This window comes from Aristolochia californica, unplaced genomic scaffold (assembly GCF_029961685.1).
Source record: "Aristolochia californica isolate CCGP_79_NKW_82.1479 unplaced genomic scaffold, dmAriCali1.0.hap1 SCAF_1, whole genome shotgun sequence".
Classification (NCBI taxonomy): Eukaryota; Viridiplantae; Streptophyta; class Magnoliopsida; order Piperales; family Aristolochiaceae; genus Aristolochia; species Aristolochia californica.
In genome coordinates, this window is record NW_027181770.1 from 4,987,401 (window position 1) to 5,051,208 (window position 63,808).

At 35.9% G+C, this 63,808-nt stretch overlaps 1 long non-coding RNA gene and 2 pseudogenes across 3 annotated transcripts; all 3 read right to left on the bottom strand.

The window, feature by feature from the left end:
• Positions 1–23,264: 23,264 nt before the first annotated feature.
• Positions 23,265–23,677, bottom strand: LOC137952396 (preprotein translocase subunit SCY1, chloroplastic-like; annotated as a pseudogene).
• A 24,702-nt stretch (positions 23,678–48,379) lies between these two features.
• On the bottom strand, positions 48,380–50,133 carry LOC137959198 (uncharacterized). Of its 3 annotated transcripts, XR_011114049.1 has the most exons (5): positions 50,079–50,133; positions 49,648–49,984; positions 48,815–49,221; positions 48,688–48,726; positions 48,380–48,596 (listed from the first exon to the last, which is right to left on the bottom strand). It is a non-coding gene; the product is annotated as an uncharacterized lncRNA (long non-coding RNA). The 3 variants fall into 3 exon arrangements; XR_011114048.1 differs by having other exon boundaries at positions 48,958–49,984; XR_011114047.1 differs by having other exon boundaries at positions 48,815–49,984.
• An 8,010-nt stretch (positions 50,134–58,143) lies between these two features.
• On the bottom strand, positions 58,144–58,766 carry LOC137945044 (preprotein translocase subunit SCY1, chloroplastic-like; annotated as a pseudogene).
• Between the last annotated feature and the right edge of the window lie 5,042 nt (positions 58,767–63,808).

Consider the following 63,808-nt stretch of genomic DNA (forward strand, 5'->3'; position numbering starts at 1 on the left):
ATTAAGACTTTTTATTGGTACCCTTGGGTTTTTTATCGTCGTCTTGTGAATGAGGGGCATTACCCACTTTAGTGATTATTATCACTATATTTGTTTGGAATCATTTGAGGTTGGTGTCAACTTATGTTTTATCACCCATTTCTACCCTTTGAGAGTCTGTGCCCGATTTCGTACGTATCCTTGGGACACCATGATGGAGGAAATTTTTACTATATTATGTTATTTGTTTTAAGCTGGGATCACTACCATTGCCTCCCAACTTGAAGGGGAGTGTTGGAAGATATCAATATGTTAGAGTGTCATTGATGTAATTAGTTTACGTTTTTGCCTCTTTTTTACTCTTACTAAGGTGAAGGGTATAATTATAATATTAATATTTTGTCATTTATAAATAGAGCTTAAAGGGGAGGGTTTGGAATAAGTCCATTACCTAATTCTTCTTCCTTTTTTCTCCAAATTTGTCACTTCTTCTTCTTCTCACCCTTAATCCTCGTCTACTTTGATTATACATCATGAAATCCTAAGTTTCAATATCTATCTGGTTGATTTATGTTTTTTTACAACTTGGTGAGAATTTGGACCAATGGCCAAATAAATCTCACCCTCATTCCTTGACAAGCTCATGGGTGCCTTACTAGTGCATGCAAAAAAAGGATTTCTCCATTCCAGAAGTTAAAGAAGATGTTTCATCACATCTCGCAGGATGGTAATCCTCCTGGATAGAACCAGTAGGTTCAACATTCATGACCAAATGACAATGGTCCAAACGAGGCTGCACATGAGTGTTTGGCTCCCGCCTAACGCTTTGCATAAGAAAAAAAAAAGGAAAAAAAATTCTAGAGTAGTAAAAAATAATACACAACACACAGGTGAACTTACTAAACTTTCATGTTGTAAATTCAAACATAGTTCTAATATCATTTGATTTACGGTCACCATCATCTTTATTGGTTATCTATTAATCATGGATATGCCTGTTATTTATTTAAAATTTGAGGACATTTTCTCATGCAATAATATATTTTGTAAGAAACTCTGAACATACAAATAAACACCAAGAGGCCTTTTCCACATAAGAGCAAAGAAACTAAATGATTTTGTTGGGAATCGAACCTAGATTCTCAAGTTAAAGTGGTGCCTTGTCCGTTAGGCCACAAAGTCTTCAACGACTCTTAACTCTTCAATTACAAAATTCATGGACCGTCCAATAGATAAATAAAACGCAGGAGGAAGGATTGGGTTCAAATGGTATTGCATTTTAAGACATATAGATATTATACCTTGGAGGAGATTTGTCATTGCAACAATTTCTAAACATTCAACCACGCAATATGATTTTGGGTCCATCAAGAATACCACCTACAAATTTTATTTCAAATCAAGGTTGGAAATCTCAACCATGTCTACGATTATGCTTTAGAAATCATGTTTTTTTTATATTTGATGTTTAACTAACCCTACCTTAAGCTAGAATTTCAGATAAAGCATGTGCCTTCTCACAATCTCACTGGCACATGCAGTTTTAAAATAATTACTTATCAAATTTTATATTTTTTCTTATATTAAAGTGAAGGTAATGAAATGAAATGTGTAAGATTTTTTAAAACCAGAAATTAATATTTTAAAAAAATTAATTACAAAATAACCTAAATTAATATTTTTAAAAGGCAAACTAACGTGGATAGATTACGTAGCATTTACTGACATTGCAAATGACATGGCTTACCAATGACGTGTTGGGTGACATGGAGTAAGACTCTTTGGGTGATGATGTGGTGTGATAATATGGTAACTCTGTCTGAAACTGACGAATTCCACATTTTCCAACTGTTTTTTCTCGGTTCCGAAGAAACCAGGAATCAGTCCGAACTAACAACAAACTAAATCAAAATAGATTCAACATTTATGATTACTAACTGGCATCAGTAGAATCCGAGTGACAGTTGCCAATTTAGGCAACTGTCTTTCCTGATTGGATTTGAATCAGAATCAGGATGCAACTACAAGTAATTTGCCGCGTTGTAAACCGTTTAAAATCCGCCCCATTCTCTTCGGTTTTACCTTCTTCCAGAGACTGCAGTGAGACTGAGATGGCAGAGAGTGGGAAAAGAAAGCGTTGCCGCAAGGTCGTTACAGACGAAGAAGCTGACTTACTGGCGTTTCTTGAGAAGAAGAGGCTGAAGCTAGAAGAGGAAGAGCGGCAGCCGAAGAGGAAAGCGGAACCGGAGTTGCTGGAATCACTTGCTAAGCTGTACAGCGATTTCACTGAGCCCGTATGGCTGGGCCAGAAGAGGATCACCAAGACGGACATACATCGCCATCATCAGAGGTTCTTCATCCCTCGCTCCGTTGTCCAAAAGCTGAAGCCTCACCTGAAGTGTTGGGAGAGAGGTGAGATCGAACCCCACGGTGGTTCGGGCATTTACGTCTCCGTGATGGATCCCTTAGGGTGGCGAAGGGAGCTGAAGTTGAAGCGGTGGCCGAGTCTGCAGCAATGGACTCTCCTTCATGGCTGGCAGGTGCTCGTTGACGTCAACGAGCTACGGGAAGGAGACCATATTGTCATCTGGGCGTACCGTCATGGCCCCAACAACCAGCTCGGTCTCATCCTTCAACGAATCCCTCTGTAACTTTTCAACGAGAAGGACGACGAGATTCAAGAAGCCAGTGCGTGCGTAATTTTCTTTCTGAGTCACTGTAATTTTCTTTCAGGTCTGTTGTTCTATGTAAGTTCCAAATTATACGAGTTCTGAATCATAGAAAATTCATTATTTCTATTACTGGTTTTAATTCTTTCTAAAGGGGAAAAAAGACAGCGGATGTATCAATCCCAATAGGAATTTTCAGGAAATTCCAAATTTCCTTTCTTTAGGATACAGAAAAACATGTTTTCATCAGCCCCCAAATTTCAATGTTCTTGTACTTGTGGGATATGATCTCTGCTTGAACTTTTCTTGCAGTATCAGTGGCACATCCAACAAGAATAAGCACGGATGTGCCAGCAAACCCACGAAATGCAGTGGTTTGCCAGAATGGCCGAACCCAGAACCGATATCCGACTGAGAACCTGCATTCCAAACTTTGTTGCAACGTCAACGGTTTCGATGAAGACAGCTGTGCTCTTGCCAGGTCGAACAAGTGGAATTGAAGCACCCTGCCGTTTCAACTGCTCACTCGCATCATTTTTTCAGAACTGAAATCCAGACGCTGATTATACAAAGTGTGGTTTGAGAATCCTTTTTTTTGTTGGTGTAAATAAACAGGCTTTCAACATTAGATTGCTTCATTCATGATCGTAAGGGCCACATTTGGAAATATGTCAAGAACTTATTTTGATAATACTAGGAATGTAAGGGCCACATTTGGAAATATGTTCTTGAAGCCTGCATTAGATCATGGTTCTGTTGCCTTTTGATTCATTTTTATAAACCTCCATTACTGGACCCTCCTTAATTTACAGTCTACTCATTTGGCTCCTAAAAATTGGAAGGAAGCAACTAGGATGAAAGGAAGAGATACATACCCAGGGTTCCCATGCTAAGCCATAGAATACCCACGTGACATTCTGGGTGTAAGACTGCATACAACCATTTCAGAAAGTAATATTCCTCGTATTTTTATGATTTACATGTTAGGCATGTATCATAGTCTTCTTATTTAACTGGAATTGACTGCAACATAACCAAATAATTCAAGTTAACACTCCTCATCAAATACCTGCTTATGAAGGTAAAAAGAGTTGTTCACCTATTGAAGATAGGTGTTTGCTTGAAATTGCAATTCGGTGCAAACAGGGGATTTGTCTCCAAAGGCCACAGATGTGTTCCTGAAGTATCCTATAAGATCAATCCAATGTCAACAACTTAAATATAATTTACTCATATGTACTGCAAAGCTTTGATTATCCCTTGCCCTCAGCGTCTCGTCCTGCTTTTGAAGCCTTTGCTATTTGTTGTCTTGCCAACTCCAGTGAGAGCCTCTCCTCAGCGAGTTCCTGTACTCAACAATAAGCAACTTGGCTCAGAAATGCCGAACATGAGAGCTGAGTTTTAAAGGCAAAAAATATAGATGCATATGCCAAAGCTCAAAGGGGTCTCAAATGTCATAGAATAACAGTATTCCTCTCAGTTTATTTAATTTCACATGCTTCATTTATAAGGGAGAGTATTTGTGTCAGTTGCTCTCCAACACTTAAGTTGCATATAAGATAGAGCAATCATCTAACCATATTCTTGTATCCTATCCTCTTGTACGAGAACCTCCCTTGCTTCTCTTCTTATTCAAACTCTTATTTTCTGGTTTCTATTTCTTCTTTGGTTCTCTCCTTTTTATTTCACACAAGTGAAGTGATATTGGACAGTCAGCTCCAAGTTAAATAAGAGTAGAATAAAAATCGAAGGGCTCTTCATAGAACACAACTTTGTGAGGAACTTTCCCTTCCAACCAACTTATGACCACAAAAATGGAAGTGGCCCTGTTTAATAAAGTAACATAAACAACAAAAAATTGTGGCCTTGAGGAGATTTCCCTAAAGAAATTGATTCCTTGAAGGATGACTAAACGCTCAACTTCATTTTTTGAGAATTCCAAGAAAACCAAACATATATCTCCACAACTCCCCCCCTCATGTTGCCTTGGAGCCATCAAATTGTAGTTTAAAGCAGACAAATGAAGGAGGTAAATCAAGGACTGAGGCTTGGATTTCTAGAGCTAAAAGATACCCTCAATGCCTGAAACAACTTAGTATAGGTATTTTTAAATTCAAAGGCTGCCAAGTTCATTTGTTGGCTTGACCAGGCTCCAAGTTCATTGTTTTGGCTTGACCAGAAAAGGACTAATGGATTTGTCTTTTCCATAATGATCCACTTGAGATTTTATTGACTTAAATATATTTTGTATTTTCTCCATAGACTCTATAATACTGTAACAAAAATAATCTTCCAAAATCCTTCTCCCAGAACTTGAGAAGGGCATGCTCAAACACTGCTTCTTTAATGCCACATGAATACCAGATATGGATGATTCAATTCCTAATGTGTTCATAGTTTCTCCCAAAGAGTTCAAGCTAAAGAGCAATTATGAGACTTAATGGCGCACTTCTTGGAAGTCAGAAACAAAGTCAGCCTTAACAGCGTAGCAGAGATCCTGAAGTTGTTTCTTCCATCTCTCGTACTTTTCTTGAAGTTTCTTCCTCTGTTCCCTGTCGCTCTGCCATGGCCATTTTAACTGAGGCAGAATTTTACACCCTGATCACGGAACCACGATTCTACTTTATTATGTAGGAACTTCATCTTTATGGAAACGCTTCACCCGAAAAATGCAAGACAAAACCAGCCTCAGAAAGGAATTGAACGACATTGAGAAGAAGAGAATTCCATGAGTTGGAAATCGGTATATGCCGCCAGACAAATTCGGTTCCTTCAGGGAGGAGGTCTTTCTTATTTGTGAAAACCAATAACTGAAAATTGAAAAATAGGTAGGGGTGGCATCGAACAGTAGCTGTTCGTGCTCATTTAAGTAACTGAACCAAACTCGTGTGAGCCAAGGTTCTGTTCGTGAGCTCACGAGCCCACTCGATTACTAAATAAAACCATTTCGACTTTATCCTTCTGAGACTCAACAAGGACAAGAGGGGGAGCTTCGTTTTGACTTTCATTTTGATTTCGAAGTTTTTGAAATCAAAACGAAAAAGTTTCATAAACTTTCTTCTAAAACTTTCGACAGCAAAATCGGTGACACAAGCTACCGACTTTGACAAGAATGATGTCGATTTTCTTCCTCACAAACCTCATTCTACCCTATCCCTCAGCATCTTCATCTCTCAACTAACTATAACCGATTTCTGGTGTTGCTGACAGAAGAAATTTGACCTAAAAGATCAGTTTGTCCAGTTTTTTATTATGATTTTGAGCTCCTCAAGGTTCGACTTTGTGTTTTTTTTTTCTTGTATCTTCTGTTTTTGTTTCCAATGCTTGTTAAAAATCGGCCTGTGTTATCTCTTCTGTGGTTATTTCTTGTCATGTTTGCTTTTTAGTATGTTACTAATGAGTTCTTGTTTAACTTTTAATGATAATTTTGTCAGAGACGGATGAAATCAAATGCTCTTTTTATCAGTTTCAGATGTTATTAAATGCTTAAACATGTTGAACGGGCAAGATCCTGCTTGGTATGTGTTGTGTATAATGGAAGGCCAGAGGACCCAGTTGGGTTACGATCCTGAGTGATATTTTGATTAAATTTTCTCTCTTGATGTGTGCTTTCAACTTTCAAATGCCACTAATTGTTTCATAATGAGAATAAGTATTAAAAATTAAAGCAGAAAATAAATACTTCTAGAGAGGTGAGCATACCTGAGAGCAGAACAACTGGTGGAGGAAAAGAATATAAGTGGAGACGATCCTCTTCTTAGTGTTCGAACTGTTAGGGGGGGTTAGTCAACTTGCAGTCCAAGATGATCTTCAACCGCATGACGCCCTTCAACACTTGAAGACGTTAGTGGAGTGCAGATGACATTTCATCTGGATGTAGGGGATGAAGCGGTCCTTCATCTCCACGGTTTAAAACCATTTCACTTCCTAAATTCTGATCACAGTATGTCTTCTATGATTTCCCTAGTGCGGCCGAGTTCATTGTATTTAAGCTCAAGATATGGGAAAGATTAGTCAAGAAGATATTTCACCTGTATTGGAGTTTGATGGGCTAGATGTTGACCAATCTGGAACTTTTACAGCTTCTGATTTACTTCTGGCACAATCCGCTCCACCAGGAAGCTACATTCTAGTTGATTTACCTGTGTTTTCATTGACCTACTTCTTACAGATGAAAATCACTCTCCAATCACTATTGATATCCTTGTACATTTGCAATTTAGCTAGAGTTTAATTGTTCGAGTCACACCAATTCAAACTGAGTCTCTCTCAAGTCATGCTCAAGACCGGTTCCCCACCTCCACAACAGCGGCGACCTCTTCAAAAACCAAGTTAACTTACCCAGTGAGTGAGTTATAGAACCATAGTTGAGACAATCTCGAAAATTTTGTTTGGTGTGATGTCCCACAATGTATTTTTCCTTATCCATAAAGCTTTTATATGTACGTTTATGAAGGCAATAACAATTTCTATTTTTCTTGAATTGCTACTAAATCCAAGACTGGAGCTGCCTAAAAAGCCAGAGGCAGAATTCTTTACTTTTGAACCTTTAACATGTATCAATAAGGGAAAAGAAGGTACGGAGAGAGAGAGAGAGAGAGAGAGATGTAACTCATATGTAAGCTTCATCTTGAATTTTGGACGGATTGTACACATATGACAGAAAAGAAATGGACGATATAGATAAGGCTTCAATCTCAAATTTCAATCCTCTTTGGAGCATGTATTCTAGTTCCACTCTGGCACCAAACCAAAAATTAAAAGCACGAAAAGCTATTTTCAAAAAAGAAGAGGACATGCTGGTAAAGAAATAGAAAATCAAAATTTTATTTGTCGCATTTCAATTTTATTACTATATTAAACTTCATATTTAAGTCTCTGGTAAATAAAATATAATTAAAGTATGAATTTGATTAATTAATTACTTTTAATTTTGTGAAAATAAATTATTAATTAATACCATGTAAAAAATTTATCTTATGTTATTAATATAATAATTTTTTATTCATTAATCATATTTAGTTTTTATTTACTCTATTGTATTTGTGATTTAATAGTAGTAATTAAAATCAATAGTTTTAAATTTCGAAGATGAAGATGAAGATGAACTTGTCCACACTAACACCCTATTTCGAAGATTTAGAAGATGAACTTGTCCACACTAACACACATTTCGAAGATGAAGATCATGTAGATGCATTAGATGAAGATGAAGATCATGTAGATGCATGAGATAAAGATGAAGATCAAATTTTCGTTTTGTTGACTAGCCCCCCCTTAGGCAAGTGCGAAGATGAAGACCATGTAGATGACTGACATGATCTTCATGTTGGAGATGAACATGAACTTCAAAAATCCGTTTTGTTGACTAACCCCCCCTTAAAGAGTCTCATTTGAAAATTGATGTTAGCATGCGAAGAAATCATGGATTATTATAAAAGGGCCTAAAAAATTTGAGTCATGGAGTACCGTAGAAGCAGTGAGCAGATTTTCATAGGCACCTATTGCTTGTTGGATGCTTGGCAAATACCTGATTGTTATTCCGATTGGCAAATAGAATGTGTTGGCCTACTATATTTGTTCAATATCTGGTTGAGGCTGCATTTTGTCAAGCTATAAAATCAACTTTTGACATTCCAAATGGGGTTTAGAACTTACTCTCCATATGCATTTATTTTATATAGTGTTATGGATTCCAATGATACTGTTGTAAAGATTCGGCCTCCAATTTTATATTTTATTTAATGAATTTTTTGCTTCTTGTTTTTAGGTCATGGGTTCAAATTTAATTTGACACACAATAGTTCTAGTTCTGGGTACAATTTTTGTTTGTTTGGCCTTGGAAGGGTCGTGTGCTCCTCCTCACTCAAGGTTATTTGCATACCTTTTTTTTTTTCCTCTCTAGTTGAATTTTGGATAGTTTATATTCATTTTGAACTACCTTTATTCTGGACCGAGAATATAACATTTGAGTTTGGTGTTTGTGTTACATTTTTGCATGTTATTTGACAGGTTATTTTGTGTTATGCTATAGAAACGTCATGCACAGGCGAGGTTCTCCATGTCTGGGTCATACCTTCGGTTTTGTAGGCCTATCTAGTGCTTAGCGTGTTTGAAAAATATCTAACTTAAGACTTTGTTCAGGCAAAATTTTATGCCTTTTGTCCTAGTTCATTATAAAGTATATAAAAGTTAAAGTAATTGTCAAACTATCAATTCAATCATAGCCAAAAGTCCATTGAGGAAAGGGAGTATTTGTGTAAGTTGCTCTCCAACACTTAAGTTGCATATAAGATAGAACAATCAACTAACCATATTCTTTTATCCTATCCTTTTGTACCAGAACCTCCCTTGCTTTTCTTCTTATTCAAACTCTTATTTTCTGGTCTCTATTTCTTCTTTGGTTCTCTCCTTTTTATTTCACACAAGTGACGTGATATTGGACAGCCAGCTCCAAGTTAAATAAGAGTAGAATAAAAATCAAAGGGCTCTTCACATAACACAACTTTTTGAGGAACTTTCCCTTCCAACCAACTTATGACCACAAAAATGGAAGTGGCCCTGTTTAATAAAATAACATAAACAACAAAAAATAGTGGCCTTGAGGAGATTTCCCTAAAGAAATTGATTCCTTGAAGGATGACTAAAAGATCAACTTCATTTTTGAGAATTCCAAGAGAGCCAAACATGTATCTCCACAACTTCCGCCCTCATGTTGCCTTGGAGCCATCAAATTGTAGTTTAAAGCAAACAAATGAAGGAGGGAAATCAGGGACTGAGGCTTGGATTTCTAGAGCTAAAAGATACCATCAATGCCTGAAACGGCTTAGTATAGGTATTTGTAAATGCAAAGGCTCCCAGGTTCATTTGTTGGCTTCACCAGGCTCCAAGTTCATTTTTTTGGCTTGACCAAAAAAGGACTAATGGATCTGTCTTTTCCATAATGATCCACTTGAGATTTTATCGACTTAAATATATTCTATATTTTCTCCATGGACTCTATAATACTATAACAGAAATAATCTTCCAAAATCCTTCTCCCAGAACTTGCGAAGGGCATGCTCAAACACTACTTCTTTAATGCCATATGAATATCAGATATGGACGGTTCAATTCCTGATGTGTTCATAGTTGCTCCCAAAGAAGTAAAGCTAAAGAGCAATTATGAGACTTATTGGTGCACCATTCAATTCTGGAGGATAAGGGTCAATGTTCAGACTACATCATCTGCAAACACTTGCACAAAGGAACTGCTTCTTGAATGCGAGGAGTTAGTTCATCCTGAAAAGTGCTCAAATACATAGATTTGTTTTTCTATTATTTTTTCAATAGCATGCTCATGTACATGGTCTCGAAGCTAATCCTTGACAAATCCCTCCTTAATGAAAGTTGAGACTGACAGTTGATACTAGCTCGACTCGTGACACAAACACTAACTGATGGTGATTCTAGACTTCCGTGATTGACTAACATGGTAAAACACTTACCTTGTAAACACACTTGGAAAGGACCATGGAGCAAAGTATATCCTGCTAGTAAGAAACAGAGTCAGCCTTAACAGCGTAGCAGAGATCCTGAAGTTGTTTCTTCCATCTCTCGTACTTTTCTTGGAGTTTCTTCCTCTGTTCCCTGTCGCTTTGCCATGGCCATTTTAACTGAGGCAGAATTTTACACCCTGATCATGGAACCACGATTCTACTATATTATGTAGGAACTTCATCCTTATGGAAACGCTTTGCCCGAAAAAAGCAAGACAAAAGCAGCCTCAGAAAGGAATTGAACGACATCGAGAAGAAGAGAATTCCATCAGTTGGAAATTGGTATATGACGCCAGACAAATTCGGTTCCTTCAGGGAGGAGGTCTTTCTTATTTGTGAAAACCAATAACTGAAAACTGAAAGACAGGTAGGGGTGGCATCGAACAGTAGCTGTTCGTGCTCATTTAAGTAACTGAACCGAACCCGTGTGAGCCGTGGTTCTGTTCGTGAGCTCACGAGCCAACTCGATTACTAAATAAAACCTTTCCGGGACTTGACAAGGACAAGAGGGGGAGCTTCGTTTTGATTTTTTTCGAAATCAAAACGAAAAAGTTTCATAAACTCTCTTCTAAAACTTTCGACAACAAAATCGATGATGCAAGCTACGGAGAATGATGTCGATTTTCTTCCTCACAAACCTCATTCTACCCTATCCCTCAACATCTTCATCTCTCAACTAACTATAACCGATTTCTGGTGTTGCTGACAGAAGAAATTTGACCTAAAAGACTAGTTTGTCCAGTTTTTTATTATGATTTTGAGCTCCTCAAGATTCGATTTTTGTGTTTTTTTTTTTTTTGTATCTTCAGTTTCAGTTTCCAATGCTTGTTAACAATCGGTAAGTGATGGCCTGTGTTAGCTCTTCTGTGGTTATTTCTTGTCATGTTTGCTTTTCAATATGTTACTAATGAATTTTTGTTTAACTTTTTATGATTATTTTGTCAGAGACGGTTGAAATGTTGGTTTAAAAATTTGTCAATAATATTCTTTTTTTATCAGTTTCAGATGTTATCAAATGCTTAAACATGTTGAACTAGCAAAATCCTGATTGGTATGTGTTGTGTATAGTGGAAGGCCAGAGGACCCAGTTGGGTTACGATCCTGAATGATATTTTGATTAAATTTTCTCTCTTGATGTGTGTTTTCAATGCCACTAATTGTTTCATAATGAGAAGAAGTATTAAAAATTACAGCAGAAAATAAATACTTTTAGAGAGGTGAGCAAACCTGAGAGCAGAACAACGGTGGAGGAAAAGAGTATAAGTGGAGATGATCCTCTTGACTCAAGACATGAACTTCAATCGCATTACTCAGTTCTTGTCCTGAGGGTGTTAGTGTTAACGACTTCATGTGCACTGGAAAACAGTTTCCAGTGTTAGTGCCCCGACATGAGAAAAAATAAGAAATAAGAGAATGCCAAAACCTTTACAGTACACTTAATTACAACATAATCCTTAGACCCCAAATTAGATAAAACAATCATTATTACTACACGAATAAGTTATTTAATGTATAATTAAATATATTAATATATTTATTAATTGAAATAGATATTTTATTGTGCATTAATATGGTAATTACGTGAGTCAATGAAATACGCACATGATTAATTACAAGTAATAAATAAATAACGTTATAAATCATTTTTTAATAACATAAGATATGTTTTAATATTTTAAAAACCACTAATTAAATACAATAATAAAAAATTTTATATAATAAATAAATTTATATATTTATCAATAACATAATATATTTTATGTATTACTAATTAATAATATATTGTCACAAAATTTAAAACTATTGGTTTAATTAATTATAGCAAAGGGATAATTAAACCAAAATAATTTATCAAATATTTATTTTAATAATATTTTAATTATGACTATTAAATCACTATTTTAATATAGTAATTATAAAATAAATATAATAAATAAATAAAAATAATTATTTTATAAATAAAAATTATAAATTAGTGATTTTTATGACGATAGTATAATTTTTCCTAACTTAGGAAAAATTAAACCATCATCTTGCACGTCGTCTTCCTCGGTGACGAGCCAACGGGCAACGCCGACAAAGGCGGCGCTCTGACGGTAAGCCGAGAGGGAGAAGTCGGGAGGCCGAGAGGCTCTGCAACAGATGCTCGGCCTCCCAAGCTCTGCGTCGGATGTCGAGAGGGGGAGGAGAGGGGGGAAGAGAAGTCGTCGTCGAGGGAGGAAGGCCTCCCTCTCCTCTCCCTCTCAACCTCCGTCGCATAGCCTCTCGACCTCCCGTACACTGCGACAGAGGTCGAGAGGGAGAGGTCGTAGAGAGGGAGACCGGAGAGAGATACCAAAGCCAAGAGAGGGAGGAGAGAGATGGATGCCGAAACTGAGAGAGGAAGCAGAGAGATGGATGCCGAAGCCGAGAGAGGGGGTGTGGGAACGAAATGAGAGGGGCGCGCTCGTTTACGCTTTGGACATGATCTCCTGAGTCATGTTAGTCATGTACATGACTTGAAGTCCGGCTCTCTACTAACAACCTCAGGACATGAACTAAGTAATGCGGTTGAAGTTCTTGTCATGATTCAAGTTGACTAAGCCACCCCCAAGTGCGAAGATGAAGATCATGTAGATGACTGACATGATCTTCATGTTGGAGATGAATATGAACTTCAAAAATCTGTTTTGTTGACTAACCACCCCTTAAAGAATCTCATTTGAAAATTGATGTTGGCATGCTGAGAAATCATGGATTATTATGACAGGGCCTGAAAAATCTGAGTCATGGAGTACCATAGAGGCAGTGAGCAAATTTTCATAGGCGCCTACTGGATGCTTGGCAAGTACCTGATTGTTATTCTGATTGGCAAACAGAATGTGTTGGCCTACTATATTTGTTCAATATCTGGTTGAGGCTGCATTTTGTCAAGCTATAAAATCAACTTTTGACATTCCAAATGGGGTTAAGAACTTACTCTCCATATGCATTTATTTTATATAGTGTTTGGGATTCCAATGATACTGTTGTAAAGATTTGGCCTCGAATTTTATATTTTATTTAATGAATTTTTTGCTTTCTTGTTTTTAGGTGATGGGTTCAAATTTAATTTGACACACAATAGTTCCAGTTCTGGGTACAATTTTTGTTTGTTTGGTCTTGGAAGGGCCGTGTCCTCCTCCTCACTCAAGGTTATTTGCATACTTTTTTTTTCCTCTCTAGTTGAATTTTGGATAGTTTATATACATTTTCAACTACCTTTTTTCTGGACCGAGAATATAACCTTTGATTTTGGTGCTTGTGTTACATTTTTGCATGTTATTTGACATACTAGTTTGTGTTATGCTATAGAAACGTCATGCCCAGGTGAGGTTCTCCATGTCTGGGTCATACCTTCGGTTTTGTAGGCCTATCTAGTGCTTAACGTGTTTGAAAAATATCAAAATTAAGACTTGGTTCGGGCAAAATTTTATACCTTATGTCCTTGTTCATGATAAAGAATATAAAGTTAAACTAATAGTCAAACTATCAATTCAATCATAGCTATAAGTCCATTGAGGAAAGGGCGAGGACTCTCTGAGCTTTTATCCCTACCCAGGCTCTACCTAGACCATATAGTAGTGAAAAACCTGCACAATTAACAACATATTTTAATAAGGGGAAGAAGTGTATAAAAGTTACATTTTGTTTATAAGTCATGTTTTTAAATATGTCACATTGGCATAATAAGTTTAGACGAGTATTTTTTTTTATCAGACAATAATAAAATTTATTCTTTTGTTTTTGTCGTAGGTGGATATTTTGCTCATGCAAACGGGGACTTAGCATAATGTTTTCTAGCATGAAGCTAAAAAGTTGGAGTTTATAAATGTATATTAGATTTATAGTTTTTGTTTGGGTGATGGTAAATTTGATATTGATATTTTATTTAAATCTTTGTGTTCAATTGAATAAAGTTTATGCATACTATTATGCAATGTTTATGAATAATTTTATGAAGTTTATAGATAATTTAAAGTAGGTTTATGTATAGAGGTCATGCCCAATTTTATGTAGAGGTCATGCCTTATTTTAAGTAAAATTTATGCATGATTTTATGTACAATGCATTTGACATATATTTTATGCAAAGTTTTAAATGGAGGTTGGAGTTCGAACTCGGCTCGAGCTCAAGCTTGAACTCGATTAAATTTATTGGGCTCAAGATCGATTCCAATTTTAGACTCAAGGATGGGCTCGACTCGAGTTTGAATTCGAAGTATTTAAATCAAGCCCAACTCGAACATATGCAGGTTCAAACTCGGCTCGACTTGATGCCACCCCTACCACTGCTTTTTTTTTAGTTCAATCCCATCAGACAAATGAAAATGGTAGTTTATTGGAAAAAAATGAAACTATCATAGAAATTCAAATAAATAACAAAAAAAGTACTCAAGTGGATACGGTAGTCTCCCTTGCGTACACGATATTTCTTTTGTAAGAGCAAAATAAAAAATGAGTTCACATAGTTTAGGAATAAAGATTTCCAAACAAAGGTACAACATTATGGAAATTTTTTTAATTATTTTTATGTATATTTTCATGTAATTTCTCTTATATCAAGTAGATGAATCAATGAAACATAAACTATTGATGCACAACTTCCACATTTGGTGTTTAAGTGGGTGAATTGGAAGTTATTCACTATAGGGTCCATATTGTCAACATACTCAAAGTTCCATTTGGATTGCTCCACCTTATTTTCCATAAATTGCTTCAAATGAGTTCTCCAATTAATCGGTTATTTCAGCCTATTGGCATCAACAAACCCTCTAGGAATCGATATTTGTTTTATATTTGTTTTATGCTAACTTTTTTCCAAGTAGGGATATCTAAGTAATTTTGGTCAACCCTAGAGTATCTATATTTTAACTTGAAATCACATAGCATTTTATCAATAAAGCTATAGTTGAAAGGTACATACAAAAATTATTGATCAAAATTAGAGCCTCAATCAATGGTTCAAATTGTCGACATTGATCAATATCAAGATTGAAGGAAACCTAATTGCCAGTTGATCAACGGTCTAAGTTATAACTCTCGACAATAAAAGCATAAAGCTTTTGTCAAAAAGTTAGTCAATTATCAAAATTAAAGTTTTGTTAAAATTTAGATCAGTTATTAAGATCATAAGTTATAATCAGTGATTAAGATGAAGTAGAGTGTAACATATCAAAAGCGACCCACATGTCTCGGATGGCATTATGGTAAATAGAAAAATTATTTAATTAAACGTAGTATAACTTTGTAATTATATAAGCTGATGTCTTTCTGTTCTTTCTCTCCCACAAGTTAGGATTTAAACCACTACAAAGAAGGTCACAATTAGGACAACTATTTAATTAAAGATTTTGTAATCAAAAGCTCCATCCAGCATGTACGTAACAGTTTCAAAACCTGAAAAACAGAGCAGACGTACACAACCCGGAAAGAGTTAAAAGAAAACAGAGAAGCCGAGAAGAATTACGATAAACAAATCCACGAAATGGTTGCCTGACCTCTGTGTGGATTATCTATTTTGAAAGTTTTTTTTAACTCATTTTAAAATTTTAGTTTATCTAAGACTTTATATTGAGATTGAGTCTAAAATCTTTCTTTGCACTTGACTTCAGATCATAGGACTACCCCAATGCAGTGTAAACGACTAAGGATAATTGTTGAGATTTCCCCTCCTAATGGTCTATCTCAATTCTCCTTTCTCTCTCTCTCTCTCTCTCTCTCTCTTTGTCTACTGCCTTCATTTAGTAGAGTTCAATTTTATGTGCAGGTTTGAGGCCAGTGGAAGCCCCTGAGATATGGGAGCGTATTGCATAAGCTTGAGAAAGCAAGCTTTTTCATCATATATTTATGAATACTTCTAAAATTGCTTTATGTTTTTTTCCCTTTGTTGATATTCTTGCTAGGTGTATGTTTTTGTTAGGGTAATAAACATGATTGATGGATTTTCATAACAATGCTATATTTTGCAGTACTTATTTTTTTCACAAATGTGATGAGTATTTTCTTTGCAAGTGCCTTGAGGTGTTAGGTGTATATATGACTAGCTACATTGAGTTGTATTGTTTCCATTTTCCGAGGGGTTGTTGCAGTTTTGTAGAATTTTCTGCTCCTTACCATCTTTTTTTTTTTTTTTTTTTTGGGTAATAGAGGAGAGGACACACCACCCTCCCCCTCACTTTCATCACTAGTTGTACCCTTTGGTTCATCGAGAAAGAGAGGGTAGGTCCCTTCCCCTGTCACAAATATAACTCTTATTTCTCAAAAGGCTAGGCAGGCCTCACTAGCTACCCACGAAGTAGGGAGGAGCAAGGACTTCTAACTTGCCTCCAAAAGAAGTTGTCACCACTCCCTCCCAGTGGCGCCTGGTCCTTTCTTTCTTCTTTCATTCCATTTTTCCTCTTTCACTAAAGCTTCTCCCCATCTCCATCGTCGTCTCCGGTGATGCTATAGCTATCTGGTTACCATTATATTGCAAGGTATGAACAAGAAGAACAACCAAAAAAATAAGCATGAGCATTAAAAATATAAAGTAACGGATATCCATGGCAAGATATACTTACGAAGCCTCAAAATAGGCTTTTATGCTACTGCTCTCATGTGAGTCTTGTATCTGTGAAACTGGGGACATTTCTGTTTGAGGCGCGATAGGTTGGATTAGAGGCATTGGGTGAGATTTTCTCTATTTTTTAACTCATTTTAAGATTTTATATTGAGATTGAGTCTGAAATCTTTCTTTGCACTTGACTTTAGATCATAGGACTACCCCAATGCAGTGTAAACAACTAAGGATAATTGTTGAGATTTCCCCTCCAAATGGTCTATCTCTGTCCCCCTTTATCTCTCTCTCTTTTTGTCTAGTGCCTTCATTTAGTAGAGTTCAATTTTATGTGCAGGTTTGAGGCCAGTGGAAGCCCCTAAGATATGGGAGCGTATTGCATAAGTTTGAGAAAGCAAGCTTTTTCATCATATATTTATGAATACTTCTAAAATTGCTTTATGCTTTTTTGCCTTTGTTGATATTCTTGCTAGGTATATGTTTTTGTTAGGGTAATAAACATGATTGATGGATTTTCATATCAATGTAATATTTTGCGATACTTCTTTTTCTCACAAATTTCTGATGCTATTACAGAGCCTATAGACGACTATTTTATTTACAAGTGCCTCCAGGTGTTAAGTGTATATATAACTAGCTACATTGAGTTTTATTGTTTCTATTTTATTGAGAAGACTTTGTGGCCTAACGGTATGGCACAAGGCAGCTAGACATCTGAGTTCAAATCCCAGAAAAGTCATATTACTCTTATTGTGTACTAAATATTTTTTATTTTCTTAGCCAACTATTTAGTGATATTGGTTTGAGCTTTCAACCATAGATTTTTTACTTAACATATTTTTTCTTGTATTTCTCTTGTTCAACCTCCTAAGAGCAATTATTTGCAAGGATTTTGACTAAAATGACTTGTAAGACAAATTTAGCTAGAAAAAAAAAGTTAGCTATTATTGGAAGATATGAATATGTTGGAGTGTCATTTATGTAATTAGTTTATGTTTTTGTCGCTTCTTTACTCTTACTAGGATGAAGGGTATAATTGTAATATTGGTATACAAATAGGTCTTAAAGGGGAGGGTCTGGAATAAGTCCATTACCCTATTCTTCCTCCTCTTTTATCCAAATTTGTCACTCTTCTACTCCTTCTACTCTTCTTCTTCTTCTCACCCCTTAATCCTCTTCTACTTTTATTATACATCATGGAATTCTTAGTTTCAACATGGTATCAAAGCTTGCAATGACTTGACATGGAAAAGGAGAAGGAGAAGGAAAAGAAAGGGAGGAAGAAAAAGAAGAAAAAAAAAGGAGTTTCTCATTTTTCCTTTAGTTTTCTTTCCCAATTCATGTATTTCATTGGATTTGTAACTCTCTTAATTTACATTATATATATATAATTATATATCTTTGAAATTTTATTTGAGTCTAGTTTGCAACTTGAAAAGAATCATTGAAATCAGATTTTTATAGAAAGAGAAATCACCATTTGAAGCAGCAAAGGTCAAGCAAAAGAAAAGATTCATGCGGCAGTAGAATGCTTCAATGTTTTTGTCATTTTTTGCCATCAAGAACGAAAATTTATATGAAAAATTGTATATATAAACAAATATCTATAAGGCTATTTTCTTACCTATTCAGCCAATTCTCAATCTGAGTTTTTTATATGGATATATCGATCTCGGAAGAGTCAATAGTCATGCTGGCTAAAAGTACTTAGTTCGGCCAGATTACAGAGACTGAAATCTATCAGATTATTTATCTCAAAAGAAATATATTTTTTGAAGAGGAGTTATTCTTAAATGAAAGGTATTTAAGTCTAGTTTTATAAAGAGAGTTTTTTATGTCAATCTGATCTATATTTAAGGAGATATTCGCATTGGAATAATCAAAGGTCATGTTGGTATCCAATTGCAGGCAAAGATCCGAATTTAAGCCGAATTTGTTGCTTCATTTTTGTAGTTTTTGTTAATGATCAACCATATCAGGAAAGTATCTCATGATCTACCCTTAGAAAGTTTTTATTTGTTAACTAACAATATTAGGAAAGAATCTTTAGAAGATCATCTTATTTTCTTTAACTTTCCTAGATGTATTTTCTATAACTTTCCTTGATGTATTTGTCAAAGAGAAAGAATCTTTAGAAAATTATCTTATTTTCTGTAACTTTCCTTGATGTAGTAGTCAAAGAGAAGAAGTGTTCATAATATGAATTATGGCATTTTAAAAAAAAAGTAGTTATTTAATGTTGAAAATTACAGAAGTGTCTATGTAAGGATATTTTGATCTTGGTTCAGATTCAAAACGTTTATTTCTTCTCTAGATATGAGAAATCCTTGCAACATATTAACATCACATTGGAGAAATACTCGGTGTACTTATCCCCTTATGAAGTGAGCAACCTCGCTTAACCTATCAAATCCTTTCAAGCTATAAATGGTCTAGCCTCAAGCTTTGCCTTCAATTTTTTATATTGCCTTTTGGAATCGGTTTCATTCTATAATTATATCTCTAAGCATGAACTAGATTCAGAAATGGGACACTTATGTCATTGACTGCTAATTAATTGGTTTAATATGGCTACCTCTCGGTTAGGTGTCTGAATTAATCAACGATGCAGTAAGCGTGGAAGCAACATCCACTACTGTTTTATTCACTCTTCTCTATTTTTTAGATGACCTTGCGGCTGCTTTCGGAACCAGCAACACTCAGAGCAGTTATTTTTTTTGAGAAGATTAACAACACTTGGTTCAACTTATTGGCAGCTTATTACTCAGTTCTAACTTATTATTCGGTGCACATCTTCCTTATTCAAGGATGGACTCACTGTGGATTATTTCATGTGTATTTATTATGTGTCTTTATTATTCTTAAAAACTTTCATTATTTGGTATGTGTTATTTGGACATTGGCTCATTACCGCAGCTGCTATTGTGTCTCATTGATTGAGACATTATTATTGAAGGACTACTCGGTTGCTTGCCTTAGTTCATTATTTGCTAACTATTGTCAGCATTGGTTCATCTGATGAAGAATTTAAATTCCTTAGGAAAATAAAGCACATGATGACCCGACTTCTGCAACTTATCTTCCTCATTACCCATTTCCCTTTGGCAGTGTTTCTCCTACCATCTTTTATTTGACTCTTGTTTACCACCTTTGGCCAACCCTTTTTGGTGCATGTTATGGTTGGTCATTTATATATATATGGGTGTTTTTAACTCTATTAAGACTTTTTATTGGTACCCTTGGGTTTTCTATCGTCGTCTTGTGAATGAGGGGCATTACCCACTTTAGTGATTATTATCATTATATTTGTTTGAAATCATTTGAGGTTGGTGTCAACTTATGTTTTATCACCCATTTCTACCCTTTGAAAGTCTGTGCCCGATTTCGTACGTATCCTTGGGACACCATGATGGAGGAAATTTTTACTATATTATGTTATTTGTTTTAAGCTGGGATCACTACCATTGCCTCCCAACTTGAAGGGGAGTGTTGGAAGATATCAATATGTTAGAGTGTCATTGATGTAATTAGTTTACGTTTTTGCCTCTTCTTTACTCTTAATAAGGTGAAGGGTATAATTATAATATTAATATTTTATCATTTATAAATAGAGCTTAAAGGGGAGGGTTTGGAATAAGTCCATTACCTTATTCTTCCTCCTCTTTTCTCCAAATTTGTCACTTCTTCTTCTTCTCACCCCTTACTCCTCGTCTACTTTGATTATACATCATGAAATCCTAAGTTTCAATATCTATCTGGTTGATTTATGTTTTTTACTACTTGGTGAGAATTTGGAGCAATGGCCAAATAAATCTCATCCTCATTCCTTGACAACCTCCTGGGTGCCTTACTAGTGCATGCAAAAAAAGGATTTCTCCATTCCATAAGTAAAAGAAGATGTTTCATCACATCTCGCAGGATGGTAATCCTCCTGGATAGAACCAGTAGGTTCAACATTCATAGCCAAATGACAATGGTCCAAATGAGACTGCACATGAGTGTTTGGCTCCCGCCTAACGCTTTGCATAAGAAAAAAAAAAAGGAAAAAAATTCAAGAGCAGTAAAAAATAATACACAACACACATGTGAACTTACTAAACTTTCACTCATGTTGTAAATTCAGACATAGTTCTAATATCACTTGATTTACAGTCACCATCATCTTTATTGGTTATCTATTAATCATGGATATGCCTGTTATTTATTTAAAATTTGAAGACATTTTCTCATGCAATAATATATTTTGTAAGAAACTCTGAACATACAAATAAACACCAAGAGGCCTTTTCCACATAAGAGCAAAGAAACTAAATGATTTTGTTGGGAATCGAACATAGATTCTCAAGTTAAAGTGGTGCCTTGTCCATTAGGCCACAAAGTCTTCAACGACTCTTAACTCTTCCATTACAAAATTCATGGACCGTCCAATAGATAAATAAAACGCAAGAGGAAGGATTGGGTTCAAATGGTATTGCATTTTAAGACATATAGATATTGTACCTTGGAGGTTATTTGTCATTGCAACAATTTCTAAACATTCAACCACGCAATATGAATTTGGGTCCATAAAGAATGCCACCTACAAAGTTTATTTCATATAAAGCTTGGACATCTCAACCACGTCTACGATTATGGTTTAGAAATCATGTTTTTTTTTATATTTGATGTTTTACTAACCCTACCTTAAGCTAGAATTTCAGATAAAGCATGTGCCTTCTCACAATCTATCTGGCACATGCAGTTTTAAAATAATTACTTATAAAATTTTATTATTTTTTCTTATATTAAAGTGAAGGTAATGAAATGAAATGTGTAAGATTTTTTAAAACCAGAAATTAATATTTTAAAAAAATTATTTACAAAATAACCTAAATTTATAATTTTAAAAAGCAAACTAATGTGGATGGATTACATGGCATTTACTGACATTGCAGATGACTTGGCTTACCAATGACATGTTGGGTGACATGGAGTAAGGCACTATGGGTGATGATGTGGAGTAAGGCACCAATGACGTGTTTCACCACGCAAGCGATCGTACATGTCACCTTGTACTCATGTGTAGTTGATCGGTCAAATTTAGGTATTTGTGAAATTAAGTTGGTTATTTGTGTTATTATTTTAAAAAAATTAGATAGCGATTTTGAGAATGTGATCGAAAGATTTTGAGATTTTGTAATTGAATAACAGACCTTTAACATCTTTTTAATTACTGACTGTTTACGTTAATAGGATTATATTGATTAAAATAATTAATAACATTTATTAATTAATGTTCATTAATTATTTAAGTTACAATTTTACAATTAGATTTATACTTTAAAAAGTTACAAAATATTTTTCTCGATTCCGAAGAAACCAGGAGAAAAGTCTGTGTCTGAAACTGACGAATTCCACACTTTCCAACTGTCTTTTCTCGGTTCCGAAGAAACCAGGAGAGGTCCTAACTAACTGAATCAGTCCTAACTAACTGAATCCAAATAGATTGAGCATCTATGATTACTAACAACAAACTAAATCAAAATAGATTCAGCATTTATGATTACTAACTGGCATCAGTAGAATCCGAGTGACAGTTGCCAATTTAGGCAACTCTTTCCTGATTGGATTTGAATCAGAATCAGGATGCAACTACAAGTAATTTGCCGCGTTGTAAACCTATAAAATCCGCCTCATTCTCGTCGGTTTTACCTTCTTCCAGAGACTGCAGTGAGACTGAGATGGCAGAGAGTGGGAAAAGAAAGCGTTGCCGCAAGGTCGTTACAGACGAAGAAGCTGACTTACTGGCGTTTCTTGAGAAGAAGAGGCTGAAGCTAGAAGAGGAAGAGCGGCAGCCGAAGAGGAAAGCCGAACCGGAGTTGCTGGAATCACTTGCTAAGCTGTACAGCGATTTCACTGAGCCCGTATGGCTGGGCCAGAAGAGGATCACCAAGACGGACATACATCACCATCATCAGAGGTTCTTCATCCCTCGCTCCGTTGTCCAAAAGCTGAAGCCTCACCTGAAGTGTTGGGAGAGAGGTGAGATCGAACCCCACGATGGTTCGGGCATTTACGTCTCCGTGATGGATCCCTTAGGGTGGCGAAGGGAGCTGAAGTTGAAGCGGTGGCCGAGTCTGCAGCAATGGACTCTCCTTCATGGCTGGCAGGTGCTCGTTGACGTCAACGAGCTACGGGAAGGAGACCATATTGTCATCTGGGCGTACCGTCATGGCCCCAATAACCAGCTCGGCCTCATCCTTCAACGAATGCCTCTGTAACTTTTCAACGAGAAGGACGACGAGATTCAAGAAGCCAGTGCGTGCATAATTTTCTTTCTGAGTCACTGTAATTTCTGTTGTTCGATGTAAGTACAAAATTATACGAGTTCTGAATCATAGAAAATTCATTATTTGGTTGTAATTCTTTCTAAAGGGGAAAAAAGACAGCGGATGTATCAATCCCAATAGGAATTTTCTGGAAATTCCAAATTTCCTTTCTTTAGGATACAGAAAAACAGTATTCATCGAAAATAAATAAACCTTTGCAAAAATAGATACTGCTCCGCAATCAGACATGTTTTCATCAGCCCCCAAATTTCAATGTTCTTGTACTTGTGGGATATTATCTCTGCTTGAACTTTCTTGCAGTATCAGTAGCACATCCAACAAGAATAAGCAACGGATGTGCCAGCAAACCCACGAAATGCAGTCAGATGCGTGGTTTGCCAGAAAGGCCGAACCCAGAACCGATATCCGACTGAGAACCTGCATTCCAAACTTTGTTGCAACGTCAACAAAGTACAGAGCAAAAACTAGTTCTTAAAGAAAGTGGTTCTTAATGTACTTCGGTTTCGATGAAGACAGCTGTGCTCTTGCCAGGTCGAACAAGTGGAATTGAAGCACCCTGCCGCTTCAACTGCTCACTCACATCATTTTTTCAGAACTGAAATCCAGACGCTGATTATACAAAGTGTGGTTTGAGAATCCTTTTTTTTTTGTTGGTGTAAATAAACAGGCTTTCAACATTAGATTGCTTCATTCATGATCGTACACTATGTCAAGAACTTATTTTGATAATACTAGAAATGTAAGGGCCACATCTACATCATACAGACATTTGGAAATATGTTATTGAAGCCTGCATTAGATCATGGTTCTGTTGCCTTTTCCTTCATTTTTATGAACCTCCATTACTGGACCCTCCATAATTTACAGTCTACTCATTTGGTTCCTAAAAATTGGAAGGAAACAACTAGGATGAATGGACAGATAAATAAAAGGATTTCAACATTTTATGGCTTCATTCAAAATGGTACACCATACCCAGAACTTATTTGATAACATATAGAATGCAAGAATGTCATATAGACATTTGGAAATATGTTCTTAGAGCCTGATTGGAGCATGGTTCTGCTCCTCTTTCGTTCATTGTTATAAACCTCCATTACAGGACCCTAATTTTACAGTACTCATTTGGTTCCTAAAAATTGGAAGGAAGCAACTAGGATGAAAGGAAGAGATACATACCCAGGGTGCCCATGCTAAGCCATAGAATACCCCCTGCAGGCAAAACATATGTAAGAAAACTCCTTCTCCAAAAGGTAAAGCCGTAGAATATAACGTATTGACTCAGCCTAATGTAATCAAGTTTTTGGTCAGGTATCATTAGGACTACAAATTAACTTACCATATTTCTTTTAAAATTTTAGTTCACGTACAAATTCAAAGTATGTTTTTCCTCCATGTTGAAATCAAAAGAATGATAAGATAGTAGGCAAAAAATCACCACATGTCGTCATGCTCATAAGTGATATAGAGATATTTGAGTTCACATAAATGTGAAGATGGAAAATACTAGGAGCAGTAGAGTAAAATCTGGGTATTGAAGAAACTCAAACTGGGTGTAAGACTGCATACAAACATTCCAGTGCGTGGCCACGTGACATTCAGGGTGTAAGACTGCATACAACCATTTCAGAAAGTAATATTCCTCGTATTTTTATGATTTACATGTTAGGCATGTATCATGGTCTTCTTATTTAACTGGAATTGACTGCAACATAACCAAATAATTCAAGTTAACACTTCTCATCAAATACCTGCTTATGAAGGTAAAAAGAGTTGTTCACCTATTGAAGATAGGTGTTTGCTTGAAATTGCAATTCGGTGCAAACAGGGGATTCGTCTCCAAAGGCCACAGTTGTGTTCCTGAAGTATCCTATAAGATCAATCCAATGTCAACAACTTAAATAAAATTCTGAAAGTAGATTAATGCTGAAAGTATGTGTTTTAAGCTCCTCTTATGTAATTTACTCATATGTACTGCAAAGCTTTGATTATCCCTTGCCCTCAGAGTCTCGCCCTCCTTTTGAAGCCTTTGCTACTTGTTGTCTTGCCAACTCCAGTGAGAGCCTCTCCTCAGCAAGTTCTTGTACTCGACAATAAGCAACTTGGCTCAGAAATGCTGAACATGACAGCTGAGTTTTAAAGGCAAAAAATATAGATGCATATGCCAAAGCTCAAAGGGGTCTCAAATGTCATAAAATAACAGTATTCCTCTCAGTTTACTTAATTTCACATGCTTCGTTTATAAGGGAGAGTATTTGTGTAAGTTGCTCTCCAACACTTAAGTTGCATATAAGATAGAACAATCAACTAACCATATTCTTTTATCCTATCCTCTTGTACCAGAACCTCCCTTGCTTCTCTTCTTATTCAAACTATTATTTTCTGGTTTCTATTTCTTCTTTGGTTCTCTCCTTTTTATTTCACACAAGTGAGAAGTGATATTGGACAGTCAGCTCCAAGTTAAATAAGAGTAGAATAAAAATCGAAGGGCTCTTCACAGAACACAACTTTGTGAGGAACTTTCCCTTCCAACCAACTTATGACCACAAAAATGGAAGTGGCCCTGTTTAATAAAATAACATAAACAACAAAAAATAGTGACCTTGAGGAGATTTCCCTAAAGAAATTGATTCCTTGAAGGATGACTAAACGCCCAACTTCATTTTTTGAGAATTCCAAGAGAGCCAAACATGTATCTCCACAACTCCCCCCCTCATGTTGCCTTGGAACCATCAAATTGTAGTTTAAAGCAGACAAATGAAGGAGGTAAATCAGGGACTGAGGCTTGGATTTCTAGAGCTAAAAGATACCCTCAATGCCTGAAACAGCTTAGTATAGGTATTTTTAAATGCAAAGGCTCCCAAGTTCATTTGTTTGCTTCACCAGGCTCCAAGTTCATTGTTTTGCCTTGACCAGAAAAGGACTAATGGATTTGTCTTTTCCATAATGATCCACTTGAGATTTTATTGACTTAAATATATTCTATATTTTCTCCATAGACTCTATAATACTGTAACAAAAATAATCTTCCAAAATCCTTCTCCCAGAACTTGAGAAGGGCATGCTCAAACACTGCTTCTTTAATGCCACATGAATACCAGATATGGATGATTCAATTCCTAATGTGTTCATAGTTTCTCCCAAAGAGTTAAAGCTAAAGAGCAATTATGAGACTTATTGGTGCACCATTCAATTCTGGAGGATAAGGGTCAATGTTCAGACTACATCATCTGCAAACACTTGCACAAAGGAACTGCTTCTTGAATGCAAGGAGTTAGTTCATCCTGAAAAGTGCTCAAATACATAGATTTGTTTTTCTATTATTTTTTCAATAGCATGCTCATGTACATGGTCTCGAAGCTAATCCCTGACAAATCCCTCCTTAATGAAACTTGAGACTGACAGTTGATACTAGCTCGACTCGTGACACAAACACTAACTGATAGTGATTCTAGAATTCCTTGATTGAATAACATGGTAAAACACTTACCTTGTAAACACACTCGGAAAGGACCATGGAGCAAAGTATATCCTACAAGTCAGAAACAGAGTCAGCCTTAACAGCGTAGCAGAGATCCTGAAGTTGTTTCTTCCATCTCTCGTACTTTTCTTGGAGTTTCTTCCTCTGTTCCATGTCGCTCTGCCATGGCCATTTTAACTGAGGCATAATTTTACACCCTGATCATGGAACCACGATTCTACTTTATTATGTAGGAACTTCATCTTTTTGGAAACGCTTTGCCAGAAAAAAGCAAGACAAAACCAGCCTCAGAAAGGAATTGAACGACATCGAGAAGAAGAGAATTCCATCAGTTGGAAATCAGTATATGCCGCCAGACAAATTCGGTTCCTTTAGGGAGGAGGTCTTTCTTATTTGTGAAAACCAATTACTGAAAACTGAAAAAATGGTAGGGGTGGCATCGAATAGTAGCTGTTCGTGCTCAATTAAGTAACTGAATCGAACCCGTGTGAGCCATGGTTCTGTTCGTGAGCTCACGAGCCAACTCGATTACTAAATAAAACCCTTCCGGGACTCGACAAGGACAAGAGGGGGAGCTTCGTTTTGATTTTTTTTGAAATCAAAACGAAAAAGTTTCATAAACTCTCTTCTAAAACTTTCGACAGCAAAATCCGTGATGCAAGCTACGGAGAACGATGTCGATTTTCTTCCTCACAAACCTCATTCTACCCTATCCCTCAGCATCTTCATCTCTCAACTAACTATAACCGATTTCTGGTGTTGCTGACAGAAGAAATTTGACCTAAAAGACTAGTTTGTCTAGTTTTTTATTATGATTTTGAGCTCCTCAAGATTCGATTTTTGTGTTTTTTTTTTTTTTTTTGTATCTTCAGTTTCAGTTTCCAATGCTTGTTAACAATCGGTAAGTGATGGCCTGTGTTAGCTCTTCTGTGGTTATTTCTTGTCATGTTTGCTTTTCAATATGTTACTAATGAATTTTTGTTTAACTTTTTATGATTATTTTGTCAAAGACGGTTGAAATGTTGGTTTAAAAATTTGTCAATAATATTCCCTTTTTATCAGTTTCAGATGTTATCAAATGCTTAAACCTGTTGAACTAGCAAAATCCTGCTTGGTATGTGTTGTGTATAGTGGAAGGCCAGAGGACCCAGTTGGGTTACGATCCTGAATGATATTTTGATTAAATTTTCTCTCTTGATGTGTGTTTTCAATGCCACTAATTGTTTCATAATGAGAAGAAGTATTAAAAATTACAGCAGAAAATAAATACTTTTAGAGAGGTGAGCACACCTGAGAGTAGAACAACGGTGGAGGAAAAGAGTATAAGTGGAGATGATCCTCTTGACTCAAGACATGAACTTCAACCGCATTACTCAGTTCTTGTCCTGAGGGTGTTAGTGTTAATGACTTCATGTGCACTGGAAAACAGTTTCCAGTGTTAGTGCCCCGACATGAGAAAAACATAAGAAATAAGAGAATGCCAAAACCTTTACAGTACACTTAATTACAACATAATCCTTAGACCCCAAATTAGATAAAACAACCATTATTACTACATGAATAAGTTATTTAATGTATAATTAAATATATTAATATATTTATTAATTGAATTAGATATTTTATTGTGCATTAATATGGTAATTACGTGAGTCAATGAAATACACACATGATTAATTACAAGTAATCAATAAATAACGTTATAAATAATTTTTTAATAACATAAGATATGTTTTAATATTAAAAACCACTAATTAAATACAATAATAAAAAATTTTATATAATAAATAAATTGATATATTTATCAATAACTAAATATATTTTATGTATTACTAATTAATAATATATTGTCACAAAATTTAAAACTATTGGTTTAATTAATTATAGCAATGGGATAATTAAACCAAAATAATTTATCAAATATTTATTTTAATAATATTTTAATTATGACTATTAAATCACTATTTTAATATAGTAATTATAAAATAAATATATTAAATAAATAAAAATAATTATTTTATAAAAAATATTATAAATTAGTGATTTTTATGACGATAGTATAATTTTTCCTAACTTAGGAAAAATTAAACCATCATCTTGCACTTCGTCTTTCTCGGTGACGAGCCAAAAGGCAACGCCGACAAAGGCGGGGCTCCGACGGTACGCCGAGAGGGAGAAGTCGGGAGGCCGAGAGGCTCTGCAACAGATGCCCGGCCTCCCATGCTCTGCGTTGGATGTCAAGAGGGGGAGGAGAGGGGGGAAGAGAAGTCGTCGTCGAGGGAGGAAGGCCTCCCTCTCCTCTCCCTCTCAACCTCCGTCGTAGAGCCTCTCAACCTCCCGTACACTGCGACGGAGGTCGAGAGGGAGAGGTCGTAGAGAGGGAGACCGGAGAGAGATACCGAAGCCGAGAGAGGGAGGAGAGAGATGGATGCCGAAACTGAGAGAGGAAGCACAGAGATGGATGCCGAAGCCGAGAGAGGGGGTGTGGGAACGAAATGAGAGGGGCGCGCTCGTTTCATATACATGAATGCCAAAATTGGGCGGAAAACATTTTCCGTCGTTTACGCTTTGGACATGATCTCCTGAGTCATGTTAGTCATGTACATGACTTGAAGTCCGGCTCTCCACTAACAACCTCAGGACATGAACTGAGTAATGCGGTTGAAGTTCATGTCATGAGTCTAGTTGACTAAGCCACCCCCCAAGTGCGAAGATGAAGATCATGTAGATGACTGACATGATCTTCATGTTGGAGATGAATATGAACTTCAAAAATCTGTTTTGTTGATTAACCACCCCTTAAAGAATCTCATTTGAAAATTGATGTTGGCATGCTGAGAAATCATGGATTATTATGTCAGGGCCTGAAAAATCTGAGTCATGGAGTACCGTAGAGGCAGTGAGCAAATTTTCATAGGCGCGTGCTGGATGCTTGGCAAGTACCTGATTGTTATTCTGATTGGCAAACAGAATGTGTTGGCCTACTATATTTGTTCAATATCTGGTTGAGGCTGCATTTTGTCAAGCTATAAAATCAACTTTTGACATTCCAAATGGGATTTAGAACTTACTCTCCATATGCATTTATTTTATATAGTGTTTGGGATTCCAATGATACTGTTGTAAAGATTTGGCCTCGAATTTTATATTTTATTTAATGAATTTTTTGCTTTCTTGTTTTTAGGTGATGGGTTCAAATTTAATTTGACACACAATAGTTCCAGTTCTGGGTACAATTTTTGTTTGTTTGGCCTTGGAAGGGCCGTGTCCTCCTCCTCACTCAAGGTTATTTGCATACTTTTTTTTTCCTCTCTAGTTGAATTTTGGATAGTTTATATACATTTTGAACTACCTTTTTTCTGGACTGAGAATATAACCTTTGATTTTGGTGCTTGTGTTACATTTTTTGCATGTTATTTGACATACTAGTTTGTGTTATGCTATAGAAACATCATGCCCAGGTGAGGTTCTCCATGTCTGGGTCATACCTTCGGTTTTGTAGGCCTATCTAGTGCTTAAGGTGTTTGAAAAATATCAAAATTAAGACTTGGTTCGGGCAAAATTTTATACCTTATGTCCTTGTTCATGATAAAGAATATAAAATTTAAACTAATAGTCAAACTATCAATTCAATCATAGCCATAAGTCCATTGAGGAAAGGGCGAGGACTCTCTGAGCCTTTATCCCTACCCGGGCTCTACCTAGACCATATAGTAGTGAAAAACCTGCACAATTAACAACATATTTTAATAAGGGGAAGAAGTGTATAAAAGTCACATTTTGTTTATAAGTCATGTTTTTAAATAAGTCACATTGGCATAATAAGTTTAGATGGGTATTTTTTTTTATCAGACAATAATAAAATTTATTCTTTTGTTTTTGTCGTAGGTGGATATTTTGCTCATGCAAACGGGGACTTAGCATAATGTTTTCTAGCATGAAAATAAAAATTTGGAGTTTATAAATGTATATTAGATTTATAGTTTTTGTTTGGGTGATGGTAAATTTGATATTAATATTTTATTTAAATCTTTGTGTTCAATTGAATAAAGTTTATGCATACTATTATGCAATGTTTATGAATAATTTTATGAAGTTTATAGATAATTTAAAGTAGGTTTATGTACAAAGGTCATGCCCAATTTTATGTAGAGGTCATGCCTTATTTTAAGTAAAATTTATGCATGATTTCATGTACAATGCATTTGATATATATTTTATGCAAAATTTTAAATGGAGGTTGGAGTTCGAACTAGGCTCGAGCTCAAGCTTGAACTCGATTAAATTTATTGGGCTCAAGATTGATTCCAATTTTAGACTAAAGGATGGGCTCGACTCGAGTTTGAATTCGAAGTATTTAAATCAAGCCCAACTCGAACATATGCAGGTTCAAACTCGGCTCGACTTGATGCCACCCCTACCACTGCTTTTTTTTTAGTTCAATCCCATCAGACAAATGAATATGGTAGTTTATTGGGAAAAAAATGAAACTATCATAGAAATTCAAATAAATAACAAAAAAATTACTCAAGTGGATACGGTAGTCTCCCTTGCGTACACGATATTTCTTTTGTAAGAGCAAAATAAAAAAATGAGTTCACATAGTTTAAGAATAAAGATTTTCAAATAAAGGTACGACATTATGGTAAATTTTTTATTTATTTTTATGTATATTTTCATGTAATTTCTCTTATATCAAGTAGATGAATCAATGAAACATAAACTATTGATGCACAACTTCCACATTTGGTGTTTAAGTGGGTGAATTGGAAGTTATTCACTATAGGGTCCATATTGTCAACATACTCAAAGTTCCATTTGGATTGCTCCACCTTATTTTCCATAAACTGCTTCAAATGAGTTCACCAATTAATCGGTTATTTCAGCCCATTCGCATCAACAAACCCTCTAGGAATCGATATTTGTTTTATGCTAACTTTTTTCCAAGTAGGGATATCTAAGTAATTTTGGTCAACCCTAGAGTATCTATATTTTAACTTGAAATCATATTGCATTTTATCAATAAAGCTATAGTTGAAAGGTACATACAAAAATTATTCATCAAAATTAGAGCCTCAATCAATGGTTCAAATCGTCGACATTGATCAATATCAAGATTGAAGGAAACCTAATTGCCAGTTGATCGACGGTCTAAGTTATAACTCTCGACAATAAAAGCATAAAGCTTTTGTCAAAAAGTTAGTCAATTATCAAAATTAAAGTTTTTGTTAAAATTTAGATCAGTTATTAAGATCAAAAGTTATAATCAGTGATTAAGATGAAGTAGAGTGTAACATATCAAAAGCGACCCACATGTCTCGGATGGCATTATGGTAAATAGAAAAATTATTTAATTAAACGTAGTATAACTTTGTAATTATATAAGCTGATGTCTTTCTGTTCTTTCTCTCCCACAAGTTAGGATTTAAACCACTACAAAGAAGGTCACAATTAGGACAACTATTTAATTAAAGATTTTGTAATCAAAAGCTCCATCCAGCATGTACGTAACAGTTTCAAAACCTAAAAATAGAGCAGACATACACAACCCGGTAAGAGTTAATAGAAAACAGAGAAGCTGAGAAGAATTACGATAAACAAAGCCACGAAATGGTTGCCTGACCTCTGTGTGGATTATCTGTTTTGAAAGTTTTTTTTTAACTCATTTTAAAAGTTTAGTTTATCTAAGACTTTATATTGAGATTGAGTCTGAAATCTTTCTTTGCACTTGACTTCATATCATAGGACTACCCTAATGCAGTGTAAACGACTACGGATAATTGTTGAGATTTCCCCTCCCAATGGTCTATCTCAGTTCCCCTTTCTCTCTCTCTCTTTTTGTCTAGTGCCTTCATTTAGTAGAGTTCAATTTTATGTGCAGGTTTGAGGCCAGTGGAAGCCCCTGAGATATGGGAGCATATTGCATAAGCTTGAGAAAGCAAGCTTTTTCATCATATATTTATGAATACTTCTAAAATTACTTTATGATTTTTTGCCTTTGTTGATATTCTTGCTAGGTCTATGTTTTTGTTAGGGTAATAAACATGATTGATGGATTTTCATAACAATGCTATATTTTGCAGTACTTATTTTTTTCACAAATGTGATGAGTATTTTCTTTGCAAGTGCCTTGAGGTGTTAGGTGTATATATAACTAGCTACATTGAGTTGTATTGTTTCCATTTAACGAGGGGTTGTTGCAGTTTTGTAGAATTTCTGCTCCTTACCATGTTTTTGTTTTTTTTTTGTTTTTTTTTTTTTTTTGTGGGTAATAGAGGAGAGGACACACCACCCTCCCCTTCTCTTTCATCACTAGTTGTACCCTTTGGTTCATCGAGAAAGAGAGGGTAGGTCCCTTCCCCTGTCACAAATATAACTCTTATTTCTCAAAAGGCTAGGCAGGCCTCACTAGCTACCCACGAAATAGGGAGGAGCAAGGACTTCCAACTTGCCTCCAAAAGAAGTTGTCACCACTCATTCCCAGTTGCGCCTGGTCCTTTCTTTCTTCTTTCATTCCATTTTTCCTCTTTCACTAAAGCTTCTCCCCATCTCCATCGTCGTCTCCGGTGATGATGTAGCTATCTGGTTACCATTATATTGAAAGGTATGAACAAGACGAACAACCAAACAATAAGCATGAGCATTAAAAATATAAAGTAATGGATATCCATGGCAAGATATATTTACGAAGCCTCAAAATAGGCTTTTATGCTACTGCCCTCATGTGAGTCTTGTATCTGTGAAACTGGGGACATTTCTTTTTGAGGCACCATAGGTTGGATTAGAGGCATTGGGTGAGATTTTCTCTATTTTTTAACTCATTTTAAAATTTTAGTTTATCTAAGATTTTATATTGAGATTGAGTCTGAAATCTTTCTTTGCACTTGACTTCAGATCATAGGACTACCCTAATGCAGTGTAAATGACTAAGGATAATTGTTGAAATTTTCCCTCCTAATGGTCTATCTCTGTCCCCCTTTCTCTCTCTCTCTTTTTTTCTAGTGCCTTCATTTAGTAGAATTCAATTTTATGTGCAGGTTTGAGGCCAGTGGAAACCCCTGAGATATGGGAGCGTATTGCATAAGTTTGAGAAAGCAAGCTTTTTCATCATATATTTATGAATACTTCTAAAATTGCTTTATGCTTTTTTGCCTTTGTTGATATTCTTGCTAGGTCTATGTTTTTGTTAGGGTAATGAACATGATTGATGGATTCTCCAAATTCGTCACTCTTCTCCTTCTCCTAAACCTTCTCTCCACTACTCTTCTTCTTCTTCTCACCCTTTAATCCCCTTCTACTTTTATTATACACCATGGAATTCTAAGTTTCAACATGGTATCAAAGCATGCAATGACTTGACATGGAAAAGGAGAAGAAGATGGAAAAGAAAGGGAGGAAGAAAAAGAAAGAAAAAAAAGGAGTTTCTCATTTTTCCTTTAGTTTTCTTTCCCAATTCATGTATTTCATTGGATTTTTAACTCTCTTAATGTACATTTTATATATATAATTATATATCTTTGGAATTTTATTTGAGTCTAGTTTCCAACTCGAAAAGAATCGTTGAAATCAGATTTTTATAGAAAGAGAAATCACCATTTGAAGCAGCAAAGGTCAAGCAAAAGAAAAGATTCAAGCGGCAGTAAAATGCTTCAATTTTTTAGTCATTTTATGCCATCAAGAACGAAACTTTTTATAGAGAATTATATATCTAAAGAAATATCTATAAGGCTATTTTCTTACCTATTCAACCAATTCTCAATCTGAGTTTTTTATATGGATATATCGATCTCGGAAGAGTCAATAGTCATGTTGGATACAGAAGAAAGAGTACTTAGTTCGGCCAGATTACAGAGACTGAAATCTATCAGATTATTTATCTCAAAAGAAATATATTTTTTGAAGAGGAGTTATTCTTAGATGAATGGTATTTAAGTCTAGTTTTATAAGGAGAATTTTTTATGTCAACCTGATCTATATTTAAGGAGATATTCGCATTGGAAGAATCAAAGGTCATGCTGGTATCCAGTTGCATGTGAAGATCCGAATTTCAGCCGAATTTTTTGCTTCATTTTTTTAGTTTTTTTTAATGATCAACAATATCTGGAAAGTTTTTATTTGTTAACTAACAATATCAAGAAAGAATCTTTAGAAGATCATCTTATTTTCTGTAACTTTCCTTGATGTATTTGTCAAAGAGAAGAAGTGTTCATATTATGAATTATGGCAATTTTAAAAAAAAAGTAGTTATTTAATGCTGAAAATTACAGAAGTGACTATGTAAGGAGATTTTGATCTAGGTTCAGATTCAAAACGTTTGTTTCTTCTCTAGTTATTAGAAATCCTTGCAACATATTAACATCACAATGGAGAAACACTCAGTGTACTTATCCCCTTATGAAGTAAGCAACCTCGCTTAGCCTATCAAATCCTTTCAAGCTATAAATGGTCTATCCTCAAGCTTTGCCTTCAATTTTTTATCTTGCCTTTTGGAATCGGTTTCATTCTATAATTACATCTCTAAGCATGGACTATATTCAAAAATGGGACACTTATGTCATCGATAGCTAATTAGTTGGTTTAATATGGCTAGCTCTGGGTTTGGTGTCTGAATTAATCAACATCCACTATTGTTTAATTCACTCTTCTCTATTTTTTAGATGACCTTGCGGCTGCTTTCGGAACCAGCAACACTCGGTGCAGTTATTCTTTTTTAGAAGATTAACAACACATGGTTCAACTTATTGGCAGCTTATTACTCAGTTCTAACTTATTATTCGGTGCATATCTTCCTTATTCAAGGATGGACTCACTGTGGATTATTTCGTGTGTCTTTATTATTCTTAAAAACTTTCTTTATTTGGTTTGTGTTATTTGGACATTGGCTCATTACCACAACTGCTATTGTGTCTCATTGGTTGAGACATTATTATTGAAGGATTACTCGGCTGCTTGCCTTAGGTTCATTATTTGCTGACTATTGTCAGCATTGATTCATCTGATGAAGAATTTAAATTCCTTAGGAAAATAAAGCACATGATGACCCGACTTCTACAACTTATCTTCCTCATTACCCATTTCCTTTTTTCAGTGTTTCTTCTACCATCTTTTATTTGACTCTTGTTTACCCCCTTTGGCCAACCCTTTTTGTTATGGTTGTCCTTTATATATATATATATGGGTGTTTTTAACTCTATTAAGACTTTTTATTGGTACCCTTGGGTTTTTTATCGTCGTCTTGTGAATGAGGGGCATCACCCACTTTAGTGATTATTATCACTATATTTGTTTGAAATCATTTGAGGTTGGTGTCAACTTATGTTTTATCACCCATTTCTACCCTTGGAGAGTCTGTACCCGATTTCGTACTTATCCTTGGGACACCATGATGGAGGAAATTTTTACTATATTATGTTATTTGTTTCAAGCTAGGATCACAACCATTGCCTTCCAACTTGAAGGGGAGTGTTGGAAGATATCAATATGTTATAGTGTCATTGATGTAATTAGTTTATGTTTTTATCTCTTCTTTACTCTTACTAAGGTGAAGGGTATAATTATAATATTAATATTTTGTCATTTATAAATAGAGCATAAAGGGGAGGGTTTGGAATAAGTCCATTACCTTATTCTTCCTCCTCTTTTCTCCAAATTTGTCACTTCTTCTTCTTCTCACCCCTTAATCCTCGTCTACTTTGATTATACATCATGAAATCCTAAGTTTCAATATCTATCTGGTTGATTTATGTTTTTTACAACTTGGTGAGAATTTGGACCAATGGCCAAATAAATTTCATCCTCATTTCTTGACGAGCTCCTGGGTGCCTTACTAGTACATGCAAAAAAAGGATTTCTCCATTCCATAAGTTAAAGAAGATGTTTCATCACATCTCGCAGGATGGTAATCCTCCTAGATAGAACTAGTAGGTTCAACATTCATAACCAAATGACAATGGTCCAAACGAGGCTGCACATGAGTATTTGGCTCCCGCCTAACGCTTTGCATAAGAAAAAAAAAAGGAAAAAAATTCAAGAGTAGTAAAAACTAATACACAACACACAGGTGAACTTACAAAACTTTCACTCATGTTGTAAATTCAGACATAGTTCTAATATCACTTGATTTACAGTCACCATCGTCTTTATTGGTTATCTATTAATCATGGATATGCCTGTTATTTTTTTAAAATTTGAAGACATTTTCTCATGCAATAATATACTTTATAAGAAACTCTGAACATACAAATAAACACCAAGAGGCCTTTTCCACATAAGAGTAAAGAAACTAAATGATTTTGTTGGGAATCGAACCTAGATTCTCAAGTTAGGCCACAAAGTCTTCAATGACTCTTAACTCTTCCATTACAAAATTCATGGACCGTCCAATAGATAAATAAAACACTGGAGGAAGGATTGGGTTCAAATGGTATTGTATTTTAAGACATAGAGATATTGTACCTTGGAGGTGATTTGTTATTGCCACAATTTCTAAAAATTCAACCAAGCAATATGATTTTGGGTCCATAAAGAATGCCACCTACAAATTTTATTTCAAATCAAGGTTGGAAATCTCAACCACGTCTGCGATTATGCTTTAGAAATCATGTTTTTTTATATTTGATGTTTAACTAACCCTACCTTACGCTAGAATTTCAGATAAAGCATGTGCCTTCTCACAATCTCAATGGCACATGCAGTTTTGATATTAACAAATACATGTTCAACAAGTAAACATAATAGTTATGAGCAAGAATAGCCACGATGAAAATTCCCAAGCACTACTGGAAATACAAGGAACAATAATTAAAGAAAAAAAATCTATGGTTAAAAGGTCAAAGCAATATCAACAAATGACTAAACAAGAACAGTAAAGAGTTTAATACACAATAAAAGTAATATGACTTTATTGGGATTTGAATCCATACCGTTAGGGCCTGCAAGTAATCTATGGTTATTTACGTATTATTAATTAGTAATATATTAACACAAAATATAAATCCAGTGGCTTAAAGTTTATTATAATTAAACTAATTCATGATTAAAGTTTATTATAAATTAATATACTAATTACGTGTTATTAGAATAAAATTTTAAAAGTGAAACAAAATAAAAATAATAAATCGTCATTGTCGTCGTCGTCATCGAAGAGCCTTGCCGCGAAAGAGACCTTTGATTTTGGATTTCCTAGGCGGCTCCGAGACCTTCGAAACTGCCGTGAAATTCTGTTACTGCGTGAAGATCGACCTCACGGCAACAAATGTCCCTCCGTTGCTCTGCGCCAACAAGGTTCCTATCCCAATCCGTTCTCCGAAGCATCATAGACTCGGTAAGAACCCTAAAATCCTTCGAATCGCTGATGTCGATGGAAGAAACCCTAGGTAATGCACAGCGAGAGAGATGGGATGAATGAAGTTGGGGCGAACGGAGAAAGCAGAGAGTGAAAACGAGAGAAAGCAGAGAGAGCAAAGATGAGAGGAAGAAATGGGGCGAAAAAATTTGTCGGGAGACGAAGGCCGAAGGAGAGGGAGTGGAGAATAGCGAATGAGGATAATTTTTTCCTTTCGGGAGGGGGGAAGAAGCAACGCGTGTCGCACAAAGAAAGTGGATGATTCGCAAAAAAGGTAGGAATCAACTTTCCTCCGTTTTTGCCTGAGCAGACGAAATGGTGTAATCTCACTTCAATTCAAGTCTTTTTACACTAACGCCTTATTTTTTATGACCTAGGTAATGCGGGGGGAATTCATTCCACTTCAAAGTGGACTAACCCCCCACACCCCCCCCCCCCCCCCCCCCCCCCTCCTCCCCCCCCAAGAGGCCATTTCCACATAAGAGCAAAGAAGACTCTTAACTCTTCCATTACAAAATTCATGGACCGTCCAATAGATGAACAAAACGCAAGAGGAAGGATTGGGTTCAAATTGTATTGCATTTTAAGACATATAGATATTGTACCTTGGAGGTGATTTCTCATTGCAACAATTCTAAACATTCAACCACACAGTCTGATTTTGGGTCCATAAAGAATGCCACCTATAGGTTTTATTGTTGGAAATCTCAACCACGTCTACGATTATGCTTTAGAAGTCATGTTTTTTTATATTTGATGTTTAAATAACCCTACCTTAAGCTAGAATTTCAAATAAAGCATGTGCCTTCTCACAATCTCACTGGCACATGCAGTTTTGATATTGACAAATACATGTTCAACAAGTAAACATAATAGTTATATGAGCAAGAATAGCCACGATGAAAATTCCCAAGCACTACTGGAAATACAAGGAACAATAATTAAAGAAAAAAAATCTATGGTTAAAAGCTCAAAGCAATATTAACAAATCACTAACCAAGAAAAGTAAAGAGTTTAATACACAATAAAAGTAATATGACTTTATTGGGATTTGAATCCAGATCTCCAGTTGCTTGGTGCCATACTGTTAAGCCATAGAGTATTCTCAATAGAATGAAAACATTACAACTAGTATATAGCTAAAGGCTGCTAGTTATATATACACCTATCACCTCAAGGCCTACATAGTCATCCCTAAACCCTGCAATATCATCAGACACACCTGTTATCACCTAACTCACCTCTTTTACTCTGCTTTCTAAAAGTACCTGTTTTGATTTTTGGTGACTTGTTTGTGAATTTTCTATTAATATTTTTTCATAGCACAAATATCAAAGTTCAGTACTTTCCTGATTAATATCACCTTCAAGTTTAAATGTCACTTTAAAGGGTCAATACAATATAATTCAGCATGAACAATTTCCACATCCAGATTTAGTCACATGATAAAACAAAGGCCAGAATCCAGCATTGAGGAATAACACACAACATCAGTTCCCGGTCCTGATTGATTTCCCATGTGTTGGAATATGGGCCCAAGCCCACGCAACCAAGTGTGTTAGAAGATTGGCTCAAACCCATAAGACCAAGGAAGACTCACAGATCCAATAGAGGTGGAAGATGGGTTCAAGCCCACAAACCAAGGAGGAGGCCCACAGGCACACGAGTGATGGCATGATGGTAACTAAAGAGTCATCTCATAAAGATGATATTGATGTAATTAGTTTAAGTTTCAAGGGTATTATTGTCATATTATAATCTTATTTACCTATAAATTGAGCTTGAGGGGGAAGGTTAGGACACAAGTCCAAAACCTCTTTCTTCATCCTGCTTTTCTCCTAATATGTTGTCTCTCTTGTAAGGTATTAAGTAAAAGAAACTATTAATTATATTAATTTTTTAAAAATAATTACTTATCAAATTTTATATTTTTTTCTTATAGTAAAGTGAAGGTAACTAAATGAAATGTGTATGATTTTTTAAAACCAGAAATTAATATTTTTTAAAAATTAATTACAAAATAACATAAATTAATAATTTTAAAAGGCAAACTAACGTGGATGGATTACGTGGCATTTACTGACATTGCAGATGACATGGCTTACCAATGACGTCTTGGGTGACATGGAGTAAGACTCTTTGGGTGATGATGTGGTGTGATAATATGGTGCCACATAAGCGATCTTACATGTCACCCTGTACACATGTGTAGTTGATCGGTCAAATTTAGGTCTTTGTGAAATTAAGTTGGTTATTTGTGTTATTATTTTAAAAAAATTAGATAGTATACTTCTTGCAACGGTTTTTTTTTCGAGAATGTGATCGAAAGATTTTGCGAATGTGATCTAAAGATTTTGAGATTTTGTAATTGAATAACAGACCTTTAACATCTTTTTAATTACTGACTGTTTACCTTAATAGGATTAAAATAATTAATAACATTTATTATTTATTGTTCATTAATTATTTAAGTTACAATTTTACAATTAGATTTATACTTTAAAAAGTTACAAAATATTTTTCTCGGTTCCGAAGAAACCAGGAGAAAAGTCTCTGTCTGAAACTGACGAAATTCCACACTTTCCAACTGCCTTTTCTCGGTTCCGAAGAAACCAGGAGAGGTCCTAACTAACTGAATCAGTCCTAACTAACTGAATCCAAATAGATTGAGCATTTATGATTACTAACAACAAACTAAATCAAAATAGATTCAGCATTTATGATTACTAACTGGCATCAGCAGAATACGAGTGACGGTTGCCATTTCGGCAACTGTCCTTCCTGATTGGATTTGAATCAGAATCAGGATGCAACTACAAGTAATTTGCCGCGTTGTAAACCTATAACATCCGCCCCATTCTCTTCGGTTTTACCTTCTTCCAGAGACTGCAGTGAGACTGAGATGGCAGAGATTGGGAAAAGAAAGCGTTGCCGCAAGGTCGTTACAGACGAAGAAGCTGACTTACTGGCGTTTCTTGAGAAGAAGAGGCTGAAGCTAGAAGAGGAAGAGCGGCAGCCGAAGAGGAGAGCCGAACCGGAGTTGCTGGAATCACTTGCTAAGCTGTACAGCGATTTCACTGAGCCCGTATGGCTGGGCCAGAAGAGGATCACCAAGACGGACATACGTCCCCATCATCAGAGGTTCTTCATCCCTCGCTCCGTTGTCCAAAAGCTGAAGCCTCACCTGAAGTGTTGGGAGAGAGGTGAGATCGAACCCCACGATGGTTCGGGCATTTACGTCTCCGTGATGGATCCCTTAGGGTGGCGAAGGGAGCTGAAGTTGAAGCGGTGGCCGAGTCTGCAGCAATGGACTCTCCTTCATGGCTGGCAGGTGCTCGTTGACGTCAACGAGCTACGGGAAGGAGACCATATTGTCATCTGGGCGTACCGTCATGGCCCCAACAACCAGCTCGGCCTCATCCTTCAACGAATGCCTCTGTAACTTTTCAACGAGAAGGACGACGAGATTCAAGAAGCCAGTGCGTGCATAATTTTCTTTCTGAGTCACTATAATTTCTGTTGTTCGATGTAAATACCAAATTATACGAGTTCTGAATCATAGAAAATTCATTATTTCTATTACTGGTTGTAATTCTTTCTAAAGGGGAAAAAAGACAGCGGATGTATCAATCCCAATAGGAATTTTCTGGAAATTCCAAATTTCCTTTAGGATACAGAAAAACAGTATTCATCTAAAATAAATAAACCTTTACACTGCTCCGCAATCGGACATGTTTTCATCAGCCCCCAAATTTCAATGTTCTTGTACTTGTGGGATATGATCTCTGCTTGAACTTTTCTTGCAGTATCAGTGGCACATCCAACAAGAATAAGCAACGGATGTGCCAGCAAACCCACGAAATGCAGTGGTTTGCCAGAAAGGCCGAACCCAGAACCGATATCCGACTGAGAACCTGCATTCCAAACTTTGTTGCAGCGTCAACAAAGTACAGAGCAAAAACTAGTTCTTAAAGAAAGTGGTTCTTAATGTACGTAAGGTTTCGATGAAGACAGCTGTGCTCTTGCCAGGTCGAACAAGTGGAATTGAAGCACCCTGCCGCTTCAACTGCTCACTCACATCATTTTTTCAGAACTGAAATCCAGACGCTGATTATACAAAGTGTGGTTTGAGAATCCTTTTTTTGGTTGGTGTAAATAAACAGGCTTTCAACATTAGATTGCTTCATTCGTGATCGTACATGTTAAGAACTTATTTTGATTGACTTAAATATATTCTGTATTTTCTCCATAGACTCTATAATACTGTAACAAAAATAATCTTCCAAAATCCTTCTCCCAGAACTTGAGAAGGGCATGCTCAAACACTGCTTCTTTAATGCCACATGAATACCAGATATGGATGAGTCAATTCCTAATGTGTTCATAGTTTCTCCCAAAGAGTTAAAGCTAAAGAGCAATTATGAGACATAATGGCGCACTTCTTGGAAGTTAGAAACAAAGTCAGCCTTAACAGCGTAGCAGAGATCCTGAAGTTGTTTCTTCCATCACTCGTACTTTTCTTGAAGTTTCTTCCTTTGTTCCTTTGTTCCTTTCTTCCATGGCCATTTTAACTGAGGCAGAATTTTACACCCTGATCACGGAACCGCGATTCTACTTTATTATGTAGGAACTTCATCTTTATGGAAAACGCTTAGCCCGAAAAATGCAAGACAAAACCAGCCTCTGAAAGGAATTGAACGACATCGAGAAGAAGAGAATTCCATGAGTTGGAAATCGGTATATGCCACCAGACAAATTCAGTTCCTTCAGGGAGGAGGTCTTTCTTATTTGTGAAAACCAATAACTGAAAACTGAAAAACAGGTAGGGGTGGCATCGAATAGTAGTTGTTCGTGCTCATTTAAGTAACTAAACCGAACTCGTGTGAGCCGAGGTTCTATTCGTGAGCTCACGAGCCCACTCGATTACTAAATAAAACCCTTTCGATTTTCTCCTTCCGAGACTCGACAAGAGGGGGAGCTTCGTTTTGACTTTCATTTTGATTTCGAAGTTTTTGAAATCAAAACGAAAATTTTTCATAAACTTTTTTCTAAAACTTTCGACAGCAAAATGGGTGACACAAGCCACCGAGAATGATGTCGATTTTCTTCCTCACAAACCTCATTCTACCCTATCCCTCAGCATCTTCATCTCTCAACTAACTATAACTGATTTTTGGCGTTGCTGACAGAAGAAACTTGACCTAAAAGATCAGTTTGTCCATTTTTTTATTATGATTTTGAGCTCCTCAAGGTTCGACTTTGTGTTTTTTTTTCTTCTATCTTCTGTTTTTGTTTCCAACGCTTGTTAAAAATCGGCCTGTGTTATCTCTTCTGTGGTTATTTCTTGTCATGTTTGCTTTTTAGTATGTTACGAATGAGTTCTTGTTTAAATTTTTATGATAATTTTGTCAGAGACGGATGAAATCAAATGCTCTTTTTATCAGTTTCAGATGTTATCAAATGATTAAACATGTTGAACAGGCAAGATCCGGCTTGGTATGTGTTGTGTATAATGGAAGGCCAGAGGACCCAGTTGGGTTACGATCCTGAGTGATGTTTTGATTAAATTTTCTCTCTTGATGTGTGCTTGCAACTTTCAAATGCCACTAATTGTTTCATAATGAGAATAAGTATTAAAAATTACAGCAGAAAATAAATACTTTTAGAGAGGTGAGCATACCTGAGAGCAGAACAACGGGTGAAGGAAAAGAGTATAAGTGGAGACGATCCTCTTCTCAGTGTTCGAACTCTTAGGGGGGGTTAGTCAACTTGCAGTCCGAGATGATCTTCAACCGCATGACGCCCTTCAACACTTGAAGACGTTAGTGGAGCACAGATGACATTTCATCTGGATGTAGGGGATGAATCGGTCCTTCATCTCCACGGTTTAAAACCGTTTCACTTCCTAAATTCTGATCACAGTATGTCTTTTATGATTTCCCCAGTGCGGCCGAGTTCATTGTATTTAAGCTCAAAGATATGAGAAAGATTAGTCAAGAAGATATTTCACCTGTATTGGAGTTTGATGGGCTAGATGTTGACCAATCTGGAACTTTAACAACATCTGATTTACTTCTGGCACAATCCGCTCCACCAGGAAGCTAAGTTCTAGTTGATTTACATGTGTTTTCATTGACCAACTTCTTACAGATGAAAAGCACTCTCCAAGCACTATTGACATCCTTGTACATTTGCCATTTAGCCAGAGTTTGATTGTTCGAGTCACACCAATTCAAACTGAGTCTCTCTCAAGTCATGCTCAAGACCGGTTCCCCACCTCCACAACAGCGCCAACCTCTTCATAAACCAAGTTAACTTACCCAGTGAATGAGTTGTAGAACCATAGTTGAGACAATCTCGGAAATTTTGTTTGGTGTGATGTCCCACAATATATTTTTCCTTATCCATAAAGCTTTTATATGTACGTTTATGAAGGCAATAATAATTTCTATTTTTCTTGAATTGCTACTAAATCCAAGACTGGAGCTGCCTAAAAAGCCAGAGGCATAATTCTTTACTTTTGAACCTTAACATGTATCAATTGGGGGAAAGAAGGTATGGAGAGAGAGAGAGAGAGAGAGAGAGAAAGGGAGAGAGAGAGAGAGAGAGAGAGAGAGAGAGAGAGAGAGATGTAACTCATATGTAAGCTTCATCTTGAATTTTGGACGGATTGTACACATCTGATAGAAAAGAAATAGACGATGCAGATAAGGCTTCAATCTCAAATTTCAATCCTCTTTGGAGCATGTATTCTAGTTCCACTCTGTCACAAAACCAAAAATTAAAAGCATGAAAAGCTATTTTCAAAAAAGAAGAGGACATGTTGGTAAAGAAATGGAAAATCGAAATTTTATTTGTCACATTTCAATTTTATTACTATATTAAACTTCATATTTAAGTCTCTGGTAAATAAAATATAATTAAAGTATGAATTTGATTAATTAATTACTTTTAATTTTGTGAAAATATATTATTAATTAATACCATGTAAAAAATTTATCTTATGTTATTAATATAATAATTTTTTATTCATTAATCATATTTAGTTTTTATTTACTCTATTGTATTGGTGATTTAATAGTAGTAATTAAAATCAATGGTTTTAAATTTCGAAGATGAAGATGAAGATGAACTTGTCCTCACTAACACCCTATTTCGAAGATTTAGAAGATAAACACTTCCACACTAACACCCATTTCGAAGATGAAGATCATGTAGATGCATGAGATGAAGATGAAGATCAAATTTTTCGTTTTGTTGACTAGCCCCCCCTTAGGCAAGTGTGAAGATGAAGATCATGTAGATGACTGACATGATCTTCATGTTGGAGATGAACATGAACTTCAAAAATCCGTTTTGTTGACTAACCTCCCCTTAAAGAGTCTCATTTGAAAATTGATGTTAGCATGCGGAGAAATCATGGATTATTATAACAGAGCCTGAAAAACCTGAGTCATGGAGTACCGTAGAAGCAGTGAACAGATTTTCATAGGCACCTATTGCCTGTTGGATGCTTGGAAAATACCTGATTGTTATTCCGATTGGCAAACAGAATGTGTTGGCCTACTATATTTGTTCAATATCTGGTTGAGGCTGCATTTTGTCAAGCTATAAAATCAACTTTTGACATTCCAAATAGGGTTTAGAACTTACTCTCCATATGCATTTATTTTATATAGTGTTTGGGATTCCCATGATACTGTTGTAAAGATTTGGCCTCCAATTTTATATTTTATTTAATGAATTTTTTGCTTCTTGTTTTTAGGTGATGGGTTCAAATTTAATTTGACACACAATAGTTCTAGTTCTGGGTACAATTTTTGTTTGTTTGGCCTTGGAAGGGTCGTGTGCTCCTCCTCACTCAAGGTTATTTACATACTTTTTTTTTTCCTCTCTAGTTGAATTTTGGATAGTTTATATAAATTTTGAACTACCTTTATTCTGGACCGAGAATATAACCTTTGAGTTTGGTGTTTGTGTTACATTTTTGCATGTTATTTGACAGATTATTTTGTGTTATGCTATAGAAAAGTCATGCACAGGCGAGGTTCTCCATGTCTGGGTCATACCTTCGGTTTTGTAGGCCTATCTAGTGCTTAGCGTGTTTGAAAAATATCTAACTTAAGACTTTGTTCGGGCAAAATTTTATGCCTTTTGTCCTAGTTCATTATAAAGTATATAAAAGTTAAAGTAATTGTCAAACTATCAATTCAATCATAGCCATAAGTCCATTGAGGAACGGGCGAGGACTCTCTGAGCCTTTATCCCTACCCAGGCTCTACCTAGACCATATACTAGTGAGAAACCTGCACAATTAACAACATATTTTAATAAGGAGAAAATGTGTATAAAAGTTATATTTTGTTTATAAGTCATGTTTTTAAATAAGTCACATTGGCATAATAAGTTTAGACGAGTATTTTTTTTATCAGACAATAATAAAATTTATTCTTTTGTTTTTGTCATAGGTGGATATTTTGCTCATGCAAACGGGGATTTAGCATATTGTTTTCTAGCATTAAAAGAAAAAGTTGGAGTTTATAAATGTATATTAGATTTATAGTTTTTGTTTGGGTGATAGTAAATTTGATATTGATATTTTATTTAAATCTTTGTGTTCAATTGAATAAAGTTTATGCATACTATTATGCTGTGTTTATGAATAATTTTTTGAAGTTTATAGATAATTTAATGTAGGTTTATGTACAAAGGTCATGCCCTATTTTAAGCAAAATTTATGCATGATTTTATGTATAATGTATTTGATATATATTTTATGCAAAGTTTTAAATGGAGGTTGGAGTTCGAACGCGATTCGAGCTCAAGCTTGAACTTGATTAAATTTATTGGGTTCGAGGTCGATTCCAATTTTAGACACAAGGCTGGGCTCGACTCGAGTTTGAGTTCAAAGTATTTAAATCAAGCTTAACTCGAACATATGCAGGTTCAAATTCGGCTCGACTTGATGCCACCCCTACCACTGTTTTTTTTTTAGTTCAACCCCATCAGACAAATGAAAATGGTAGTTTATTGGAAAAAAATGAAACTATCATAGAAATTCAAATAAATAACAAAAATAGTACTCAAGTGGATACGGTAGTCTCCCTTGCATACACAATATTTCTTTTGTAGGAGCAAAATAAAAAAATGAGTTCACATAGTTTAGGAAGAAAGATTTCCAAAAAAAGGGACGACATTGTGGTAAAAGTTTTAATTATTTTTATGTATATTTTCATGTAATTTCTCTTATATCAAGTAGATGAATCAATGAAACATAAACTATTGATGCACAACTTCCACATGTGGTATTTAAGTGGGTGAATTGGAAGTTATTCACTATAGGGTCCATATTGTCAACATAGTTCCATTTTGATTGCTCCACCTTATTTTCCATAAACTGCTTCAAATGAGTTCACCAATTAATCTGTTATTTCAGCCCATTGGCATCAACAAACCCTCTAAGAACCGATATTTGTTTTATATTTGTTTTAAGCTAACTTTTTTCCAAGTAGGGATATCTAAGTAATTTTGGTCAACCCTAGAGTATCTATATTTTAACTTGAAATCAAATAGCATTTAATCAATAAAGCTATAGTTGAAAGGTGCATACAAAATTTAATCATCAAAATTAGAACCTCAATCAATGGTTCAAATCGTCGATATTGATCAACGATCAAGATTGAAGGAAACCTAATTGCCAGTTGATTGACGGTCTAGGTTAAAGCTCTAGACAATAAAAGCATAAGGCCTTTGTTAAAAAGTTAGTCAATTATCAAAATTAAAGTTTTTGTTAAAATTTAGATCAGTTATTAAGATCATAAGTTATAATCAATGATTAAGATGAAGTAGAGTGTAACATATCAAAAGCTACCCACATGTCTCGCATGGCATTATGGTAAATAGGACAACTATTTAATAAAACGTAACATAACTTTGTAATTATACAAGTTGGTGTATGTCTTTCTGTTCCTCTCTCCCACAAGTTAGGATTTATTATTAAACATCTAATTGATTAAATTGAAAAAGTGTTCGTGATTCTTACAGAAGAAATGAAACAAAAGGTACGGTACAACTAGGACGGTTATTATATGAGATCTACCCAGTGCTAGATGGAGGGGTGTATAATAGATTGACATGAACATCATAAGTTGCCCTATAATAAAACCAGTTATTGCTGATACCTTCTTCAATAAACTTTATTTTCAGAAGGAGAAGATAAGAGGGCCCTATGGAAAAATTGATCAGAAACCCATAAAGGAGTCCGACCGTAACGACCGAATTGATTATCTTCATGCACAAGGAAGATGGATTACCTAGTAGAAAAGATTTAAAAATCATGCCAAACCTCCTTTCTTTTTTCTTTTCTATTGCAATTTCTTGATTATTATATGATGATTTCTTAACTTTCCATATATAGAAGCAGATAGACTAGAAATTACATCTCTTATGTCTATGTCAATAATACAATCTTCCTCAATTGAATGGCATCTCCGATGTCAATGACACCAAAGAGATATTAAATGAATGGAATTGGGATATGGATGGAATATAATGAAATATAGCCACTTTGAAATGAGGCATGGAACGGAGCCACTACAAACAAGGTCACAATTAGGACAACTATTTAATTAAACATTTTGTAATCAAAAGCTCCATCCACCATGTACGTAACAATTTCAAAACCTGAAAACAGAGCAGACCCGGTAGGAGTTAACGGAAAACAGAGAAGCCGAGAAGAATTACGATAAACAAAGCCACGAAATGGTTGCCTGACCTCTGTGTGGATGATCGGTAAAACCAGCAGGCGGTGACACTGCAATGTCATCGAAACAAGAACAAACATTACAAACCACGCTCAGCACTGAACCTTAAAACAAAAAGAACACAGAGGCCGCACGCACCTGAGAACTCATCCAATAAAAGAAAAGGGTCCAAAGATCGCAATTCCATCCAGCAAACACGAAAACCAGAAGACCCATTACAAATCAACGATCAACTATCAGAAAATAACAAAAGAATAAAACCAAAACACCAAAAGACCCACCTTCCAATGCTCCTCCTAACCACCGCTCCTTCCCCTTCACATTGCGGCTTCGCCAAGACCCTTTTCACCACCGATCTTGGCGTGTCGAAAGAGGAGCTCTCGTCTGAAGATCTCGACATGGTTGTTGCGTATATCCGAGAGGCTGCTCCTGTTCTGCTTCCGATAGGGGAGACATGGAGTAGGAGGCGAAGATTTATAGGCGTCAATCGTCGTGTCTGTTTGCAGTTTTCCCTGTTGCTACTTTTGGCCTATCAAGTAACGTTTCTTCAAATTTTCGACAAAAAAAAAAGACTCCCAAATTAATTTTTTTTCCATCCATGTAGGAGAGAGAATGTGAAGGAAAAGGTTAATGGAAAGAAGTTAAAATCCAGGAAGAAGTTTGCAGGTTTGGATCGTCCCACAGGTAACCGGAGACATGTGCTGATCATGATGATGATGATGTCAATCTCTTGTAATCATGACGTCCCTGCACTCTTCAACTACTAAATCATTCCAATTTCTTTTTTCCTTTACTTGCAGTGGTTTCTGAACCGGAGACTGCAGCTGAAAAAAACTAAGCGTTTTGCCTTGTGTTTCGTTCAGAAGCCAGAGGAAGCTGTTCAAGCCACATTGACATTCCCTATCCGTGTCTTTGAGGCAAAAACACAAACACCTGATACAACTAAATAAGCTTCGAGTTTTTCACCTTACCCAAGTCCTTCAAATGCCACTCTGCATGGCGGTGAATGGATGCTGATCAGCAATGTGCATAGTGGTTGTGAATGGCGACTTGGACTGAAAATTGTAGTTGGAAACAGTTGTCTCACAGACCAGGGAGTTCTGACGAAGTGGACCAAATCACCTTGCATCAAGAGAGCAGATATCCCAAATTGACAGCCGAAAATCAAAGTCTTAGAGATAATGATCTCGATGGGCACCGTGAATCACGTTCTGATCGGAGCAATCAACCGGCCACCATTAAACATTCGAGTACCAGTCGTCTATTCCCCTTGGAATGTAGAAGCACAACCAGATTCAAGGTAGAAACCTGTCTCATTTACGATAGAAGCGAATTCCAGTGAAGTAACAATAAATATATGATAGCCACTACCATACGAGGTTGAGATACGGAGATCACTGACCTAGAGCACTGTAATCATGATCGGCAACGAAGCTTCAAATGTGCTTTTGGGAAATTTTGTCAATGGGTTTCCCACTCATTCCCTAATTTTGGGAAGTAGGGAGGTGTTAGGGAATCCCATGTTTGAAAAGTCAAGGGACATATAGGGAATTCTTTTGTTTCTTTATGAGGTTGGAGTGTAGAACACTCAACCTCATTAAACTCTTAACTTAGCTTTTATTTCTTCTTCCCTCCCGACGATTTTGAAATCGCTGTGTGATTTTCGACAGTGCGTGAAAACCAGACAAACAGAGAGAAACAGAAACGTTGGGATTTTTCGTTGAAGCTCTTTAAAGGTTTATTTTTCAGAGAGAGTGAGAAAGCTTTGTGCTTCGAGTTTGTACGACCGATACAGTGAGAAATCACTTCCTTTCTTGCCGAGACGTTGCTGCAGAAATACTCTCTGCTTGCCGTCGTTGTGCTGCTCCGGCGTTGCGTGATTCCTCTCGTTGGGCGTCTCTATCCTTAGTGTAGAGTGAGAGAGACCAGAGAAGGAAGAAGGGCGTTGTATCCTCAGTGTAGAGGAAGAGAGCGAAGGAGAAGAAGAAGGAACGCCTCCGTAGAGGCGTTGACTGGTTTGTTTTATTACTGACCGTGTGTTGTTTGTTTCGTGTTGTTTCTGACCGGTGCTATTTGGGCGTCGGCGAGTCTCAGGTCTTCATACAGGTTACATTGTTCCTTCATTTACAGATCTGTATTTATTTATCTGCAGTGGTAAATTAATGTATGGATTGTATGGATAGGAAATTGTAAACATTGAACGGTATTCCCTATTAAAGAATTATCATCAGCAGCTGTGGACGTAGCCCGATTTGGGTGAACCACGTTAAATCTGTGTATTTAATTTTGCTCCCTAGATATAATTTGATCTGTATAATCCTATCAGGAGGAGCAAGGACTTCTAACTTGCCTCCAAAAGAAGTTGTCACCACTCATTCCCAGTGGCGCCTGGTCCTTTCTTTCTTCTTTCATTCCATTTTTCCTCTTTCACTAAAGCTTCTCCCCGTCTCCACCGGTGATGCTGTAGCTATCTGGTTACCATTATATTGCAAGGTATGAACAAGAAGAACATTCAAAAAATAAGCATGAGCATAAAAAATATAAAGTAATGGATATCCATGGCAAGATATATTTACGAAGCCTCAAAATAGGCTTTTATGCTACTTCCCTCATGTGAGTCTTGTATCTGTGAAACTGGGGACATTTCTGTTTGAGGCGCCATCGGTTGGATTAGAGACATTGGGTGAGATTTTCTCTATTTTTTAACTCAATTTAAAATTTTAGTTTATCTAAGATTTTATATTGAGATTGAGATTGAGTCTGAAATCTTTCTTTGCACTTGACTTCAGATCATAGGACTACCCTAATGCAGTCTATCTTTGTCCCCCTTTATCTCTCTCTTTTTGTCTAGTGCCTTCATTTAGTAGAGTTCAATTTTATGTGCAGGTTTGAGGCCAGTGCAAGCCCCTGAGATATGGGAGCATATTGCATAAGTTTGAGAAAGCAAACTTTTTCATCATATATTTATGAATACTTCTAAAATTGCTTTATGCTTTTTTGCCTTTGTTGATATTCTTGCTATGTCTATGTTTTTGTTAGGGTAATAAACATGATTGATGGATTTTCATATCAATGTAATATTTTGCAGTACTTATTTTTTTCACAAATGTTTGATGCTATTACAAAGCCTATAGACGACTATTTTCTTTACAAGTGCCTTGAGGTGTTAAGTGTATATATAACTAGCTACTTTGAGTTGTATTGTTTCCATTTTATTGAGAAGACTTTGTGGCCTAACGGTATGGCACAAGGCAACTAGACATCTGAGTTCAAATCCCAGCAAAGTCATATTACTCTTATTGTGTACTAAACATTTTTTATTTTCTTAGCCAACTATTTAGAGATATTGGTTTGAGCCTTCAACCATAAATTTTTACTTAACATATTTTTTCTTGTATTTCTATTGTTCAACCTCCTAAGAGCAATTATTTGCAAGGATTTTGACACAAATGACTTGTAAGACAAGTTTAGCTAGAAAAAAAAAAGTTAGCTATTATTGGAAGATATGAAGATGCTGGAGTGTCATTAATGTAATTAGTTTATGTTTTTGTCGCTTCTTTACTCTTACTAGGATGAAGGGTATAATAATAATATTGGTATACAAATAGGTCTTAAAGGGGAGGGTTTGGAATAAGTCCATTACCCTATTCTTCCTCCTCTTTGCTCCAAATTCGTCTCCTCTCCTCCTCCTAAACCTTCTCTCCACTACTCTTCTTCTTCTTCTCACCCCATAATCCTCTTCTACTTTTATTATACATCATGGAATTCTAAGTTTCAACATGGTATCAAAGCATGCAATGACTTGACATGGAAAAGGAGAAGGAGATGGAAAAGAAAGGGAGGAAGAAAAAGAAAAAAAAAGGAGTTTCTCATTTTTCCTTTAGTTTTCTTTCCCAATTCATGTATTTCATTGGATTTGTAACTCTCTTTATGTACATTTTATACATATAATTATATATCTTTGGAATTATATTTGAGTCTAGTTTCCAACTTGAAAAGAATTATTGAAATCAGATTTTTATAGAAAGAGAAATCACCATTTGAAGCAGCAAAGGTCAAGCAGAAGAAAAGATTCATACGGCAGCAGAATGCTTCAAATTTTTAGTCATTTTATGCCATCAAGAGCGAAACTTTATATGGAGAATTATATATCTAAAGAAATATCTATAAGGCTATTTTCTTACCTATTCAACCAATTCTTAATCTGATTATATGGATATATCGATCTCGGAAGAGTCAATAGTCATGCTGGCTAAAGAAGAAAGAGTACTTAGTTCGGCCAGATTACAGAGACTGAAATTTATCACATTATTTATCTCAAAAGAAATATATTTTTTGAAGCGGAGTTATTTTTAGATGAAAGGTATTTAAGTCTAGTTTTATAAAGAGAATTTTTTTATGTCAATCTGATCTATATTTAAGGAGATATTCGCATTGGAAGAATCAAAGATCATATTGGTATCCAGTTGCATGTGAAGATCCAAATTTAATCCGAATTTGTTGCTTCATTTTTTTAGTTTTTGTTAATTATCAACAATATCAGAAAAGTATCCCATGATCTACCCTTAGAAAGTTTTTATTTGTTAACTAACAATATCAGGAAAGAATCTTTAGAAGATCATCTTATTTTATGTAACTTTCCTTGATGTATTTGTCAAAGAGAAGAAATGTTCATATTGTGAATTATGGCAAGTTCCAAAAAAAGTAGTTATTTAATGCTGAAAATTACAAAGTATCTATGTAAGAAGATTTTGATCCAGGTTCATATTCAAAACGTTTGTTTCTTCTCTAGTTATTAGAAATCCTTGCAACATATTAACATCACAATGGAGAAACACTCAGTGTACTTATCCCCTTATGAAGTGAGCAACCTCGCTTAGCCTATCAAATCCTTTCAAGCTATAAATGGTCTATCCTCAAGCTTTGCCTTCAATTTTTTATCTTGCCTTTTGGAATCGGTTTCACTCTATAATTACATCTCTAAGCATGGACTATATTAAAAAATGGGACACTTATGTCATCGACAGCTAATTTGTTGGTTTAATATGGCTAGCTCTGGGCTTGGTGTCTGAATTAATCAACATCCACTATTGTTTAATTCACTCTTCTCTATTTTTTAGATGACCTTGCGGCTGCCTTCGGAACCAGCAACACTCGGTGCAGTTATTCTTTTTTAGAAGATTAACAACACATGGTTCAACTTATTGGCAGCTTATTACTCAGTTCTAACTTATTATTCGGTGCATATCTTCCTTATTCAAGGATGGACTCACTGTGGATTATGTCGTGTGTCTTTATTATTCTTAAAAACTTTCATTATTTGGTTTGTGTTATTTGGACATTGGCTCATTACCGCAGCTGCTATTGTGTCTCATCGGTTGAGACATTATTATTGAAGGATTACTCAGTTGCTTGCCTTAGGTTCATTATTTGCTGACTATTGTCAGCATTGGTTCATCTGATGAAGAATTTAAATTCCTTAGGAAAATAAAGCACATGATGACCCGACTTCTGCAACTTATCTTCCTCATTACCCATTTCCCTTTAGCAGTGTTTCTCCTACCATCTTTTATTTGACTCTTGTTTACCCCCTTTGGCCAACCCTTTTAACTCTATTAAGACTTTTTATTGGTACCTTTGGGTTTTTTATCATCGTCTTGTAAATGAGGGGCATTACCCACTTTAGTGATTATTATCACTATATTTGTTTGAAATCATTTGAGGTTGGTGTCAACTTATGTTTTATCACCCATTTCTACCCTTTGAGAGTCTGTACCCGATTTCGTACTTATCCTTGGGACACCATGATGGAGGAAATTTTTACTATATTATGTTATTTGTTTCAAGCTAGGATCACTACCATTGCCTCCCAACTTGAAGGGGAGTGTTGGAAGATATCAATATGTTATAGTGTCATTGATGTAATTAGTTTATGTTTTTATCTCTTCTTTACTCTTACTAAGGTGAAGGGTATAAACGGGAGTGTTGGAAGATACCTTCCCAACTAAGGGGAGTGTTGGAAGATATCAATATGTTATAGCGTCGCACGAGGAAAGTGGATGATTCGCAAAAACGGTAGGAATCAACTTTCCTCCATTTTTGTCTGGGCAGACGAAATGGTGTAATCTCACTTCAATTCAAGTCTTTTTACACTAACGCCTTATTTTTGATGACCTAGGTAATGCGGGGGGAATTCATTCCACTTCATTGTGGACTAACACCCCCCCCCCCCCCCCCCCCCCCAAGAGGCCGTTTCCACATAAGAGCAAAGAAACTAAATGATTTTATTGGGAATCGAACCCAGATTCTCAAGTTAAAGTGGTGCCTTATCCATTAGGCCACAAAGTCTTCAACGACTCTTAACTCTTCCATTACAAAATTCATGGACCGTCCAATAGATGAACAAAACGCAGGAGGAAGGATTGGGTTCAAATTGTATTGCATTTTAAGACATATAGATATTGAACCTTGGAGGTGATTTCTCATTGCAACAATTCTAAACATTCAACCACACAATCTGATTTTGGATCCATAAAGAATGCCACCTATAGGTTTTATTGTTGGAAATCTCAACCACGTTTACGATTATGCTTTAGAAGTCATTTTTTTTATATTTGATGTTTAAATAACCCTACCTTAAGCTAGAATTTCAAATAAAGCATGTGCCTTCTCACAATCTCACTGGCACATGCAGTTTTGATATTGACAAATACATGTTCAACAAGTAAACATAATAGTTATATGAGCAAGAATAGCCACGATGAAAATTCCCAAGCACTATTGGAAATACAAGGAACAATAATTAAAGAAAAAAAATCTATGGTTAAAAGCTCAAAGCAATATCAACAAATCACTAACCAAGAAAAGTAAAGAGTTTAATACACAATAAAAGTAATATGACTTTATTGGGATTTGAATCCAGATCTCCAGTTGCTTGGTGCCATACTATTAGGCCATAGAGTATTCTCAATAGAATGAAAACATTACAACTAGTATATAGCTAAAGGCTGCTAGTTATATATACACCTATCACCTCAAGGCCTACATAGTCATCCCTAAACCCTGCAATATCATCAGACACACCTGTTATCACCTAACTCACCTCTTTTACTCTGCTTTCTAAAAGTACCTGTTTTGATTCTTGGTGACTTGTTTGTGAATTTTCTATTAATATCACCTTCAAGTTTAAATATCGCTTTACAAGGTCAATACAATATAATTCAGCATGAACAATTTCCACATCCAGATTTAGTCACATGATAAAACAAAGGCCAGAATCCAGCATTGAGGAATAACACACAACATCAGTTCCCGGTCCTGATTGATTTCCCATGTGTTGGAATATGGGCCCAAGCCCACGCGACCAAGTGTGTTAGAAGATTGGCTCAAACCCATAAGACCAAGGAAGATTCACAGATCCAAGAGAGGTGGAAGATGGGTTCAAGCCCACAAACCAAGGAGAAGGCCCATAGGCACACGAGTGATGGCATGATGGTAACTAAAGAGTCATCTCATAAAGATGATATTGATGTAATTAGTTTAAGTTTCAAGGGTATTATTGTCATATTATAATCTTATTTACCTATAAATTGAGCTTGAGGGGGAAGGTTAGGACACAAGTCCAAAACCTCTTTCTTCATCTTGCTTTTCTCCTAATATGTTGTCTCTCTTGTAAGGTATTAAGTAGAAGAAACTATTAATTATATTAATTTTTTAAAAATAATTACTTATCAAATTTTATATTTTTTTCTTATAGTAAAGTGAAGGTAATTAAATGAAATGTGTACGATTTTTTTAAACCAGAAATTAATATTTTAAAAAAATTAATTACAAAATAACCTAAATTAATATTTTTAAAAGGCAAACTAACCTGGATAGATTACGTGGCATTTACTGACATTGCAGATGACATGGCTTACCAATGACGTGTTGGGTGACATGGAGTAAGACTCTTTGGGTGATGATGTGGTGTGATAATATGGTGCCACGTAAGCGATCTTACATGACACCTTGTACACATGTTTAGTTGATCGGTCAAATTTAGGTATTGTGAAATTAAGTTGGTTATTTGTGTTATTATTTTAAAAAAATTAGATAGTGATTTTGAGAATGTGATCGAAAGATTTTGAGATTCTGTATTTGAATAACAGACCTTTAACATCTTTTTAATTACTGACTATTTACCTTAATAGGATTATATTGATTAAAATAATTAATAACATTTATTAATTAATGTTCATTAATTATTTAATTTACAATTTTACAATTAGATTTATACTTTAAAAAGTTACAAAATATTTTTCTCGGTTCCGAAGAAACCAGGAGAAAAGTATGGTAACTGTGTCTGAAACTGACGAATTCCACACTTTCCAACTGTCTTTTCTCGGTTCCGAAGAAACCAGGATCAGTCCTAACTAACTGAATCAGTCCTAACTAACTGAATCAAAATAGATTGAGCATTTATGATTACTAACAACAAACTAAATCAAAATAGATTCACCATTTATGATTACTAACTGGCATCAGCAGAATACGAGTGACGGTTGCCAATTTAGGCAACTGTCTTTCCTGATTGGATTTGAATCAGAATCAGGATGCAACTACAAGTAATTTGCCGCGTTGTAAACCTATAACATCCGCCCCATTCTCTTCGGTTTTACCTTCTTCCAGAGACTGCAGTGAGACTGAGATGGCAGAGAGTGGGAAAAGAAAGCGTTGCCGCAAGGTCGTTACAGACGAAGAAGCTGACTTACTGGCGTTTCTTGAGAAGAAGAGGCTGAAGCTAGAAGAGGAAGAGCGGCAGCCGAAGAGGAAAGCGGAACCGGAGTTGCTGGAATCACTTGCTAAGCTGTACAGCGATTTCACTGAGCCCGTATGGCTGGGCCAGAAGAGGATCACCAAGACGGACATACGTCCCCATCATCAGAGGTTCTTCATCCCTCGCTCCGTTGTCCAAAAGCTGAAGCCTCACCTGAAGTGTTGGGAGAGAGGTGAGATCGAACCCCACGGTGGTTCGGGCATTTACGTCTCCGTGATGGATCCCTTAGGGTGGCGAAGGGAGCTGAAGTTGAAGCGGTGGCCGAGTCTGCAGCAATGGACTCTCCTTCATGGCTGGCAGGTGCTCGTTGACGTCAACGAGCTATGGGAAGGAGACCATATTGTCATCTGGGCGTACCGTCATGGCCCCAACAACCAGCTCGGTCTCATCCTTCAACGAATCCCTCTGTAACTTTTCAACGAGAAGGACGACGAGATTCAAGAAGCCAGTGCGTGCGTAATTTTCTTTCTGAGTCACTGTAATTTTCTTTCAGGTCTGTTGTTCTATGTAAGTTCCAAATTATACGAGTTCTGAATCATAGAAAATTCATTATTTCTATTACTGGTTTTAATTCTTTCTAAAGGGGAAAAAAGACAGCGGATGTATCAATCCCAATAGGAATTTTCAGGAAATTCCAAATTTCCTTTCTTTAGGATACAGAAAAACATGTTTTCATCAGCCCCCAAATTTCAATGTTCTTGTACTTGTGGGATATGATCTCTGCTTGAACTTTTCTTGCAGTATCAGTGGCACATCCAACAAGAATAAGCACGGATGTGCCAGCAAACCCACGAAATGCAGTGGTTTGCCAGAAAGGCCGAACCCAGAACCGATATCCGACTGAGAACCTGCATTCCAAACTTTGTTGCAACGTCAACAAAGTACAGAGCAAAAACTAGGTCTTAAAGAAAGTGGTTCTTAATGTACTTACGGTTTCGATGAAGACAGCTGTGCTCTTGCCAGGTCGAACAAGTGGAATTGAAGCACCCTGCCGCTTCAACTGCTCACTCACATCATTTTTTCAGAACTGAAATCCAGACGCTGATTATACAAAGTGTGGTTTTAGAATCTTTTTTTTGTTGGTGTAAATAAACAGGCTTTCAACATTAGATTGCTTCATTCATGATCGTACACTATGTCAAGAACTTATTTTGATAATACTAGGAATGTAAGGGCCACATCTACATCATACAGACATTTGGAAATATGTTATTGAAGCCTGCATTAGATCATGGTTCTGTTGCCTTTTCCTTCATTTTTATGAACCTCCATTACTGGACCCTCCATAATTTACAGTCTACTCATTTGGTTCCTAAAAATTGGAAGGAAACAACTAGGATGAATGGACAGATAAATAAAAGGATTTCAACATTTTATGGCTTCATTCAAAATGGTACACCATACACAGAACTTATTTGATAACATATAGAATGCAAGAATGTCATATAGACATTTGGAAATATGTTCTTAGAGCCTGATTGGAGCATGGTTCTGCTCCTCTTTCGTTCATTGTTATAAACCTCCATTACAGGACCCTAATTTTACAGTACTCATTTGGTTCCTAAAAATTGGAAGGAAGCAACTAGGATGAAAGGAAGAGATACATACCCAGGGTGCCCATGCTAAGCCATAGAATACCCCCTGCAGGCAAAACATATGTAAGAAAACTCCTTCTCCAAAATGTAAAGCCTTAGAATATAACGTATTGACTCAGCCTAATGTAATCAAGTTTTTGGTCAGTTACCAATACTTACATAAGCAATGGAGGCAATCAAGGCAATACAGAGTACCAGCCTCTCACCCAACAATGGATTGATAATTGGAAGGACCAAAATCTGAATCATTAAATTCGAAAATTAGGACTACAAATTAACTTACCATATTTCTTTCAAAATTTTATTTCACTTATAAATTCAAAGTATGTTTTTCCTCCATGTTGAAATCAAAAGAATGATAAGATAGTAGGCAAAAAATCACCACATGTCGTCATGCTCATAAGTGATATAGAGATATTTGAGTTCACCTAAATGTGAAGAAACTCAAACTGGAACTAGAGAAATTTCTCTCCTTTTTATTTCACACAAGTGAAGTGATATTGGACAGCCAGCTCCAAGTTAAATAAGAGTAGAATAAAAATCAAAGGGCTCTTCACAGAACACAACTTTGTGAGGAACTTTCCCTTCCAACCAACTTATGACCACAAAAATGGAAGTGGCCCTGTTTAATAAAATAACATAAACAACAAAAAATAGTGGCCTTGAGGAGATTTCCCTAAAGAAATTGATTCCTTGAAGGATGACTAAACGCTCAACTTCATTTTTTGAGAATTCCAAGAGAGCCAAACATGTATCTCCACAACTCCCCCCCTCATGTTGCCTTGGAGCCATCATATTGTAGTTTAAAGCAGACAAATGAAGGAGGTAAATCAGGGACTGAGGCTTGGATTTCTAGAGCTAAAAGATACCCTCAATGCCTGAAACAGCTTAGTATAGGTATTTTTAAATGCAAAGGCTCCCAAGTTCATTTATTGGCTTCACCAGGCTCCAAGTTCAATGTTTTGCCTTGACCAGAAAAGGACTAATGGATTTGTCTTTTCCATAATGATCCACTTGAGATTTTATTGACTTAAATATATTCTGTATTTTCTCCATAGACTCTATAATACTGTAACAAAAATAATCTTCCAAAATCCTTCTCCCAGAACTTGAGAAGGGCATGCTCAAACACTGCTTCTTTTAATGCCACATGAATACCAGATATGGATGATTCAATTCCTAATGTGTTCATAGTTTCTCCCAAAGAGTTAAAGCTAAAGAGCAATTATGAGACTTAATGGCGCACTTCTTGGAAGTCAGAAACAAAGTCAGCCTTAATAGCGTAGCAGATATCCTGAAGTTGTTTCTTCCATCTCTCGTACTTTTCTTGAAGTTTCTTCCTCTGTTCCCTGTCGCTCTGCCATGGCCATTTTAACTGAGGCAGAATTTTACACCCTGATCACGGAACCACGATTCTACTTTATTATGTAGGAACTTCATCTTTATGGAAACGCTTCGCCCGAAAAATGCAAGACAAAACCAGCCCCAGAAAGGAATTGAACGACATCGAGAAGAAGAGAATTCCCTGAGTTGGAAATCGGTATATGCCGCCAGACAAATTCGGTTCCTTCAGGGAGGAGGTCTTTCTTATTTGTGAAAACCAATAACTGAAAACTGAAAAATAGGTAGGGGTGGCATCGAACAGTAGTTGTTCGTGCTCATTTAAGTAACTGAACCGAACTCATGTGAGCCGAGCTTCTGTTCGTGAGCTCACGAGCCCACTCGATTACTAAATAAAACCCTTTCGACTTTCTCCTTCCGAGACTCGACAAGGACAAGAGGGAGAGCTTCGTTTTGACTTTCATTTTGATTTCGAAGTTTTTGAAATCAAAACGAAAAAGTTTCATAAACTTTCGACAGCAAAATCGGTGACACAAGCTACCGAGAATGATGTCGATTTTCTTCCTCACAAACCTCATTCTGCCCTATCCCTCAGCATCTTCATCTCTCAACTAACTATAACCGATTTCTGGTGTTGCTGACAGAAGAAATTTGACCTAAAAGATCAGTTTGTCCAGTTTTTTATTATGATTTTGAGCTCCTCAAGGTTCGACTTTGTGTTTTTTTTTTTCTTGTATCTTCTGTTTTTGTTTCCAATGCTTGTTAAAAATTGGCCTGTGTTATCTCTTCTGTGGTTATTTCTTGTCATGTTTGCTTTTTAGTATGTTACTAATGAGTTCTTGTTTAACTTTTTATGATAATTTTGTCAGAGACGGATGAAATCAAATGCTCTTTTTATCAGTTTTAGATGTTATTAAATGCTTAAACATGTTGAACGGGCAAGATCCTGCTTGGTATGTGTTGTGTATAGTGGAAGGCCAGAGGACCCAGTTGGGTTACGATCCTGAGTGATATTTTGATTAAATTTTCTCTCTTGAAGTGTGCTTTCAACTTTCAAATGCCACTAATTGTTTCATAATGAGAATAAGTATTAAAAATTACAGCAAAAAGTAAATACTTTTAGAGAGGTGAGCATACCTGAGAGCAGAACAACGGGTGGAGGAAAAGAGTATGAGTGGAGACGATCCTCTTCTCAGTGTTCGAACTCTTAGGCAGGGTTAGTCAACTTGCAGTCCGAGATGATCTTCAACCGCATGACGCCCTTCAACACTTGAAGACGTTAGTGGAGTGCAAATGACATTTCATCTGGATGTAGGGGATGAAGCGGTCCTTCATCTCCAGGGTTTAAAACCATTTCACTTCCTAAATTCTGATCACAGTATGTCTTCTATGATTTCCCCAGTGCGGCCGAGTTCATTGTATTTAAGCTCAAGATATGGGAAAGATTAGTCAAGAAGATATTTCACCTGTATTGGAGTTTGATGGGCTAGATGTTGACCAATCTGGAACTTTTACAGCATCTGATTTACTTCTGGCACAATCCGCTCCACCAGGAAGCTAAGTTCTAGTTGATTTACCTATGTTTTCATTAACCAACTTCTTACAGATGAAAAGCACTCTCCAATCACTATTGATATCCTTGTACATTTGCAATTTAGCCAGAGTTTGATTGTTCGAGTCACACCAATTCAAACTGAGTCTCTCTCAAGTCATGCTCAAGACCGGTTCCCCACCTCCACAACAGCGCCGACCTCTTCAAAAACCAAGTTAACTTACCTAGTGAATGAGTTGTAGAACCATAGTTGAGACAATCTCGAAAAAAAATTTTGGTGTGATGTCCCACAATATATTTTTCCTTATCCATAAAGCTTTTATATGTACGTTTATGAAGGCAATAACAATTTCTATTTTTCTTGAATTGCTCCTAAATCCAAGACTGGAGCTGCCTAAAAAGCCAGAGGCAGAATTCTTTACTTTTGAACCTTTAACATGTATCAATAAGGGGAAAGAAGGCACGGAGGGAGAGAGAGAGAGAGAGAGAGATGTAACTCATATGTAAGCTTCATCTTGAATTTTGGATGGATTGTACAAATCTGACAGAAAAGAAATGGACGATACAGATAAGGCTTCAATCTCAAATTTCAATCCTCTTTGTAGCATGTATTCTAGTTCCACTCTGTCACAAAACCAAAAATTAAAAGCATGAAAAGCTATTTTCAAAAAAGAAGAGGACATGCTGGTAAAGAAATGGAAAATCGAAATTTTGTTTGTCACATTTCAATTTTATTACTATATTAAACTTCATATTTAAGTCTCTGGTAAATAAAATATAATTAAAGTATGAATTTGATTAATTAATTACTTTTAATTTTGTGAAAATATATTATTAATTAATACCATGTAAAAAATTTATCTTATGTTATTAATATAATAATTTTTTATTCATGAATCATATTTAGTTTTTATTTACTCTATTGTATTTGTGATATAATAGTAGTAATTAAAATCAATGGTTTTAAATTTCGATGATAAAGATGAAGATGAACTTGTCCACACTAACACCCTATTTCGAAGATTTAGAAGATGAACTTGTCCACACTAACACCCATTTCGAAGATGAAGATCATATAGATGCATGAGATGATGATGAAGATCATGTAGATGCATGAGATAAAGATGAAGATCAAATTTTCGTTTTGTTGACTAGCCCCCCCTTAGGCAAGTGCGAAGATGAGATCATGTAGATGACTGACCTGATCTTCATGTTGGAGATGAACATGAACTTCAAAAATCCGTTTTGTTGACTAACCCCCCCTTAAAGAGTCTCATTTGAAAATTGATGTCAGCATGCGGAGATATCATGGATTATTATAAAAGGGCCTGAAAAATCTGAGTCATGGAATACCGTAGAAGCAGTGAGCAGATTTTCATAGGCACCTATTGCCTGTTGGATGTTTGGCAAATACCTAATTGTTATTCCGATTGGCAAACAGAATGTGTTAGCCTACTATATTTTTTCAATATCAGGTTGAGGCTGCATTAAAAGAAAAAAGTTGGAGTTTATAAATGTATATTAGATTTATAGTTTTTGTTTGGGTGATAGTAAATTTGATATTGATATTTTATTTAAATCTGTGTTCAATTGAATAAAGTTTATGCATACTATTATGCAGTGTTTATGAATAATTTTATGAAGTTTATAGATAATTTAATGTAGGTTTATGTACAAAGGTCATGCCCTATTTTTAGCAAAATTTATGCATGATTTCATGTATAATGTATTTGATATATATTTTATGCAAAGTTTTAAATGGAGGTTGGAGTTCGAACGCGATTCGAGCTCAAGCTTGAACTCGATTAAATTTATTGGGTTTGAGG